The 60,948-nt window shown below is 38.3% G+C and overlaps 1 protein-coding gene across 7 annotated transcripts; it reads left to right on the top strand.

Annotated features, from left to right (window-relative positions):
• Nucleotides 1–13,962: 13,962 nt before the first annotated feature.
• Nucleotides 13,963–49,257, top strand: HNRNPR (heterogeneous nuclear ribonucleoprotein R). Of its 7 annotated transcripts, XM_065895171.1 has the most exons (11): nt 13,975–14,044; nt 17,254–17,422; nt 19,655–19,773; nt 20,326–20,433; nt 23,019–23,132; nt 35,852–36,028; nt 37,574–37,709; nt 39,153–39,358; nt 44,784–44,933; nt 47,719–47,840; nt 47,977–49,257. In XM_065895171.1, the coding sequence occupies exons 2-11, from the start codon at nt 17,266–17,268 to the stop codon at nt 48,587–48,589; spliced, it is 1,902 nt and encodes a 633-aa protein (XP_065751243.1). In that variant the 5' UTR covers nt 13,975–14,044; nt 17,254–17,265; the 3' UTR covers nt 48,590–49,257. The 7 variants fall into 7 exon arrangements, with proteins under 7 accessions (XP_065751267.1, XP_065751243.1, XP_065751275.1 ...); XM_065895195.1 differs by lacking the exon at nt 17,254–17,422 and having other exon boundaries at nt 13,963–14,044; nt 37,574–37,707; nt 39,142–39,358; nt 47,977–48,589; XM_065895203.1 differs by lacking the exon at nt 17,254–17,422 and having other exon boundaries at nt 13,980–14,044.
• Nucleotides 49,258–60,948: the final 11,691 nt, after the last annotated feature.

The raw sequence follows: 60,948 nt of genomic DNA, 5'->3' as shown, positions 1-60,948 counted from the left end.
TGAATTTCACACCAGCCCCTGAGGCTGCCCTGTAGAGGTCTCCACTTGGAAATTACCCAGGCAGACCCCAAACTGAATTTACCACTTTGTTCTATCACCATCCCCCCTCACCTGCTTCTCACGTTATTTCCTAACTCAGTCATGGCATAGTCACCCAAGCTAGAAACTTGCATATCATGCTTGAAAACTTCTCCTTTAGCCACCTTCCCAAAATCAATAATGAAAATTAGTTGAATAATTAGTCTTCAATAATTAGTCTTATGACATACCACCTCCTAAGTAGTTCTCAAATCTGTCTACCTGCTCTGTGTACTGCCACCTGTGACCTTGGGCGAGTTACTTAGCTTCTCTGTTCCTTGGATTGCCCATCTGTAAAATGGGAGTAATTATATCCATCTCACAGAGTTGCAAAGGTTAAATTAAATAATGGGGCTCAAAATATTAGCTACAGTTATTCAGACCATCACCAAGCCACATCCTGCTTACTGAAACAACCTCTTAATGAGTCTCATCTATTTTCAACCCCCTTCCATCTATTCTCCCTTGCTGCAGCTAGAATGATCTTTCTGAAGGGCAAATCCCTTCATGCCACTCTTCTGTGCAAAACTTTCTCATGCTTTCCATTGCCAGCAGCATACAGTGTGTTGTAGGTCATCAAGATCTGGCCTCTGCTGCCCTCGTCAGCTTCAGTTCTCTGCACTTTCCCTGTACTTGCAACGCTCTTCAAGCTGCATCTCTTTCTCTCCATTCTTCTGGTCAACTCCTCTTCATCCTTCAGGTCTCATACTTAACTTTTTCTAGGGAACCTTTCCTGATCTCATGAGACTGGATCAGGTGTTTCTGTTCAGTGTTCCCTGGGATTATCCCACTGAAAGTACTTTATTCATTTTGTAATTGCCTGTTCACTTTTTCATCTCCTCCATTAGACTTTGATATCCTTGAAGAAATCACTGTCTTGCTCATCATTGTATCTTCAGCCCCTAGCAAAATATTTGACTTAGAGTAGGCAGGCAACAAATATTTCTTGGATAAATGAGAGGAGAATATATATAAACTTCATTCCCTTCATCAGGACTGGTGACTTTATTTCTGATTTGTCACTGCACAAGCTATTTGTAAAAGAAATTCTGTAGAAACGGTAGATATTCTCTCATTGCAGATCTGGTGAGGCCTAATGCAAGAGAAAAAAGGCACCTAAAGGTAAAGGCAACGTGGCCCAACTAAGACACCCCCTCCCAAGGTAAAGCTGGGATAAAGTCACCGGCCCCTCACACTCCAGTACTTGAATCATTGTCATCTTTGGAGAGTTATCTAGGATTAGACATCATGGCAACTTTGGTGACATGTTACAAGGCAAGCTCTCAATACAGGAAGCTTGGGCAGGATTCTAAGTTCCCAGCTGCAGGTCTGGCTGTTGGTCAACCTCTGAAATTCTCCAAGCTGAGCACATAAGCCAATAGTTGTTAATATTTTCAGGAGGATTCAGATTCCTTTGAGAATCTAATGAAAGTTTTAGATCTTTTGTTTGAGAGTTCTTTCTTTATTTTGCTTACAAGTCCTTTATCAGATATGATTTGCAAATATTTTTCCTAGTCTTTGGCTTTCCATTCCCTTAACAGTGCCTTTCAAAGAACCAATGTTTTGGGACTTCCCTCTTGGCACAGTGGTTCAGAATCCGCCTGATTCTGAACCGCCAGGGTTCGAGCCCTGATCCAGGAAGATCCCACATGCTGCGGAGCAACTAAGCCCATGCGCCACAACTACGGAGCCTGAGCTCTAGAGCCTGTGAGCCACAACTACTGAGCCCACGTGCCACAACTACTGAAGCCCGTGCACCTAGAGCCTATGCTCTGCAACAAGAGAAGCCACCGCAATGAGAAGCCTGCGCACCACAACGAAGAGTAGCCCCCACTCCCCACAACTAGAGGAAGCCCATGCGCAGCAACAAAGACCCAACGCAGCCAAAGATAAATAAATAAGTACATTTATATTAAAAAAGAAAAACCCAAAGAACCAAAGTTTTAAATTTTGATGAAGTCCTGTTTTCTAATAGGATTTTTACCCAAGATTTCCGTTTCTAAATCTCCATACTGATAGTTCTTGAGTTACAAGACTTCAATCTTTGGTTTTTAGACAAGAGAGGGAAGAAGAATGCTTTCTAGACTTCACCCTCATTTGGTTATGTCCACTCTACTGGAGTTTGGATTTTAGCCCAGGTAGTACTGCCATTATACCAGAGCAACAGGGCCATCTCCCTGAGCCCTGCACTTTAACGTTGCACCTTTCCCCACTAGGCCAAGGGGATGTGCCCATCTAGAGCTCATTCTCCCCCCTCCCCTTCTAGGTCACAAACCTCAACTATCTAGGACCTTGGAATTCTTTGCCCGGACAGCCCACTTCAAGCCTCTTCCCCAAGTTTGTTCTCTTGAGGGCAAACCGATCTCCATGTGTGTACCCATAGCCCTTGGTTTGGGAGGATGGACAGAGATTGGACCTGCAGCCACACGTGGACCTGAGGGCCCTCCTGGAATAGGACAAAGCCAGAACAGGAAAAGAAGGGGGCAAGCCTTCATCTGCTTTTGTTTTTTGCCATGCTGCATGTGGGATGTTAGTTTCCAGACCAGGGATCAAACCTACACCCCTGCATTGGAAGCGTGGAGTCTTCAACACTGTACCACCAGGGAAGTCCCTTATTTGTACTCTTGTTCAACTCCTCGTCCTAGCCTCCAGGCATACTATCAACTGTTTTTACCAGTGACTTATAAGGAGTCAGAACCTATGATATCCAGATTCCTGAGGTGAGTAATTTGTTGGATGGACGAGTATGCTATGGATGGAACCAGAACACACAAAGAGGAGGAATCTGGGGTGGGTATAAAGAATAGAAATTAATTAAGTCATTTAACAAAAATTTGTTGAGCACCAACAATGTACCTGGCATAGGAATGAATGAGGCAAAGACTCTGCCCTTGTTGAACTTGTATCCTGTGGGGGAGATGGACAATCAACAAAGGTATATATAACATCAGGTGGTAACAAGTACAATAAAGAAAAATAGAGTAAGGGAAGGGGAGTGAAGGGGGAATGCTATTTTAGACAGGATGGTCAAGACTCTCTAAAGGGGTGACATTAGAGCAGAGTTCTGAAGGAGCTGTCAGGATATCTGGAGGAAAGTGTTCTAAGTACTTAGTTTACCAAAGAGCAAATGTAAGGTGCTAGGCAGCGGTTGGCATACTGGAGGAACCAGACTGGGGTGGGTGGAGGTCAGGGAGGAAGGGGGCAAATGGTGGGAGATAAAAACCATCCTTAGAGACTTGTTGAGGAGTTTGAAGCACCTGTTACATCCAAACACATGTCCATATGCCCAGCAGGTAGTTGAAAATATGAGTCCAGAGCTCAGGAGCCCAAATGGGCTTGTAGATAAAGAAATGGGAATAGTGAGTATGGAAATGAGCAGTGAAAACCATGCAAGTGGATGGGGTGGCCCTGACTGAGTGTGAGAACAGCATCAAGGATGGAATCCTGGGAGCACCAATAGGTAATGATGGGCAGAGGAGAGGAGTATTACAGAACCCAGAGAAAAATCCGGAGAGGAGGGTCAGAGGGCAAAGGACGTGACACATTTCAAGATGTCCAAATGTAGCAGATGTCTAGTGAGATACTGTATTTGAAACTCTTTGTAAACGGAAAAACTCCATGCAAGCATAGGTATTATATTACTGTTAGTATTAATGATAATTAGAGAGCACTTTCCCCCTTCCTCTAATGGTTATTTTAACTTAAAGGTAATGAAAGTTTAGTTATACACACGTAGTCTATTTATAATCAATCCTTACTATTTTATTGCACTTTCAAAACAAAACAAACATAAGTAAGTTATACTGAGGGAGCAGGACTCCCTGTTAAATCTGATTTGTGTAACAGTATAATGTATAATGTATAATGTATAATGTAACAGTATAATGTATATTGGTATATGGGTAATAATCGTAGAATTCTACTGGATTTTGGTTAAAAGCTTACAGTAACACTTCCTAAGGTTTGTCACACATAACTCTTCTGTCTGCCTATAGGGAAGCCTTAAAATAATTAAAACTCAGTGGACCAAATATTATGTTCAACAGTCTCCTAGAATTTGATTTCTGGACTTTAGGTGGCAGCTGCTGCCACCGCCTGTGCCAGTCTCTTTAACGGCTGCAGAGTTCAGTGTTAGCGGGTAGATGCACCAAGGTGCTGATGGTGAGTCTCCAGGGAATCCTGCTGTTGCTAAGCGGGAAAATGTGGTGTTAAATTCTTCCAAAGACCAAGTGTTCATCACTCTTAAATTGGACTTAACAAACCTAATTGAACTTGAAAGTTGATTCTTTTTTTTTTTTTTTTGCCACACCACGTGGTATGCGGGATCTTAGTTCCCCAACCAGGGATCAAACCCGTGCCCCCTGCAGTGGAAGCGCGGAGTCCTAATCACTGGACCACCAGGGAATTCCTGATTTTTGTTTTCTTCTTCTTTTTTTTTTAAATACATTTATTTATTTTTGGCTGCATTGGGTCTCCGTTGCTGCGCGTGGGCTTTCTCTAGTTGCAGTGAGCGGGCTTCTCATTTCGGTGGCTTTTCATTGTGAAGCATAGGCTCTAGGCTTGCAGGCTTCAGTTGTTGTGGCACATGGGCTCTAGAGTGCAGGCTCAGTAGTTGTGGCTCACGGGCTTAGTTGCTCCTCAGCATGTGGGATCTTCCCGTACCAGGGCTCGAACCCCTATCCCTGTATTGGCAGGCGGATTCTTAACCACTGCACCACGAGGGAAGTCCAATTCTTGTTTTCCTGAGTTTGATTGATGAAATGGAAGATTGGAAAGGAGAGCTCATTTTGCTAACTTTCGTTTTCACTTTTTTCCCCCACTTTTTCTATATTCCCTCAACAGAACCCAAGGAGAGCAGAGAATTCATTTAAAAAAGAAGGACAAAAATAATTTCAAAATCAGAGACTACCAACTTCAGGTTTGGAAATATGAAGGCTTAAAAAAACAAAGGTTTAACTTTATTTGGTTTAATTCATCTCTTCTGGCTGTGTACGATAATGATTATGAGACTGGAATTTGGAGTTAGATCAGAGTCTGAGTCTCAACTCTGACCTGGGAATTAATTTCTTCATCTGCAAAAGGGAGATGATACCTTTTGGTACTTGCCTCATATATTGTGAGAATTAAATGAGATAGCATGGCAAATGCTTTAAAACGCTAACTAGTATTATGAAGTCTATGTAGGTATAATCTCCATGGGATGTTTTCTTTTCTAGCAAAGCTACCCAAACGGTTGTTGCTCCTCAATATTGAGACCTTGTGAGTCCACAGTTTTGTTCTTAGATACTGTCATTTCTCAGAACATGTTCAAACTGCATTGCAGAGCCAATTTGCAAAGTACATAAGGAAAATGTTCTCGTTATCTTATATCACAGTTTGCTTTGGGCTCTAAATAGTATTTTCTAACTTATTCATCAGATTGACAATGATGGGTTTTTGACTGATAAAAATGTCTACCTCTACAAACGAAGAATCTGCCAACAATAAGACTTTAATTGAAAAGGAGCTTGATGAAGTAGCTCAAAACTCGGTTTGAGGGCTTCCCTGGTGGCGCAGTGGTTGAGAGTCAGCCTGCCGATGCAGGGGACAGGGGTTAGTGTCCCAGTCCAGGAAGATCCCACATGCCACGGAGCGGCTGGGCCCGTGAGCCATGGCCGCTGAGCCTGCGCGTCCGGAGCCTGTTTTCCGCAACGGGAGAGGCCACAACAGGGAGAGGCCCTAGTACTGCAAAAAAACCCAACAACTCGATTTGAGTCTTTGTTCAGCTGTGTGGCTTTGAGCAAATGTTTTAACCTCCCTGAGCCTTGTTTCTTCAATAAAATGGGGTAATATTACTAGCCTTTAAGATTTCATGAGAGGATCAGCAACAGCATTTGTAAAACACTGGAACACAGTAAGAGCTCCATAAATGGTAGTGATTATTGTTTAAAACGTTGTGTCACTAAGATGAAGAAACACTCTTTCCACTTTAAAACAGCTTGATGAATTTGAGAATTAGAAGGGAACCCATTGGGCCAGCTAGGATAATCTTCAAAAGAACAAATGCAAAACTGATGATAAAGCAGGCACACAAAAATGATGATAAAGCAGGCCTTGGGGTAGGTTGACTACAAGCTATTGCAAGCCACCCATATGGCAATTTATTTTTTAAAAGAAGCATAATCCTAGGAGGTAAAAGTGAGAGACAGTGTTCAGCTCTGGCCAGTCTTGATTGGAGCACTATCATTTTGGAAAATGGTAAATACAGACATTTATTATTTATTTATTTATTTATTTTATTTTTGGCTGCGTTGGGTCTTAGGTGCAGCACATGGGATCTTCGCTGAGGCATGCAGGATCTTTCCTTGCAGCATGGGCTTCTACTTGTGGCGTGCAGGTTTCCTCTTCTCTAGTTGTGGCACATGGGTTCCAGAGCACGTGGGCTCTGTAGTTTACCTCACGTGGGCTCTAGTTGAGGCGTGTGAGCTCAGTAGTTGTCACATGTGGGCTTAATTGGCCCACAGCATGTGGAATCTTAGTCCCCTGACCAGGGATCGAACCCACGTCCCCTGCATTGTAAGGCGGATCCCTTACCACTGTACCACCAGGTAAGTCCCTCTATATTATTTCTTTTTTCCTTTCCCCTGTGTGTGACTTCAAACTGTGTCTGGGATGGCTTAACCTTGTTAGTAGCAAGTGAAGGCATTTTGAAGAGGCTGAATTGATGTAATCTTGTTTGGAGTCTGAGGAATAGACTGTTTCTTTTAGAATCATGAAAGGGACAAGCAAGATGAAGATTAATCTAAGGATCCAATAAAAAGGTGTGGTAATTTTAAACATTCTTTGTTATTTCAGGTTGTAAGTGGTAAAAGTCAAAGCTTCAGTTTGAATATTCTGGTGCCCTGTAATTGTTTTAAGAAGCAAAAGCATGTTGTTCATTGACATACCAGTCAGACCACAGATTTGGTCTGTCACGGGGCAGGGCTGTGGACTCGTCTAGCCGTGCTGTGTTACTTCATCTTAAAAGGTTAGAGATAGCTACCCACCAACAGTCCCTCCCATCAGGAAACCTGCACAAGTCTCTTAGATAGCCTCATCCACCAGAGGGCAGACAGCAGAAGCAAGAAGAACTACAATCCTGCTGGCTGTGGAACAAAAACCACATTCAAAGAAAGATAGACAAGATGAAAAGGCAGAGAGCTATGTACCAGATGAAGGAACAAGATAAAACCCCAGAAAAACAACTAAATGAAGTGGAGATGGGCAACCTTCCAGAAAAAGAATTCAGAATAATGATAGTGAAGATGATCCAGGACCTCAGTAAAAGAATGGAGGCAAAGATCGAGAAGATGCAAGAAATGTTTAACAAAGACCTAGAAGAATTAAAGAACAAACAGAGATAAACAATACAATAACTGAAATGAAAACAACACTAGAAGGAATCAATAGCAGAATAACTGAGGCAGAACGGATAAGTGACCTGGAAGACAGAATGGTGGAATTCACTGCTGCAGAACAGAATAAAGAAAAAAAAAATGAAAAGAAATGAAGACAGCCTAAGAGATCTCTGGGATAGCATTAAACGCAACAACAGTCGTATTATAGGGGTCCCAGAAGGAGAAGAGAAAGAGAAAGGACCCGAGAAAATATTTGAAGAGATAATAGTCGAAAACTTCCCTAACATGGGAAAGGAAATAGCCACCCAAGTCCAGGAAGCGCAGCAAGTCCCATACAGGATAAACCCAAGGAGAAACACACCGAGACACATAGTAATCAAGTTGGCAAAAATTAAAGACAAAGAAAAATTATTGAAAGCAGCAAGGGAAAAATGACAAATAACATACAAGGGAACTCTCATAAGGTTAACAGCTGATTTCTCAGCAGAAACTCTACAAACCAGAAGGGGGTGGCATGACATATTTAAAGTGATGAAAGGGAAGAACCTACAACCAAGATTACTCTACCCGGCAAGGATCTCATTCAGATTCGATGGAGAAATCAGAAGCTTTACAGACAAGCAAAAGCTAAGAGAATTCAGCACCACCAAACCAGCTCTACAACAAATGCTAAAGGAACTTCTCTAAGTGGAAACACAAGAGAAGAAAAGGACCTACAACAACAAACCCAAAACAATTAAGAAAATGGTCATAGGAACATACACATCGATAATTACCATAAATGTGAATGGATTAAATGCTTGAACAAAAAGACACAGGCTTGCTGAATGGATACAAAAACAAAACCCACATATATACTGTCTACAAGAGACCCACTTCAGACCTAGGGACACATATAGACTGAAAGTGAGGGGATGGAAAAAGATATTCCATGCAAATGGAAATCAAAAGAAAGCTGGAGTAGCAATACTCATATCAGATAAAATAGACTTTAAAATAAAGAATGTTACAAGAGACAAGGAATGACAGTACATAATGATCAAGGGATCAACCCAAGAAGAAGATATAACAATTATAAATATACATGCACCCAACATAGGAGCACCTCAATACATAAGGCAACTGCTAACAGCTGTAAAAGTGGAAATCGACAGTAACACAGTAATAGTGGGGGACTTTAACACCTCACTTACACCAATGGACAGATCATCCAAAATGAAAATAAATAAGGAAACAGAAGCTTTAAATGACACAATAGACCAGATAGATTTAATTGATATTTATAGGACATTCCATCCAAAACCAGCAGATTACACTTTCTTCTCAAGTGCACATGGAACATTCTCCAGGATAGATCACATCTTGGGTCACAAATCAAGCCTCAGTAAATTTAAGAAAAGTGAAATCATATCAAGCATCTTTTCTGACCACAACACTATGAAATTAGAAATGAATTACAGGGAAAAAAACGTAAAAAACACAAACACATGGAGGCTAAACACTACGTTGCTAAGTAACCAAGAGATCACTGAAGAAATCAAAGAGGAAATCAAAAAATACCTAGAGACAAATGACAATGACAACTATAAGACACTGATGAAAGAAATTAAAGATGATACCAACAGATGGAGAGATATACCATGTTCTTGGATTGGAAGAATCAATATTGTGAAAATGACTATACTACCCAAAGCAATCTACAGATTCAATGCAATCCCTATCAAATTACCAATGGCACTTTTTACAGAACTAGAACAAAAAATCTTAAAATTTGTATGCAGACACAAAAGACCCCAAATAGCCAAAGCAGTCTTGAGGGAAAAAAAATGGAGCTGGAGGAATCAGACTCCCTGACTTCAGACTATACTACAAAGCTACAGTAATCAAGACAATATGGTACTGGCACAAAAACAGAAACATAGATCAATGGAACAAGATAGAAAGCCCAGAAGTAAACCTACATACCTATTGTCAACTAATCTATGACAAAGGAGGCAAGGATATACAATGGAGAAAAGACAGTCTCTTCAATAAGTGGTGCTGGGAAAACTGGACAGCTACATGTAAAAGAATGAAATTAGAACACTCCCTAACACCATACACAAAAATGAACTCAAAATGGATTAGAGACCTAAATGTAAGACTGGACACTATAAAACTCTTAGAGGAAAACATAGGAAGAACGCTCTTTGACATAAATCACAGCAAGATCTTTTTTGATCCACCTCCTAGAGTAGTGGAAATAAAAACAAAAATAAACAAATGGGACCTAATGAAACTTAAAACCTTTTGCACAGCAAAGGAAACCATAAACAAGACGAAAAGACAACCCTCAGAATGGGAGAAAATATTTGCAAACAAATCAACGGACAAAGGATTAATCTCCAAAATATAAAAACAGCTCTTGCAGCTCAATATTGAAAAAGCAAACAACCCAATCCAAAAATGGGCAGAAGACTTAAATAGACATTTCTCCAAAGAAGACATACAGATGGCCAAGAAGCACATGAAAGGCTACTCAACATCACTAATTATTAGAGAACTGCAAATCAAAACTACAATGAGGTATCACCTCACACCAGTTAGAATGGGCTTCATCAGAAAATCTACAAACAACAAATGCTGGAGAGGGTGTGGAGAAAAGGGAACCCTCTTGCACTGTTGGTGGGAATGTAAACTGATACAGCCACCATGGAGAACAGTATGGAGGTTCCTTAAAAAACTAAGAATAGAATTACCAGATGACCCATCAATCCCACTACTGGGCATATACCCAGAGAAAACCACAATTCAAAAAGACACATGCACCCCAATGATCACTGCAGCACTATTTACAATAGCCAGGTCATGGAAGCAACCTAAATGCCCATCGACAGACAAATGGATAAAGATGTGGTACATATATACAATGGAATATTACTCAGCCACAAAAGGAATGAAATTGGGTCATTTGTTGAGACATGGATGGATCTAGAGACTGTCATACAGAGTGAAGTAAGTCAGAAGGAGAAAAACAAATATCGTATATTAATGCATATATGTGGAACCTAGAAAAATGGTACAGATGAACCGGTTTGCAGGGCAGAAATTGAGACACAGATGTAGAGAACAAACGTATGGACACCAAGGGGGGAAAGCTGCGGGGGGGTGGGGGTGGGGGTGTGATGAATTGGGCAATTGGGATTGACATGTATACACTGATGTGTATAAAATTGATGACTAATAAGAACCTGCTGTATAAAAAAAAAGAAGAAATAAGGAAAGAAAGAATGGCCAAAAAAATCCCCAAATTAATAGAAAACACTAATCTACACATCTGAGAAGCTCAAAAACAAATTGGATACAAGATTTGTTTAAAATCCAAAATCATTTACTGTACTAATAAAGGACAAAAACCACATGATCAATAGACAAAAAGCATTTGGGAAAATCCAACATCCATTCTAAAAAACTCTCAACAAATTAGGAATAAAACGGAACTTCTTCAAAGTAATAAAGAACATCTACTGGGACTTCCCTGGTGGTCCAGTGGCTAGGACTGCGCTCCCAATGCAGGGGGCCTGGGTTCAATCCCTGGTCAGGGAACTAGATCCCACATGTCGCAACTAAGACCCAGCACAGACAAATAAAATAAAATAAAAGAACATCTACTGAAAAAATACAGCTAGTTTAAAAAAAAAAAGGTTAAGAGATATAGCTGGAGCTCTCCCTAGCAACTCATTTTTATTATATCTATTTGTATACTTGTCCTGACTTGTCAGCTAGAATGTAAGCTCTCAGAGGACAGAGATTGTTTTATTCATTTTATATTTCCTACTTTCAACACAGTGATTTATATGTAGAGGGCGTACAACAAATATCTGTATAGTACTGCGTTCAAACACACACACACACACACACACACAGTTTTTGAAATGCAGAGCTCAGATGACCATATTTTCCAATTCAAAAAAATCAAGATATATGGTCTGAAAAGGTGTAGTATACTTGTAAGGCCAACTGGCCCGAGGCAGGGGAACGCAATTAGACTCACAGGTTGCATCAGACCGAAACTTTCCGGACCACCCAGTTCCAGAAACTGACCTGGAGACTTTCCGGACCACCCAGTTCCAGGAACTGACCTGGGGACTTTCCACCCGGCCCAGCCTTCCCGCCTTTCGAGGGGCGGGACTAACGGTCCCAAGACTGATGCGACCGGCACCAGATATTGCCACGATACCCGAAAAGACCACCAAATAAGGAATACCCTGCGCCCTCCCGGATTCACCACACCCCTTTCCCTTTTTCCCCTATAAATTCTGCCCAAACCCTCGCCCGGGCGCGACTTCTCTGGCCCTTTCACTCGGACCAGTGAACCTCGCCCGGGAGCGTTCCCAAATAAAGCTTGTTTAAGCTCTCCTCCATTTCTTGGTGCCGTTCCTTACAATACTTAGGAGGACCATATGGGTGAATATTTGAAATATTATCTCAGAAAATATTGGATGATAGAATCACTTTAATTACAGTATCCAGTCCAGGGGTTCTTATCCTGTGTTAAACGGACTTAAAAGAATCTCTGAATGGAATTCACTGGCCCTTCAACTTGGAAGGGAATGAAATAACAACTTTATTCTCACTAATATACTGCCAAAATTAAGCATTTTTCCCCATTGTGAATGTAGGCAACAAACCAGAGAATTAGCAGTACTTTTCACTCTGTCACCAATAGGAATTACAGATATTTTCATACACATTATAGTTGTGGGATTTCTTGAAATATCTCATTGCTTACATTTCAGTAGTTGTTTGACCTGCTTCACGATCTTGATATTTAATATTTAAAGAAAAAGATTACTATGTCACAAGAGTTTTTAAAATGTATTACCGGGCTTTCCTGGTGGCGCAGTGGTTGAGAGTCCGCCTGCCGAGGCAGGGGACACGGGTTCGTGCCCCAGTCCAGGAAGATCCCTACATGCCGCGGAGCGGCTGGGCCTGTGAGCCATGGCCACTGAGCCTGCGCATCCGGAGCCTGTGCTCCGCAACGGGAGAGGCCACAACAGTGAGAAGCCCGCGTACCACAAAAAAAAAAAAAAAAAAAAAGTATTTCCTGATTGTATTTCAACATTTGTAATGCTATGTATTTTACTTTGTTTTATGCATTTAAAAACCTAAAAGATCCGTAGCTTTTACCAGACTGTCGAATGGCACAAAATAGGTTAAGAACCCTCGAGCTAGAAGCAGATTTATGTGATGCTAATAAGGGTTAAGCTTCAAAGTCCCTTTACCATGCCCTTCCAAGACTCTTCCTAAATTTGTACTCATCATTTTATATTATTTTTCTAAAGGATCCCAGCATTTGTATAAGTTTCACACCCCATAATACAAAAGTTGAATTCACCGTGATGTTTAGCCCAGTACCGGGCACATAGGTTTTCCATAATTAATTTTTGGTTGATAGCTTCTGGGAAATTTAAACGATCCTCGAAGTTATCTGGAAATCTTGCAGACCCCCGCTTGGCTTCCTCCACTTCCCGAGAGGGATGGGGCAGTGGAGATGGGGTCGGGAAGGAAGGGCCGTGGGATGAGATAGGTTTGGACTGAGGCAAGACAGGGAACAAACCAGTAGGGGGTGGAAGGTGAGAAATGTTTAGGAATAACGGGATTAGTCTCCTTTGGGAATGAGCCCTTTTCCTTGCACGGCTCCTTTGGTTTCGTAGATGCATACATCTGCCCTATCTACCTTGTGAATATTCATTAGCTCCAAACCCCGTGAAGAAAGGTCTCTGCTCTGTCATTTGTAGGTAACATTGCTCTTGAGAAACGCCCACTTTAGCGATTTCCCTCACATTCTGAGCTGCTCCCAACGGTGTGTGGAAGAGAGCCCGGGAGTCAGCTTTCCGAGCGTTCCATGGGATGATTTTCTACACGAAGAAATTCTCCAACAAAACAGACGAGCCAAATCCTTACACCGTGTTCTAACTAGCGCCCAAAAGACGACCAAGAGGGAGGCCGGACCGCGTGGCGGTGGGCGTGTCTGGGGCGAACGCCGGCGGCGGCGGCTCCCGGCGGGATTACCGGCGCTGTGGCGCCAGCCAAGGGGCGGGAGGGCCGCGGCCGAACAAGCCGGTGCGGACGGTAGGGGGCGGGGCTCCGGAGGCGGCCTACTTTTTCGGCCTCTCGCCGGCTGCAGACGAAGAGGGAGGAGCCTCGGCACCCTGGGCCTGGAGCGCCACGGCTTCGCCTCCACCCGGGGCTTCGCCACAGACCCCTTTGTGTTCCTGCCCCCGCCCCGGAGGCTCCCCAGCCGGCGGCGCTGAGTTCCCTCATTGGCTCAGCCGACGGCTTCATCGATTGGCTCCCAAGTCGTCCGGCGTGGTGCGCCTCTTCTCGCTACTATTGGTCATCTGAGCTGCTCCTCAGGCTGCCGCGCGCAGTGATTGCCCGGCCGCTCGGAGTCCCTGGAAGCAGTTCCGGGAAACCCCGCGTGCTGCCGGGATCGCGTCTCTGTCCATGAGGGGGGGAGGGGGTGGCGCGCGCGCCATTTCTAGTCGTTTTCAAAGCGCCTCGCGCTGATTCTCACGGGCCCGGCCGTCGGCCCCAGCTCTGCCCCGGTGAGTCTCGCGCCGGCCCGCGGGGGGAGGGGCCGGGAGCCCCGATCTGACCCTACTGGGCCCGGCCGGGGCACGGCGCCTTGTCCCCAGTTTCGTTTTCGCTCCGAGGCCCCGGGGTGGGGGTGGGGATGGGCTGGTGGCGGTTTCAGCCTCGTCCGGCCGCTCAGTTGAGGGCCTGACCCAGCCGAGGCGCCTCCTCGCCCTCGCTCATCCTCCCCTCGCCCCTCCAACCCCCGGCTCGCGGTCCGGCCGGCCCGGCGCCATCCGCGCAGACTGCCGGGCCGAGCGCGCTTTTCCCGCCTCCGCCCGCTGCTCCACGCGGCCGGGCCGGGCCGGCGGCCTGGGGCGCCCGCGGCCCCATTGCTTCTCCCCGCCGGAGCCGTCTCGCTCCCGTCTCTTCCGGCCTAGCCACGAGTGGGATGTGTTGGTGACCCGGACCGGTATGGGGAGCGGGTGGGCAGAGGGCGGGATGCAAACCCCGGGTGACCTAAGCCGGGAGAAAACTTTTGTGTGAAGCAGAGGCCAAAAGGCTGGTTTGTGTAGGAAGCCTCCCTCCCCTCCTCCATTCTGCATGCTTCGAGTCGAGATTTGAAGGAAAAAATGACTACTAGAGGCCATGAAACTTAGCCTTCGAGCGGCGCCTGAGATACCTAATTCTAAGACTGTCGTAGGCGCACTAAATTGGAAAGGCGATTCATTTTCTTCTGCGGTAGAAACCGTAATTGCCAAAATTTAAAACTTGAAGCCACGGGGCTCTTGAAGGGTTCAGTCCTTTCACACTACCTGTTTCAGATTTTTGCTGTCCTCCGGAGGCTGAATTTATGTCTCATGAGTCAGTCGTAGGTTAAGGGCTTGACACTTCCTAAGCCATGAGATAACCGTTAGTCTTCATTTCGTTGGTTCTTTTAAAGCCGGTCTCTTAAATGTGAAGAATTTTCACGAGATGTTCAGAAAAAAATCAGGGAGGGGCTAGTGCCAGACTTCCCAAATCTCCCAGGAGTCCTTATTTAAATTTCTACTTTTCGCAAAAAAGTTTAGATCAAATGACTTAAGTCACATTAGTGTATTTGCTGCATCCAGAAATATGGTTTGGCTGTGTGGCATCGTATTGAATACACACAAGAGTTTTAAATGGTCTCATATGACATGAAAGCCTTTTTTAAAATGAGCACATTGTATTTGGCTTGAAGAGAGCTTTTTCCTTGATCCGAAAGGTTTTATTTTCTGGACTCTAACAGTTGTACGTTTTTGTTGTTAAAGTTTACAGACTTTTTTTGTAAATTTCAAACAATTTCAGAATCAACTTGTAGAGAGCCTTTGCAATGGATGGTAGTCATAAATATTTCTGTCTTGTGCTTAGTATGCAACTTGTCTTTTTGCTTTACACATACTTAAAAAATACCACCTTAACAGATGTTCGTTGAACTTTTCTGTTAAAATTTGCTTTCTTTCCGTAACTAATAGTATTCCAAGGTGCAATACTGCAAGGGTCTTGTGATACGGAGAACTTCTGAGTTCTGATGATCTTATGGTCGTATTTGGGGGTGGGGGAGCATGGAAAACTCTACGTTCACAAAGATGTTTTGGACTTTAGGATGCATCTTTATAGAAGTGGGTTGTATTAATCAGTAAACTATTCATCTTAAACTATAAGTAGTTTCTTGATCAGAAGTACCAGTTTTGAATGTTTTTGTTTTTGCCAGTTCATCAGAATTTGAGGCTTGCCTTGAGAAACATTTATCCACCTAGCGATTAACCATGGAGTCTGCGTCTGTGTAGACATTAGAGGGTTACTAAGTCTTAATAATGTTTTGTAATCATAAGAAGTCATGATATTGTTTATCCCATTTTCAAAGTAACCCTTTCTGCATTTTCCTCTCTTCCTACCCTGTATTACCTCCTTCTCAGTCTTCCTCCCGTTTTCATTAACTTCAACTAAATATCGGCGGACTTTGAAATGAAGTTGTTTTAAGTCGGAAAACTGCACCTGGTGCATTTGCAGTGTTTTGATAAGCAGTCTGGAGGTGTGGTTATCTTACGTATGGGTTTTAGTGCTTTTTAGGAAACTTGTATTTTCTTTATAGCTGACTAGGTATCTTGAGTTTCATCAAGAAAAGTAGGCTTTTCCTTGAAATCCATCTTCATGTCCTTTATTTCAGTATTCGTTGCAGTGTCTTTATTCTGGTGCTTATTACCTTCATCACATTATAATTTCACCACAGACAAATGCACTTTAACTTTAATTCCGTCTTTTGAGGAGGTAGTATAGAGACTGGCCTTGTATGGTTTTATTATTTAATCTCTTTCTTCAGAGAGTTGATCCATTTCAGCATTACGTACAGGTTGAACACCCAAAATGATTTGGGTAGGTTAATCTGAGACATCTGACCTAAGTTTATCCTAATTAGGTAATGTTTGTTGAAACTATTTGGAAGAAATTAGTTATCCGTTCTAAAATATGTTTTTTAGGTTTATTTTACTGATATGAAAAATTCAGTATAGACTCATGATTTTTTTTTTTAAGAAGCAACCTTAACTATAGCTCACTTTTTATTTTATGTGGACTTAAAACAATCATTTAGCTTTTAAACCTGGTCATTTTTTCTTTTAAATCTGTGAATGGGAATAGCAAATTAATTTTAGAACAAAAATTAATGTCAAGTTGTGTTTTTTGTTTTGTTTTAAGTGAGGCGGAGAAAACCCAAATCACCAGAATGTTGAACTAGAGACAACAGGGCATTTATTTCACACCTATCTTGGATTTGAAGCAGAGCTAGGAAAATTTGAAAGTCCTTGAACCTTAAGTTGTCTGTGGGTGTTCATTCTGTTTTTAAACCAAACTTTTTAAAACTGTGTAAGAATTGAGAGCTTGAGGGGCTTTTTAGGATTTTGTGGTGATTTGTTGATAAGCTTGTCAGGACACAACAGCTGCTTTTGTTAATCAGTGATTCTACCTTAAGTAAATTCAAGCCTTTGTTTAACCTAGTGTACATGAAGTTCCTTAAATAACTCTTCCATGTACATTTTCCATGGTTTTACAGAATTATTATGCAAATTTAGGTCAGATACATCAGAAAAGGCATCATAAAATAATATTTTGATAGAAGTTATTAGCAGCATGTATACAAATTAGTTTAGATAAATCATGCATTGTCCTACAAACTAGTTATTTCTGGCTTAATGTAATATAGCTCCTGAATTTTTTCCAGCAGCATAATAAAATGGCTAATCAGGTGAATGGTAATGCGGTACAGTTAAAAGAAGAGGAAGAACCAATGGATACTTCCAGTGTAACTCACACAGAACACTACAAGACACTGATAGAGGCAGGCCTCCCACAGAAGGTGGCAGAAAGACTTGATGAAATATTTCAGACAGGTATAATATACATTTCTTGTTTCTGACTGGTTATGAAAGTGAGGGCAAACCACTTTGAATTTTATAGACTTTTTTTAAGGTTAAATATTATTGTTTCTGATCTATATAGAGCTGAATGTTACTTTCCCTTCATTGAGGGCATATTGGGTTTGACTTTGATATTCTTATTTCATTATTTCAAAGCCTTCTTAGTGTTGAATATGCAGTCTTAGTTGTTTCAGAACAGTACATCAATTTGTCTTAGATTTACCATCAATTAATATATATGTTTCAGCATATCAAATTTTACATTTTTTCTTAATCTAAATCAGTCATCATTTTGCTTTTACTTTTCTACTTTAGCTTCTTAAAGTGATTGTTAAAACAGCTTAGGTCTGATTAGGTGGCATAATAAGAGGACTAGTTAGACTGTATTGTCTGAAATGATAATAAATGTCAGACTCCTTGAGAGTTTGTGGCCTGTCTAGTTTCTAACAGACAGAAATCCACAACTCTCAGTAATTTGGAAGTGTTTGGTTTGTAACAGCTGCTTTTTTTTTTTTCATTTCTTTTTTTTTAAATCTAGGAGTCCCATGGTTAAGTGCTTAAGGAAATTTGAACATTTTAATATGGTGGTTGTAAGTGGTTTGAAGTTCTATAGAGGGAGAGAAATATATCCCCTTAGGAAGTGTTGTTCATAAATAAATGTGTCCTCCCCCTTTGGGGCCATAGATGGAAACTTTCTTCCTCTGTGTTTTGTGTGCCTATCCAGATTCTGGGAGAGAGAATTGAACTGTCTCACAAACGTGTCTTAAGTACCGTAGTAACAAATATCTGGGGTTTTTTTGTCCTTAAAACATTTTTTTTTTTTTAATCTGAGAAGCTCAAGATAATTTTAGACATTAAAATGACTTCTCAAAATGACTCCTGGGTGATGGTCCCATTTGAAAATCAGTCCTCAGGAACTTTCTGTGACATTCTGCCATAGAGAATTGGCAGTGATCTGCTTCGAGATACTCTCTTGTAGAGTGTTCTGTTACTGATAAGAGGCTGATGGCTTGGGTGTAGGGTTGGATTGACAGAACGGACTGATGGGTATCCTGAGTTGTGTCTTTAGGTGGTGATATGGAATATTCAAGTAGGGAAACTCCAGTTATTTAGGCATGCTCATTTTGAGCTCTTAAATCATGGCAACAGTTTTTTAAAAGTAACCTCGCAAGTGACAGTATTTATTTATGGAGTAAAGTTCTTTTTGGCTTTACCAAAATGGAGTCACTTTTGATGTTAGTTCATATGGATTTGGGGGTTTTAATCTGCCAAATATTTCCATTTTACTTTGGATCAATTCTGAAATATATTGAGAAATATAAAATTTAACAGACTTAAGAAATTAAACTTAGTAAATGTTCTGTGTGCAGTTAAATATACTGTATATATATAGAATGCAGTGCATATATTTTCTGTATAGTTTGCTCGTTAAGTCCACAGTAAAGTCCTTTTAATGCCATTTGCAAAAATTGTCATTGACAGTGTTGTGAATGCCACAGCATCTTTTAAAATCTCATTGTGACACTTATGAAGAACAAAAAAATGCCTTAAAATATGACTTTCAGAATTGATTAATCAAGCTGCACTGGCATTTATAGAAAAGTTTAAAATTATGCCTTTCCACATTCTGACTGCAGCAAAGTAGATGTTCAGATAAATAGATGAATTTCATTTTATCTTAGGTGTTAAGGAGGGAAAGCCTGTGACACTTTTTGGAGAGTGGAAAGAATTATTTAGTAAAAGGTTCTCTTATTTTTTTCCCCACTTCTTGTGTGGTTAGCAATAACTCCAACAGTGCATGTAATTTGAAGGTTGCTCCTTGGGAAATACAGTGTGTTCTTATCACCCTAACATAACTTGTTATATTAATGCTTAATCTGTAGTACAATGTGTACATCAGATTTAACTTCCGGAACTTAAACGTTTTGGGGAGTGGGAAATGGGGTTAGGATTTTTTTGGTTTTTGGGGGGATATGGGGATTGAAATTTATGTTTATAGGTGTTGACATTTTATCTTTTGTTTTCATATTTGTACTCTTGACCTTTCTGTATAGTATTTGTATAGCTGCCTGTATGCATATAGTTAAATGAAAATGTAGTTAGTGATAGTATTGAATATAACAATTCTTGATTAAACACTGATAGCACAGTTTAGATTATCCCCTTTGTTGCAGTAATGTTACCTCTTTTCAATTTAATTTTTAGGCTTGGTAGCTTATGTCGATCTTGATGAAAGAGCCATTGATGCTCTCAGGGAATTTAATGAAGAAGGAGCTCTGTCTGTACTACAGCAGTTCAAGGAAAGTGACTTATCACATGTTCAGGTAAGGTCATTATTCAGAAATGTCTTTGAACAACTAATGATCTGAAATTATTTTACTGTTACTTTTTTTCCTGTGGAGGAGTGGTATTTTTGTTTCTGACTACCTCTGCTTCTTTTAAAAAATTAGCTTAACGAAAAAATGATCTATATGGCAGAGAGTTTTCAGAAACACAAGCATAAAGTAAAAGTCTCCCACTCCTTTGTAATATTTTTGGGTTATGTGGTCCTGTTTTATTATCTTGGAGGGAAATAATGTTGGTGGGAGGAATAGATTCAGGACACCTGGCAAAATAGCCCAGATACATTTAAATATCAACCAATGGAAGACTGTTTTGCCAGTGTAGCAAGTAAGCTCCCCGGAGGTCTTGTGTGTCTTAACTGCTGTCTATTCCAGTCTGGCATGTAACAACCACTCTGCAAATATTGGTTGAGTGAATAAATGAGTAAATATTTTGTTAAAATTCTGGTCTTCTGAAATTTAAATTTAATTATGTATTTGACCCTTCATCAATTCTTGGTGATTCTTTTTCATTGAATTACTTGGCTGTTCTAGAACAAAAGTGCATTTTTATGTGGAGTTATGAAGACCTACAGGCAAAGGGAGAAACAGGGGAGCAAGGTGCAAGAGTCTACAAAGGGACCCGATGAAGCAAAGATCAAGGTAAAACTTGACTTGGATAGTTGCAATGAAATTAAATTTAATTATGAGATCAAATGCTTCTTTTCATGTTTCCTAGAAGCAGTTTTTTTTTTTTCTGCGGTACGCGAGCCTCTCACTGTTGTGGCCTCTCCCCTCGCGGAGCACAGGCTCTGGATGCGCAGGCTCAGTGGCCATGGCTCACGGGCCTAGCCGCTCCACGGCATGTGGGATCTTCCCGGACCGGGGCATGAACCCGTGTCCCCTGCATCGGCAGGCGGACTCTCAACCACTGCGCCACCAGGGAAGCCCTAGAAACAGTTTTTATTGCACATAAAAAAAAAAAAGAAAAAGAAAAACTAGTGTTTGGAAATGAGATAATTTAGGGAAAATTACATAAGAAGAATTTTAGGGGCAGACATTTAATTGTATGTTTGGTGAAAATTCCTAAACATACTCTCCCTTATTCCTTGTTCTTTTGGCTATGAATGACATTTATTGATACTTCCAATAATAGTTTTTTAGATTGATTCAATCATGTCTCTTCAGTTTCTTTCCAAGTATTTTGTGTCTTTTCTCTTGCTGAAGAGGTGGTTTTTTCGTTTTTTTTTTTTTTTTTTTTTTTTTACCGGTACGCGGGCCTCTCCCTGCTGTGGCCTCTCCCATTGCACAGTACAGGCTTCGGATGCGCAGGCCCAGCAGCCATGGCTCACGGGCCCAGCCGCTCCGCGGCATGTGGGATCTTCCTGGACCAGGGCACCAACCCGTGTCCCCTGCATCAGCAGGCGGACTCTCAACCACTGCGCCATCAGGGAAGCCCTGAAGAGGTGTTTTAATAACTGCTTTCCTCCTTCTCAGTTTTTATTTACTTCAGTTTCTTTGTTTGTAAACTGGGAACAGTAATAGTACCTACCTCATGAAGTGTGAAGGTTAAAGGAATTAAGATACGCAAAGTGCTTAGAGTAGTAATGCCTGGAATGTAGCGAGAACAGTGTAACTATGAGCCATTATTATTATTACTATTGGTCTTTAGATAAACTGAAAGGTGAATATAGGGCTTTTAGTAAAAGAATTAAATGGATATTGATGTTTTGCTGCAGTGATAGACTTTTGAGTTTGAATAGTTAATTTATTTAATGTTGAAGTTTGTCCAATTTTACGTTTTAGACAAGAAATATAGTTTTTATCATGTAACTAGCTTATATAAAGCTCCTTTGTACCTTTTTTCCCTCATCTGTAAAATGGCACAGTCCCATTCTTATATCTTTTAACTAATAGATGAAAACTATTTGCTGTAATGGTTGTTTTTTAAAAACTTACTGCTGTTCACTGGATAGATCTGTATGATTTCCCTAAAGCTGACTATTTGCTCTTGAGAAGGTGCATATTATATATGTAATATGTGTATATTACATATTATACAAGTAATGTATAATATGTTTTGTGTGTATTCTATATTACATGTATTTCTGTGGTTAAAATAGTGAAAGGTAGAAGAATGGAGAGTCTAAGGTAACTGGAATCCCGGGGTTCCTCCAGAGATATTTTTGAAAACTATTGAACTTGGTGATGTCTGAAGTCTCTTGCTGTTCTGACATGCTGTGATTTTAAAAACCTGAAGTGTAAAATTCTCCTTTCTAGGTAGATTCCATTTCTTTTTTTCCATGTGTCTTTGTTCTGTAGGCCTTTCATATGAACACAAACCCTTAAGGGCAAGGACATTATCTTCTTTTCTTTGATTCCTCTTAATACCTAATATAATGTTGTGAGGAAGGTTGGAAATCAGGAAACATAGTTTGTTTTTTGAAACCTGAGAGTATATTCATTTGGTAATTGCCAGATGTTTTGAGTCTGTGCTGTATGAGAAATGGTCTGGTTTTTATGGAGCTTATGGTATAGCAGGAGTACAAAACAACAGGATTAAACAAAATAAAGGTTAAATTATTTGAGTACAGTAGAAAGAGTAGGATGATGTGAGAAATAGTAAATTAGAGAAGTTGCATAAAAGAGCTAGGACTTCTGCTTTTTTTAAGGATAGAGAACTTTGTTAGTTGTATTATGAATTTATTATTGTCAGTATGATACGGACTCTCAAATCACTTTGATATCCTTTAATGCCAGCATCCTCACTGGAATTAATACAACCTTTCCACAATGTTCTTGAAAGGGGATAGAGAACATTTCATTTGAAAAGAGTCACTGGATGTAAGTATGCTACGTAAAGGGAGCAAATAAGGAAAAAAATCTAATTGACATAGAGGGTGCAAAATGAGGAATACTGTGGTACATAAGTATGAATAGGTAGCCTGGGGTCAGCTTATGTCGAAGTTTTAGTAATCCTTTCCCCTTTTTTCTGTTCTCATAACAAAAAAGTGATGTGTGCTTGGAGACTTAACTTGCCTGCAACTCTTTCCATTAAATGTATGGAAAGGAGAAGTAAAAGTCAACACGTGTGAGAGGAACCAGTGTGAACTTCGTGATTTTTTTCCCCTAACTAAAATACATAACCTAAGATGCTAGGGTACCTTTTGGAAAAGATTTATATTTTGATTTGTGTGTGTATGATATTTAATATTCAACTATAAATAATTAAGTATAATTATCTTTAGGCCTTGCTTGAGAGGACTGGTTATACCCTGGATGTAACCACAGGACAGAGGAAGTATGGTGGTCCTCCACCAGACAGTGTGTACTCTGGCATGCAACCTGGAATTGGAACAGAAGTAAGTGTTCTTCAGCTGTTTGCTGAAATCTTTCCAGTTTGTAAATAATTCTACCTATTGTATGATGGGGGAAAAATTGATTTTTTTCAAAGAGCTATTATTATTTTTTTGGATATCCATCTGTATTTTGCTGCCATCATAAGTAGGGATAATCATGTGACTGGTAGATACCCAAACACTTTGTAAAGGAATGTAGAGTTTTTGGAACTGGCTATTAAAACTATGCAACTAACAACACACCATTTTAGGTCCTTGGGGTGAGGTTATTAAGGAGAAACAGTTGTTTTATTCTGTTTTATGTCAGGAATTTTGAATGGTGCTTGTCCTCCCTCCTTGACCCTCCCCTTCATCACATAGAAGATACTCAGTGTTCACAGAGATTTATTGAAGGGAGTGGGTTGCACAAGGGAAGGGATGTAGAATCAGATAAAAGGTTGAGCACATTGGTCTATACTTGAACAAAGAAGGAATCCGTCCTCCATCTGTGTTTTCATGGAGGTCTCTTCATATACCTTGGTGCTATAGCCTATTCTAATCCTTTAAATGGAAAAAACTGTGTGCCAGAAGGTAAGCCCTGTTACTGCACAGACCTTTTCTGTTTGGTGCCTAGCGTAGTGCCAGGAGTATAGTAGGCACACAGTATTTGACAAATAATTGGTTATGGTTTTTTTCTTTGAGTACTGTAATCCTGACTTCGTAACTTAAAATTTAAGCTAGGTTAAATGATAATCTTACAGGATTTTCTTTAAAACAAAGTGATGGCAGTAGCTTCCTTAGGTGACAATGTCAGTTAAAATATTTAGGAGGTATTGTTATGTATCTCCTACTTATATTAGAATTCTAAGAAATCTTAAAACTTTACTCAAACGTTGTCAATGGCACCCTTCTAAAAGCTGAAACTTAACTTTTCAGGTAGCCAGAAGCAAAGATTATTATTTCTGGTTTGTGAATTGATAAATAAAGACATCACCATTTAACATAACACTTTAGATGTATATCAGAGCTAATTCTAATTATGTTCTCTGTATGTAGAATGTTCTCTGTATGTAAATGTTTACAGTTATTGGTCTTTGTTCCCTGAACTTCTTTTATACGTTATTACAATTAATGTTCTGTTTCTTAATATTTAACATTATTAAAAGGGCTCTAAGCATTTTTGTTTTTTGTGATACCTGTATCAGCTACATATGTTTGTTTTGAGTCTCAAAAAATTACTTAATGCTATATAATTATTGATAGAGTTGGGATTGGGACTCTAAACCATCTACATTCCTTACAGAAGAAAGTGTCATTGAAACAATATACAAGTGAATGATATCTTTAGCCTTTCACTCACTTTTGTCCTCTCATTAATTCCCCTCTACCATCCTTTATCTTTAATGTTCTATTTATGTTGTGACCCTTCAAAATCTACATTTATATTTTATTTTTAAACAGTATGGAAATATAGTTCAGCTTTCTTACAGGGACTCCTACACCATGTGTATTTTTTTCTAATGGTTTTAAATTTTGTTCCTGGCATGAGGATTTTTTTTTCCCTTACCTTAAGCCCTCATATAAAATGAATAAAAATGGAATTGATGCTTTGCCCTTTTTCTTGTTCTTGAGGCAGCTTGAAACACTTCCAAGAGGAGAATACATTTTGAAAAAGTTATCTGTAGTATACCATGTGATATCCTTATCAATTATTGCTACGTTTTCTTAGTTTTGTTTCTTTGACTAATTATAAAATCCTTAGGAGTAAAAATTGTATCATATGGTTCTGTTCTTCACAATGTCGAATATAGCCTGGTGTAAAATTAGTTGGTTGTATCTATCTCATAATTATAAAAATAAACTTTTTTTATTAGATTGGTTTCATTAATGAGCTCTTTAATGGAAACTTGTTTTATCTTTGCTTTATGTAGATAAAGAAAGAGTTTGCTAGTACTTTAAGATTTCACTGGAAGTATTTGAACAATTTAATAGAGTAAACTTTTGAGTATCCAATTAGAAACAAATAGTATGCTAATTGTAAAATATGTATACATTCTCTTATATTGCACTCCCTCTTTAGCAGAAAGATGCGTTTTTCTGTATGTTAGATATCATTACATACAGCAGATATGGTTGCAGCAAAAATCCCTATATGAGATCACCAGCCTAAGCCACTCTTGTCAAGCAGTTTGTTGCAATAAGAGTGCAGTGTAAAAGTTTGGATTTCTCCCTTAAGTTTAGATTTCATGAGATTTGGCCTATATGTTTTGAAAATTAAAGTTTTTAACATACTGGGTTGATGATAGGTTTGGTACATAATTGGGTTTAATTGGTGTCATATTGATGCTCTAAGGTTTGGGTTTTTGTTCTTTTATGGTTCATTACAGTTACTAAAAATTATAGCTCTTTCTTTTAATGTTTTATTTTATTTATTTTTATTTTTGGCTGCGTCGGGTCTTCGTTGTGGCACTCAGCCTCTTCGTTGCAGTGTGCGGGCTTCTCTCTAGTTGTGGCATGTGGGTTTTCTGTCTCTAGTTGTGGTGAGCGGGCTCCAGAGTGTGTGGACTCTGTAGTTTGCGGCACTTGGGCTCTCTAGTTGAGGCGTGCGGGCTTAGTTGCTCCACAGCATGTGAGATCTTAGTTTCCAGACCAGGTATCTAACCCACGTCCCCTGCATTGGAAGGCGGATTCTTAACTACCGGACCACCAGGGAAGTCCCCCAAAATTATTATTAGCTCTTGACTGAGGAAGTTGAAATTAGGGTCAGTACATGAGACTGACATTATTAAAATTAAGCTATGAGAAGACTACGAGGTTTTATCTTTGGATAAAATCTACTGTAAAGGGCTTCCCTGGTGGTGCATTGGTTAAGAATCTGCCTGCTAGTGCAGGGGACACAGGTTCAAGCCCTGGTCCGGGAAGATTCCACATGCCGTGGAGCAACTCTAGAGCCCAAGAGCCACAACTACTGAAGCCCGCGTGCCTAGAGCCCGTGTTCCGCACCAAGAGAAGCCACCACAATAAGCCCGCACACCGCAACGAAGAGTAGTCCCTGCTCACCACAACTAAAGAAAGCCCAAGCACAGCAACAAAGACCCACTGCAGCCATAAATAAATAAAAATCTACTGTAAATTAACCCTATAAGTGAGTACTCATTAATGGACATAGTTGCTAAGCATTGACCTTGAGATGAGAAATACACAAGAATGATAAGTATCAATTTTGAAATGCGTTTTTTTTTTTTTAGTGTGCCTTGGCTCTCAGACTTAGTCTGGTTATAGTATCTTTGTATCCTTTTTTTTTTCCTTTTTCTTCTAGTTTTATTGAGAAATACTTGACATACAGCACTATATAAACTTAAGGTGTACAACAGCATAATGGTTTCACTTACATATATCATGAAATGATGACCACGCTAAGTTTAGTGGGTGTCCATCATTTCATAAAATTAAAGAAATAGAAAAAAATAATGATTTTTCCTTGTGATGAGAAGTCTTAGGATTTACTCTCTTAGCAACTTTCTTATATAACATACAGCCGTGCTAATTATATTATGTTGTACATTGTACCCCTAGTACTTTTGTACCTTTTGCCTACCTTCATCTAGTTCATCCTCTCCTCAACCCCGCCTCTGGTAACCACAGATTAATCTCTTTTTCTATGAATTTGTTTGTTTTTGAAGTACAGTTGACTTTCAACACTATGTTAGTTCCAGGTGCACAACACAGTAATTTGATATTTCTGTAGTTTCAAAATGATTACCATGATAAGTCTAGTTACCATGTGTCACAGTATCTTTGTATTCTTCAGCTGGTATTGTAAAACTTTTAATTTGTTTCCATTGACAAATGTAATCTCTATGGAGATCATGTCTATGTAATAAACTCTTGTTTAAAGAGCATAGCACTGATGATCTGTGGAAGAATTCAAAGGAAATGGTAGATTGGGGTCTAACTCTTTGGTGTATTAGCTAGTTGAAGTGTTAAAGAACCAGTGTATTTAACAGACCTGTAAGTATATGACTTTGTAGCATCTGACTGGAATTACATATAAAGAAAAGCTGCTGTGTTTGCAAAATAGTGAATAGGAGCTGGATAATGGAACAACCCTAGTAGATAATCAAAAGACATTGTTGAGGGACTTCTCTGGTGGTCCAGTTATAAAGAATCCGCCTTCCAATGCAGGGGATGCGGGTTCGATCCCTTTTTGGGGAACTAAGATCCCACATGCAGTGGGGCAGCTAAGCCCGCATGCCTCAGCTACAGAGCCCGAGTGCCGCAAACTACAGAGTCCACGTACCCTGGAGCCTGTGTGCCACAACAAAGAGCCCACGCCGCAACGAAAGATCCCATACCCTTCAACGAAGACTCCCCGCGTGCTACAACTAGGACCCTACGCAGCTCCCACCCCCCCCCAAAAAAAAAAGACACTGTTGAGCTGTCTGGTTACTTCTGTTGATTCCTTCCAGAGTCTCAGAGGGCTTCCTCTATTACTGTTGAAGTAATGAGTGGATAGATAATAGACAGCCAAAACTTTCAAAGCCTTAATGCCTAGTGAGTAAAGGAAGAACTGTTGTTAGGGTATTCACTAGATTCTCTTGGTCCTGGAGGGGGAGGATTAACCTGCACATGATTGAGTGGTTACTCTGAACAGCTCATATGGAGCCAGAATGGCTCAACAAGTTAATAAAAGGAAAACATTTATGTTACATTTTAGTTAATTAAAAATTGAGCTTAAAAACTTTAAAAAGAGTGATCTTAGTTTTTGAATACTATTTATTTTCAGCCTTTTTAAGTTCTTTTAATGTCCTAAGTTAAATTGATCTTGAAATGAGACCATCTCCTATTTCTCAAACAAATCAGTATTTTTGGCATGTTTCTTCATGGATCTCAGTGATTATAATATTGGGCACTTTGTTAACCATAGGTTTGTGGATGTTTCTTTTATTTATTTATAATTTTAATTTTTTGTTTTGTTTTGGCCGTGCCACGGGGCATGTGGGATCTTAGTTCCCCAACCAGGGATCAAACCCATGCCCCCTGCTGTAAAAGCATGGAGTCCTAACCACTGGACCACCAGGGGATTCCCTGATGTTTCTTTTAAAATAGAACAGTATTCTTATGGAAAAGCTATAAGTTGGACTTCTAACATTCAAATGATAATTTAGAGTATGAGGAGCTTGCTGTTACGAATTCTTTCTGTAAGGTAATCATTAAATTGCTTTTCCTGAAAATACAGATTTTTTTCATTTTAGATATGCTTAATGAAGCAAACCTGAATGGTTCTAAAAATATAGACATGTGTTATGAAAGAAGTATAATAATCTGACACTTAGCTTCCTCACTTAGGTGTGTTCAACTATTTTTTTTTTTTAATTTATTTTTGGCTGCGTTGGGTCTTTGTTGCTGCCCACGGGCTTTCCCTAGTTGGGGTGAGCGGGGGCTAATCTTTGTTGCGGTGCGTGGGCTTCTCATTGCGGTGGCTTCTCTTGTTGCGGAGCGTGGGCTCTAGGCACGCGGGCTTCAGTAGTTGTGGCTCACGGGATCTAGAGTGCAGGCTCAGTAGTTGTGGCGCACTGGCTTAGTTGCTCCGCGGCACGTGGGATCTTCCTGGACCAGGGCTCGAACCCATGTCTCCTGCATTGGGAGGCAGATTCTTAACCACTGCGCCACCAGGGAAGCCCCTCAACTGTATTTTCATAGTGCCACTGCGTGTGCTTTCTTTGCTTTTGCCTGTATTTGTAATGGGTAGGGAGAAAATATGGATGGTGAATGATGTAATTATGAGGCACAACTGCATTATGTTAATAGAAACAATATAAAGCAGAATTTTCTTCCCAGAACAGTTTTAAAATACTCAAATACAGATATTCTCAAATTTAAAAATATTCAAACCAGGCTAGGCCTAGTGTGGCCAGAGAACCTAGCCACACCAAAAAATACATTTCAAAATTAATACCAATTACTCTTGTGTATTTTTTGTTTCAGGATACCTTTTTTTTTTTTTTTTTTTTTTTTTTTTTTTTTTTTTTTTTTTTTTTGCGGTACACGGGCCTACCACTGTTGTGGCCTCTCCCGTTGCGGAGCACAGGCCCCAGACGCGCAGGCTCAGCGGCCATGGCTCACGGGCCCAGCCGCTCCACGGCATGTGGGATCTTCCCGGACCAGGGCACGAACCCATGTCCCCTGCATTGGCAGGCAGACTCTCAACCACTGCGCCACCAGGGAAGCCCCTCAGGATACCTTTTATCAGTAGCTTTTTTTTTTTTAAAGTGCTGTGCCCTGTTAATGCTGATTTATAGAGTTGATAATGTTGTAGGGTGATATGGCTGAAGCTAGTGAGAAGTGGTCAGATTCTGGGTAATTTGAAAGCGTATCTAACAGGATTTATTGATGAGTTGGATATGGAGATATGAGAGAAAGGAACCAAAGATGACTTTAAGACTCATGACCTGAGTGGCTGGAAGGATGGAATTGCCATTTGTTGAAATGAGGAAGGCTATAGAGAAGAGCAAATTAGTGGGATTGAAAGATAGTAGTTCAATTCTGGACATGTTATGAGTTAGACGTCTCTTAGACATCCAGATGGAGCTGTTGAGTGAGCAGTTGCTTATATCATGGAGTTCATAGGAGAATTCTGGCTGGAGATTATAAATGTGGGAGGCATAAGCATCTAGATGAGTTTTTAAAAAAAAAAAATATATATATATGCATTTGTTTATTTTTGTCTGCCTTGGGTCTTAGTTGTGGTGTGCGGGCTTCTCTCTAGTTGTGGCGTGCAGGCGCCAGACTGTGTGGGCTCTGTAATTCTGGCACGCAGGCTCTCTAGTTGTGGCACACAGGCTCTAGAGCGTGTGGGCTCAGTAGTTGCAGCACGGGCTTAGTTGCCCTGTGGCATGTGGAATCTTAGTTCCCCGACCAGGGATCGAGCCTGCATCCCCTGCATTGGAAGGCGGATTCTTAACCACTGGACCACCAGGGAAGTCTCTAGATGGTATTTTAAAACCATGAGTTTGGGTGTGTCACCAAGGAAGTGTGTGTAGCTAGAGAAAAGGTCTAAGATCTGATTCCTGCAGCCCTTCAACATTAAGAGTTTGGGGAGACAAGGAGGAACTAGCAAAGGGGACTGAGAAGAAAGAGCCAATGAGGTAAGAAAAACCAGGAGTGGGGTGTCCCAGAAGTCAAGTGAAGAAAGTTTTCATAGAAGAAAGAATGGTTAATTATATCAAACTTCCCAAGTAAGATGAGGACTAAGAATTGACATTTGATTGTGACAGCATTGATGGCATTAATGACTTTGACTGGAATGGTGGTAAAAGCCAGATTTGGAGAAGATTCAAGAGAGTAAGGAGATGAGAAATTTGAGGCAGCAAGTATATATGGCTCTTTTGAGCAGTTTTGCTACAAAGGGTAGCAGAGAAACGGGGCAATAGCTAGAAGGTGTTATAATCAAGGTATATTCTTTATTTTTTCTTTATTTACTTATTTTGCGGTACGCGGGCCTCTCACTGTCGTGGCCTCTTCTGTTGCGGAGCACAGGCTCCAGACGCATAGGCTCAGCGGCCGTGGCTCACGGGCCCAGCCACTCCGTGACATGTGGGATCTTCCCGGACGGGGGCACGAACCCGTGTCCCCTGCATCGGCAGGCGGACTCTCAACCACTGCGCCACCAGGGAAGCCCCTATTTTTTATTTTAATTTAAATTTTAAGGGAGAAATTATAGCATACGATGTGCTGATAGGAATGATCCATGTATAAAGGGGGAAATTGATGACAAAATTGTTGCCGGACCAAGTGTCCTTGAGTAAGAAAGAAAGGATGGGATCTAGTGAGTAAGTTACAGTATGAGGTAGATGTTCATTTGTATATTCATTCAAAGATGAGCAGCTGTTGTGTCCCTGGCACTGTTCAGTGCTGGGAATAAAATGAGGACCAAGATGTGGGCTCTCTGCTCACATGGAAATTGAACCCTCTTCCTGATGTTATTCCCAGATAAGGATCTTGAGACTCGCTGATTGAGAAACTTGCTCAAGGTAAATAAAATGTAGATTTGAATCCCACATAACTAAAAACTCAGTGTTTCTCAAATTCTCCCTACCTTTAAGCTATCACCCTACTACACCGAGCCACCATCATCCCTTGCTGTATTAAGCTGACTGGTCAGCCTGTTTTTCCATACAGTCCACTTTCTATCCAGCTGCCAGAATATTCCTTTTTTTCTTTTTTTTTTTTTAAAATTAATTTTATTTTTGGCTGCGTTGGGTCTTGGTTGCTGTGCGTGGGCTTTTCTCTGGTTGTGGTGAACGGGGGCTACTCTTCGTTGCAGTGTGTGGGCTTCTCATTGCGGTGGCTTCTCTTGCTGTGGAGCACGGGCTCTAGGTGTGCGGGCTTCAGTAGTTGTGGCTCGTGGGCTCTAGAGCGCAGGCTCAGTAGTTGTGGTGCACAGGCTTTGTTGCTCCTCAGCATGTGGGATCTTCCCTGACCAGGGCTCGAACCCATGTCCCCTGCATTAGCAGGCGAGTTCTTAACCACTGCGCCACCAGGGAGGCCCCAGAATATTCCTTTTAGAACATAAGTAATACCCAGTTATTTGTCTGCTCAAATCCTCTGTCTTCCTAAGAAATAAAACTCAAACGTCCAAAAAAAAAAAAAAAACTCAAACGTCTAACCATGGTTTAACTTAATCTGGCTCCTGTTCTCTCTTTCCCATCACTGTCTCCTGTGTGGACATTTTAATTTTTTAAAATAAATATTTATTTATTTGGTTGCACCAGGTCTTAGTTGCAGCTGGTGGGCTCCTTAGGTGTGGCATGCAAACTCTTAGTTGCGGCATGCATGTGGAATCTAGTTCCCTGACCAGGGATCAAACCTGAACCCCCTGCATTGGGAGCGCAGTCTTACCCAGTGCGCCATTAGGGAAGTCCCAGATCTTTTATTTTAATCACTGGCCTATTTGCTGTTCTTCAGATAATGTCAGTTGTACTCCCCATCTTTTTGTACTTGTTCCATCACCTTGGAATGCTCTTTCCTCAGATTTTTACTTAATTTTCTCTTAGGTCTCAGTTCAAATTCACCTTTTCAGGGAGGCCCTTCTATTAAAATACAGCCTCTTCTTCCTTTATCCCTTTTCTTTGCTTTTTAAAAAAAATATTTATTTGTTTATTTGGCTGCGCCAGGTCTTAGTTAGGGCTCGCAGGACTTTTTTTTTTTTTTCAGTTGCGGCATGTGGGATCTTTTAGTTGTGGCATGCAAACTCTTAGTTGCTACATGCATGTGAGATCTAGTTCCCTGACCAGGGATTGAACCCGGGCCCCCTACATTGGGAATATGGAGTCTTAGCCACTGGACCATCAGGGAAGTCCCCCTTTTCTTTGCTTTTATTTTTTTTTTTATTTTTTTTTTTTTGCTGTACGCGGGCCTCTCACTGTTGTGGCCCCTCCCGTTGCGGAGCACAGGCTCCGGACGCGCAGGCTCAGCGGCCATGGCTCACGGGCCCAGCCGCTCCGCGGCATGTGGGATCTTCCCGGACCGGGGCACGAACCCGTGTCCCCTGCATCGGCAGGCGGACTCTTAACCACTGTGCCACCGTGGAAGCCCTTTGCTTTTATTTTTTAAATTTTTTTTAAATAAATTTATTTTATTTGTTTTTGGCTGTGTTGGGTCTTCATTGCTGTGTGTGGGCTTTCTCTAGTTTTGGCGGGTGGGGGCTACTCTTTATTGCGGTGTGCAGGCTTATTGCGGTGGCTTCTCTTGTAGTGGAGCGTGGGCTCAAGGCGCGCGGGCTTCAGTAGTTGTGGCATGCGGACTCAGTAGTTGTGGTGCACAGGCTTAGTTGCTCTGTGGCATGTGGGATCTTCCCGGACCAGGGCTTGAGCCCATGTCCCCTGCATTGGCAGGCAGATTCTTAACCACTGCACCACCAGGGAAGTCCCTTTGCTTTTATTTTACTTAGCCTTTAACACCTCCTGAAATCATATTGTTTATCTTTAAAAATTTTTTTTGTCTGTCAGTAGAATATAAGCTTCATTAATGCCTAGACCTGTCTGTGGTGTTCACTCTTATCTCTAGAATGTAGAGAAATGCATGGCTTATGAGTTCACGTCTTGTCAAAGGTCTGGACAAGTTCTCTGAATAGGAAGGGGGCCAGTTATCTGTATAGGGTAGCATTATACATTGGAGCAACTTCAGCTTATATTTAAAAAATAAATTGGATATGGATGGGAATGGGAGGGATTAAAAATATCTGAGGTTTTTATTTATGAGAGTATTATTTCCTCAGTCATCTTGGGGTGGAGGGGGAGAGCAGAAATTCCATTCTCCCAAGAGAAATGTGGGGAAAATCAGAGGAGCCAACTGACAAGGGTGGGTTTTAGTCATTTTGATTTTTGGATAAAGGAAACGTTTGTTACAAATATATTATACCTTTATTGTAAAATATTTAGAAAATATAATGAGAATAAAATTAGAGTAGTTTTTTTATGCATTGATAACAACTTTTAATATTCTGATACATAGTCATTCTTACCTATACATACATTTATAATCAAAAACCAGAAATTGGCGTTGCTGAACTTACTGATGATTTGGGGTAAAATCAGGACTATCAGAGGAAATGTTTAATAGGTAGTTGGAGATATAGAATTAGGTCTCGGGATGTATGGGATGTATTGGGAGATGACTGTAGAGTTGTAGCCTTTGGGAATGGATATGATCCTTACGAGTGAAGAAAATACAGTGAATTATGGGAAATAGGGCCATAACTATGGGAAACATGCAGATTATTATTAGATGGATAGACAAATCACCATGGAAAGGATAGAGGAGTAGTTAAAGATTAAGACCAGGTTAGTGGAGGATTCTGAAAGCTTAAGGGAAGAGAATTTTCAGAAGATAACATCACCAGTGTTAATGCTTGTTGAGAAGGCAAGGATGATGAGACTGAGGAAGGAAAGACTTCTGAATTTGGTCCTTAGAAGTCCATTAGTGACGTTAGGGCATACAGTTTAGTGATAGAAGAAGCAGCCAATTTTTAGAGAGTTAAAGAGAGCGTAGATGCAAGTACTTTTCAGAGTGAGCTTTTATTAGAAAGATGGTTCTGTAGGGATGTCACTCAGATGATGCCTGATGTCTTATTTGTACTTCTCGTAGCTGCACAGTACTAAGCATACAGTAGATGTGTTGAAAAGAATAACTGCATGAGTGAAATAAAACAGATATGGGCCATGTGTTCAAAGCATTTAAAAGTGAAAGGAAAGATACAGGCTAAAAAAGGGTTTTTTTGTTTGTATTTTGTTTTGTTATGGGAGATTTGGCATGTTTGAAGACAGGAACCACTGGGAAGGAGAGAATGCACTGAGCAAAATAGGACAGTTGAAGAGATGAAGATTTGTGATTATTTCCAGAAGAAGGTAGTAAGAAGAAATGGGTAGTAAGAAGAAGAAATTTATTAGGGTTAAGGAGCTAACCTTTTTTTGGAAAGGAGGTAAATTTCTGAGGTATAAAGGAAAGAAGTGAAAATAGATGTTGAGAAAGGTTTTTAAGACTGAGAGGAAAGAATGTTAGGAAACCAATGGCTTTTCAGGTGATCTCCTTAGAATGAGGTTTAATGAACGAGGATTGGAGACTTTAAGGAGGTAGACAAATGAGAATAGCTGTCGTGTGAGAATTGTGCTAGAGATTTAGAAGAAGACCTCAAGTTTTACCAGGTAGCAGTGAAGGTGAATCTGATTTGAAAAGAATTGTCTTAAGATAGCACAACTGTAGTAGAGCTTAACACCAGAAACTTAATCTCCAGTAATAATATTGGCATCTTTTGGATTGCTGTTATTATTACTTCATTAATCAGGTCATTTCAGAATATGAAATGCTGATGTAGATGAGTTTCACTAGAAAATTCGTCTCATGCAAACACTAATATACTCTTTAAGACTGTGTGTGGATTGCAAATGTTTTAACATAAAAGATTATTTTCAATGTTGCTGACATGGTGGAAATTTGAAGAAAATTGTAGTCTGATATTAAATACTGAGAGGGTTTCTGATTGTTTAATTCTAATTTATCATTCTTACATAACTTAATCCTACTTATTATATAATTCTAACTAAACACACAAAATCTTCAAATGTTGAAAAATTTTTTTCATACTTACTTAAAATGTAATATCCTGATAGAGAAAGGGATAGATTGAAGCACTGGAGTTTTTTTTTTTAAGCCACACAGCATGTGGGATCTTAGTTCCCTGACCAGGGATTGAACCCGCGCCCCCTGCATTGGAAGGGCTGAGTCTTAACCACTGGACCACCAGGGAAGTCCCAGCACTGGAGTTCTAAGTAGTAAAGAATTTGGAGTTGAGAAAATATGAGGAAGACCTCATCAATCTTTTTGTTCAATTATTGTTTTTATAAAAATGCAGAGGTATTTCCATGAAGATTTATACATGCCTTTTATTCTGTTTTTTTGTGAGAAAAAAACAAATTATAAAAATTCAGAATTTAGAGTTGTTACTACAAATTTTGCACACTTTTATTAATCATTTTCCATTTTTCAATATAGAATATTGTTCTATGTTGATGCCCTGAAAGTCATTATAATAAAAGCTAAGGTTAGCTTTGCAAGATTCAAATTGTCCCCATTTTTCCTTAACCATCTTTCTGTCCCCACCCCTTAAAAAAAAGGCAACTGGGCTTTGTGGCTCTAAAATCAAATGCTTACATTGGGATTCTAACACAGAGGTTTTATTTCAGGTCTTTGTAGGTAAAATACCAAGAGATTTATATGAGGATGAGTTGGTGCCCCTTTTTGAAAAGGCTGGTCCCATTTGGGATCTACGTCTTATGATGGATCCACTGTCTGGTCAGAACAGAGGGTATGCATTTATCACCTTCTGTGGAAAGGAAGCTGCACAGGAAGCTGTTAAACTGGTATGTGATAAGCAAATGCCCACTGTCTAGCAAGTCATTTGAGAGAAATACCTCAATTAAAAACATTTGCAGTTAACATTGTTTCACTTTCTTTAGTTTTTGCTTTGAAAGTTTTTATATTGACTGAGTTGGTATGTGACTGTTGGCTGTTTTTTTCTGATTATAAAAGTAAAAAAGAAATGAAAGTACCCAAGAAATAAGGTGTTAGAGAAAGTCTCCCATAATTCTAAGAAGTTATTTATTAGAGTGATTAGTATCTAAAGTTTCATTGATATTTGGCTTCTGCAGGTCTCTCTTTTGATCTTAGACAAAAATGTCAGTTCTTGCTGTTAAACTTTAGGGTAGGATTCTTAAAGTGTGATGAAGTATGGGATGGGTTCTCGGGAACATAACTGGGCAACACTGACTTTTAGGACACAATTCAGGAAATGGCTATGAATCTCTTTGTTTTTGTCATAGCCTAATCATACAGTTTATTTTCTAAGTATATTCTTGTTCTTTCCTATCTTTTAATCTTTCTCTCTTTTTCTACTGTTTTATAACCAATCTAGTAATTTCCTTTGTGTAGGGCCTTTTACCCTTTGTACTTATTCCAGAGTAGTAGTAGTAGTAGTATTAACAGTTATGCCAATTAAGTATATCTTTACTCCTGTTAAGATACAACCCTCTCAGTAACCCAAAATAGCAATATCGTTGTTCCTTGGCATACTCTTTTGCCAGACAGCTAAAGGCCTCACTTAGTCTAGTTCTAGTTCTTCTAGAATAGTAACCTCTTTCACCAAGGCTTTTGGTTTTATCAGTTGCCTCAAAATTAGTTTTACTTGTAGCTTGACCCAGATTTTAGTTTTTATTACGGACTTTTCCTTCCAGTTTGTTTATTCGGTACCGAGAAGTTTTCAAAGCTTTATTTCCTTGTTTCTGACAACATATGGATGATTTTTTTAAAAAAATTACATATCTTTTAGTAAACTAATAGGTAAGTAATGTTAAGCCATTAAAAAGCTAAAGTTTATCAAGGAAATCATAGCCATTTAAATGAAACATTTTTTATTCTTATCATTTCATATAATTTTATAAGTACTGTGTTCGACATGTAGTTTCAGATGTTGGAATTCTGTGTTTTATGTAAAATGTGAAATTCTTCTAAATTTCTTTACATTGATTAAACATAGCTGGTATTCTTTATATATTGTTATTTTGCCTGTGGCTTATCTATATCTAATTTCATCTCCAAGGGCAGATGAACGAGCAGTCTCAGGTATTTTTTCTGAAATTCTCTGGGAGAAAATCTTCAGATAGATAATACTGAAATATGAGATCAGATCTTTTTAAAGATAAAGTGAATAGCAGTGAAGGTTAAAACTAAAACGAGAGGCTGTAACAGGTTTAAAAATACACATTTTATGTTACGGCAAGCATAAGGGAACTCCGTGAGTTCATGAGGCAGGGAGTATTTGACCTTAAATTGTTCAGTTTTTTAGCTTGAGATCAGTTGTTCTGAGTTTGGGGTGGTTGTGGGGTGTCTGGTTCTTTTCTTCCTTTCAGTGTGACAGCTATGAAATTCGCCCTGGTAAACACCTTGGAGTGTGCATTTCTGTGGCAAACAACAGGCTTTTTGTTGGATCAATTCCGAAGAATAAGACTAAAGAAAACATTCTGGAAGAATTCAGTAAAGTCACAGGTAAAACAAAAATGTATTTAGAAATTAGTTTTGGGAAATCTGTGGTGCTATTTATAGGTGCAAAAAAACGAGGTGTATCTTAATCTAAGAATTCACATGTCTATTCAGTGTCTAAATTGCCTCCTTTCTTCTTTTTAGTGGTTTGGACTAAGCAGCTTCCCTCGTAGCCTCAATTTCTTGGAATGTCCTCTTTACTTTGCCTTAATTGAACCCTAGCTTTTGACACAGTCTTTGCCCTATAGCCCTCAAGTGAAGGAAGGCTTTTCTCCCTTGACATTCAATGTGCTTTAGGGCTAAGGGGATGAGAGTTCTTAATTCTCCTTCTTCCTCTTACCTTTTCTAGATCAGATTTTTCCAAATTTCCAATTTTAAATCCATGGAAGTGATTGAAAACATTTTATATCACAGATTTATATACATTTATATATAACTGAAACAAAATTTAACAAAATTATATTTTCGCTTATTGCATATGATTTAGTCTGACATTTCCTATTCCATTTCATTGTTTTAAATGCTAATGGAGATCCACTAATGCTAGCTGCATTTAAAAAAACACTTTTAGACGATTACTTCTCCATCCCATATAAAAACCATTATTTCTTTACATTTTTGTCATCCAGACATATACTACAGATAAACAATCCTTTCTCCCTCCTTCAAACTGTCACCTGTTGCTCTTCTGGTTTCAGTCTTGCATTAATTGAAGATTTTTTCTGGTTCACAGTCTTTCTCTTCTGCCCGAAATTGACTTATTGTTAGTACTTTTAACATCTATGTGGATGAACCATCCAATGCTGTAACCTCCTAGTTTTATGACTGCCTCATCTCTGGTCCTTCACTTCAGCTCTCCCACATCCAAATCACATTCTGGATCTTGCTGCTGGGAGTAAAATCTAAGCACTCTTAAGGATATGGATGGTATTTAAAAGTAGGGACCACCTAGAAAGAACATATATGGAAAGATGAGGGTACAGGACTAAGACCAGAGGTACACTGGTTTTAAGCATTACTTTTATTCTTGGTAAAAATAGTAACTTTTAAAAAGTTAGCTTCAAGGATGATTTTTGGTTGTGATTAGTTGTTGAATGTTCTCTTGGATTTATATTATAATTTGGTTTTTAAGTTCCTTGGTAGTATTTTCATAAATTTTAAGCTCACGTTATGTCAAACACTCTAAAACATTCTTGTATGTCAGAATACAGTAGTTGGACTTGTTTATGGCTGTACCTTCAGGATCCCTAAAATTAAAAGGGAACATAAAATACTATCCCTAGCTCCGTATCTAATAACGCTGATTTAATTGTCTACTAGGTAATTAGCAAATCATTTTGAGGCTTCTTCAGTTATTTTTTGCTCTTCGGCAAGTGGATTTAGGTCTGCCTAATCGCTAAATGTGTGGTGGATGCTTTTGGCTTATATATCTGGCTGTTGGTTTAACAGAGGGTTTGGTGGACGTTATTCTCTATCATCAACCCGATGACAAAAAGAAGAATCGGGGGTTCTGCTTCCTTGAGTATGAGGATCACAAGTCAGCAGCACAAGCCAGACGCCGGCTGATGAGTGGAAAAGTAAAAGTATGGGGAAATGTAGTTACGGTTGAATGGGCTGACCCTGTGGAAGAACCAGATCCAGAAGTCATGGCTAAGGTAAATGCAATTGCTTGGGTTGGGGGTGCGGTTGTCATTTAAATTTTGTACTCAGAATAATGCTCGAATATTTCAAATTTTACAGTAAATACAAATTGTAGCCCTTGATCTTAACTATTTAGACACCAAATTTAACAGTCTGTCTTGGTATCCAGCAATTTCCATTAACCATTCCTTTTTCTGCAGATTAAATGTGTAAAAGGAACTGAAATGAAATCCCTTCAATTAAGTGTTTGTTTAGTGCTAGGCACTATGAGAGATACAAAGGTAAAAAAGTTAAGAAAAGAAAAAAGACAAGGTCTTACTGAATAAAGAGAGAAGTAATGTTCTGGTGATTATAAGTTATAGTCTTCATTGACCATACTGTGACTTTTATTACATGGCCATGAATTATATTTTATTGAGATTTATAGTTTACTTTCCTTTTTCCTTTTTTTTTTAAAACTGCCTTCATTTTTAATTTTATTTATTTATTTATTTATTTATTTATGGCTGTGTTGGGTCTTCGTTTCTGTGCCAGGGCTTTCTCCAGTTGTGGCAAGCGGGGGCCACTCTTCATCGCGGTGCGCGGGCCTCTCACTATCGCGGCCTCTCTTGTTGTGGAGCACAGACTCCAGATGCGCAGGCTCAGTAGTTGTGGCTCACAGGCCTAGTTGCTCTGCGGCACGCGGGATCCTCCCGGACCAGGGCTCGAACCCGTGTCCCTCGCATTAGCAGGCAAATTCTCAACCACTGCACTACCAGGGAAGCCTCGTGTTTCTTTTTTTAAAGCTTTCTTTTCTTCTCTTTTTTTTTTTTTTTTTGTGGTACACGGGCCTCTCATTGTTGTGGCCTCTCCTGTTGCGGAGCACAGGCTCCGGACGCGCAGGCTCAGCGGCCATGGCTCACGGGCCCAGCCGCTCTGCGGCATGTGGGATCTTCCCGGACCAGGGCACGAACCCGTGTCCCCTGCATCGGCAGGCGGACTCTCAAACACTGCGCCACCAGGGAAGCCCCGTTTTTCTTTTTTTAAAGCTTTTCTTTTTTAATGATCAAGCTCCCTTAGAATATTGTCTACATGAAGACAGGCAAAGGGTTATCACGTTTGCTGTTATACCGTAGTGGCAAAATATGCATGACAAGTCCTGTAGCAGGCCCTCACTTTCCTCCTAAGTCCTGTACTTGCATTGCCAGGATCTCTGCCTGGTAAAGGATGGTTCCAAGGGTTCTGGTTCTTAGGCTTTCCTCTGGGAGACTCCTGGGGTTGAAGGGACAAATCTGAAGTTGCATCTCTGCTGCTTTTAGTGAGTTTTCGAGTATTTTGGTGTATGTCTCTTTCCTTTTCGGAGGCAGCAACTCTATGGATGGTGATAAATGAGTGGTTGGATTATTCTGGACTGAGAAGTCTTTTCCTCAAGCTTTTTATTCCAGATTCTGAGGAGACAGTCCTCACTCTTGATTAGTTTGGAGGAGAGCCCTGGTTTATACTAGCATGGTAAAAGTTTTTGTAAGCAAAAGCATTTTTGGATTAAGCAAAGAAGATTCATTGAGAATGAACTGGAGAGACTCAGATGTGTCACTCACTCTTTTTCTCATATTCTTTGAGTAGATAGGTGTCAAGGAAAGGGACTGGGAACCTAAAGAGCCCTGATTTTTTATTTTTATTTATTACTAGCTTGATTTTAATTCCACTTGTTTCTTCTCCTAATACAATTGTGACTTTGAACAAACTTACTGAATTTGGATGTTATATATTTTATTGGAGTTGGATAAATCTCTTTACAAGATCTCTTACAACTTTGAATCTACCTTGTAGAAACTGACTGTAGCCTGTATTGCATTTCCTATAAAAACATTTTAAAAATAACTTATAGATTGAGAGGGGAATAACATTCCCCAGAATATCTAAAGTATAGCTAGTAATTGGCTTATTCGACCACTTTTCACATACCTCTGGTAACCTTTCAGATTGAAATTCATCTTAAATCTTTTTGTGAGATTAGAAAAACCTCATGATTTTATTCTAGTAACTATTCTTCCTGGATCAAAAACAAGTTTCAGAATGAAAAGGAAGCCTCTATAAACTTGAACAATACTGATTTGAATAAACTTGATTGAATAATGCTCCTTTATTGTTTTCTATTCCAGGGTTGGGCAAGGGGGAGTATACCCAATAGTGTAAAGCTTCTGCTGTTGATTCACTGTATCAGTGTTATCATTCATTGAAGATTTTTTTGCCAAGTTGGGTCATTTTTATAATCAACCAGAACCAAAGAGCCTAAATGTATTTTTTTTTAATTTTAATATTGGATTATAGTTTGATTAACAGTGTTATGTTAGTTTCAGGTGTACATAAATATATCTTTCTTAAAGGGACCTTTTTCCTACTGAATGTTTTAAACACAGTTTCAACTAGTAATTTTTGTATAGGATGCTTTGGTTTCATCTCAGAAAAGAATAAAAGATCCATGTTGAGTTTAAAAAAAGGTAAATAAACCAATTGGAGGCCTGTCTAATGTAGAAATTAGACTTCGGTATGACAACATTGAGAAAGACAAAGGGTGTAATGATAGAGGTGGAAAACTTTCCTCCCTTGAATTAATGTCTTCTCCCAAAATCCTTTTTACTCAGATAGCCGTTTATCTGAGGCGACAGTTTGTTCGGTAGGTGTGTTAATTTTTTTTTTTTTTGAATGAGTAATGTATTTCCTTAGTTCACAAATCAAAATTATACATAGAAATTCATCCTAAATCCTAAGTAGGAAGTCCTACTTCCACCTCTAGCCCCATCTACCATGTCCTCCTTGTCCCTTGTAGACATCCAGTGTTAATGGTCTCTGGTTTGTCCTTTTAGTGCTTCCTTGGACAAACACAGGCAAATATTAGTATATATTCTTTCCTTCCCTACTTCTTACACAAATGGTTACTGGTAGCTGTATTAATGATCTGTGTTTGCTTTATTCACTGTCATATTTCATCTCATCTCATATATTTCAGCTCTAAGGAAATATACCGTTATTTTATGTATCACTAAGAAATTATAAAATGCTGCCAATTAAACTATGACAAGTGCTTATCTGTCACATTGACTGTAAATTGGATCCCTATTTGGAGGTATAAAAATGGGGGAAAAAATCTTAGCAACAGTGTATCCTCGCATTTTTTTCAAAGTAGCTCTTAGAGCTCTTCTTAATTTTTTGACTACATAATTTTCTGTTTTGTAGATGTACCATAGTATATTCAACCAGCTGGGCATTGGATGTTTCTAATCTTTTGTTATTATAGTACTCCAGTGAGTAAGCTTATATCGTTTCAGTTAATTCAAGTGCAAATATGTCTGTAGGATAGATTCTTGAGGATAGAATTGTGGGCCAAAGGGTAAATGCATCTGTAATTATTAAGATACTGACCATATTCTCTGTAGGAGGTGTACTTGTATTCTGCTCCCCACCAGCAGAATACAACAGGCTGATGTTCCTCATCCTTGTCAAAAGAGGATAGGACCAAACTTCTGGGTTTTGCCAAATCTCATAATAAATGGTACCTCAAAGCTGTTATGATTTGCTTCTCTTTACTATGCATGCGTGAGTTTATGTTTTTTATACATTTAAGGACCATTTGTGTTTCTTTGTATGAACCATGTATTCATGAATTTTGCCCATCTTTCCATTCATTTTGTTTTTCTGTTGATCTTTGTCTTATTTTCTGGAGCTCTGATATGAAAGAGATTAACTCTGTGATATAAGTTGTTTTTTGACTTTGCTTATGGTATTTTTCTACTGTGTAGAAGTCATTTCTTTTCAGTAGTTGAATTTTTCAGTCCTTTGTAGTTTATAGATTTTAAGTCACAAAGCCTTCTCCAAGGTCAGTGTTACAGAAAGGAATTGCCTTTATTTTCTTCTAATGCTTTCAACATCCCCCCCCTTTAAAATTTTTTATCTATTTGGACTTTATCCTGGTGTATAGTGTGAGGTATGGATCCAATTTTCATCTTTATTCAGATTAACACTACACTGATTAAATGATTTAAGCATTGAATTGATAGAGTTTGTTATGTCTAGTAGGGCTAGTCTCTAAATTTTGTTCTTATTTTTTTCCTGGCTCTTCCTGCTTGTTTATTTTTTCATATGAACTTTAGAATCAACACATCCAGTTCTGGGGGGTAAAAACAAAAACTTGTTGTTTTAGGGGGTCTTAGGGACCATATTAAATTTGTAAATTAACGTAGTAATAAATATATTTTGGTTCCTTGAAGGTCCTGTTCACAGTATTAGTTACTTTTAACATGGCAGGAGAAGGAACTGATAATTTATATAAATTGGTAACTAACAGAATCATTTTCTTGGTACTTTTCATACTTTCTATCATAGCACTTTTTTTTTTAATTGAAGTATAGTTGATTTACAATGTTTTGCCAGGCTGCTGTACAGCAGAGTGACTCGGTTATACACATATATACAATTCTTTAAATATTCTTTTGTATTATGGTTTATCACAGGATATTGAATATAGTTCCCTGTGCTATACAGTAGGACCTTGTTTATCCATTCTAAATATAATAGTTTGCATCCACCGACCCCAAACTCCCAGTCCATCCCTCCCCCCCCGCCCCCCATCCCCAGCCCTTGGCAGCCACAAGTCTGTTCTTCACGTCTATATCACAGCACTTTTTTTTTAACACTTCCATAAATTGCCATTTATTTTCTTTATAATCTTAACATTTTAATAGATTTACAGTACCGTATTTTTGAACAGTTTTGTATACTTTTTTTAGCATTAATCTGTATACCATTTACCTTACTAAAAATAGTGTACAGAAATACAGTAGCACAGTATCATTAGCCTCCAAGTTACAATATACTTCTTTTTTTTTTACACACACACACACACACACACACACACTGTATTTTATTTTTACAAGAGATAAATAAACTGACACCAAGCATTGTAAATGGATGACCACAACAAAAGCAACAATGATTGCAATTACCAAACACGAAACACACTCAAACACACTCATACTATAATGTCATAATATTGACATTCAGTCCAGTAATCCTCCACTGTAACAGCTCCTTTACTTTGCAGTGAAAATTGATTTGTATATTTTCTGCCTCTGAGTCCTTGTGGGATTTTTTTTTTTATTCAAACAGAAAGTCACAAAAATTATAATCATTGCTCATCAGTTTGCTCAGTCCCATGTAATTAATTTTTTTATCTTGATCTTTTGTTAGCACTTTTATGAATTCATCAGTTTTCCATTAGAGTTCTGAAAATGCTTATTTATTCAGTTCAGCAGTATAGTCAGTTACCAGATCATAGCACTTTTAACACTTAATGTTTTAGAGAAGAAAAGCCTATGCCATGAAGATAAGAAGAAATACTTTAATATAGGACTTCAGCTAAAATTAAGTAGCCAATGCCAATTTGTATATTTGTTATATTAGGTGAAAGTTTTATTTGTGAGAAACTTGGCTACTACAGTGACAGAAGAAATACTGGAAAAGTCGTTTTCTGAATTCGGAAAACTTGAAAGAGTGAAGAAGTTGAAAGATTATGCATTTGTTCATTTCGAAGACAGAGGAGCAGCTGTTAAGGTAGAGAAATTTTAAATTTTGTTTTTTGATACTTGAATTTTGTTGAAACTTGCTAAACACATAAAGTGACTTAAAAAGCAAATAAAATTGTTTTCAGCTTTTACCGAACTCTGGAACTTTCTTTTAATAATCTCTGTGAAGTGGTAGTAGTATAACAGGTAAGACTCCATATTTCAAAGCCTGATTATTACTAACTGGGTTTGTGATCTCAGGCAAGTTATTTTTAATCTCTCTATTATTTTTGTAAGCCTAAGGTTTGATAGCATGATACCTTGAAAATGTTACAAGGAATAGTAATTAGCCGGTATAAATACTAAAATGGTAATGAGTGTATCGTAACTACTTTGTTTACCTTGGTTTGTGGACCTGTGAATGGAACTGAGCAGTGTACATGGCTTTATACTTAGTACAACACATTTAATTCAGTAGCTGTGCTCTGAGGGAATGGTTAGTTCTTCATAGTTTTGCCTTTCTTTAGTCATTTTAGAATCCTCATAGTATTGACTGTGTTTTGCCAGTTTCAGTAGTTGTTAGAAATATTTCTTGCATGGAATAGTTAATTTATTTGTTGATGATAGTATTGGAAAGTGTGAAAAAAGTCTTTTCATAAGGTGTCTAGAACATATAACCCGAATACTCTGCTGCTTTCTGATGATAATGGATCAGTACCATCCTTAGTGGGTGAAATTTCAGGTTTCTTCTTCCTCTTGTTCCTCTCTCCTTTTTGGCGGAAGGCGGGGGAGGGGTGGAGGGGAGCGGGGGTGACAAAGACAAAATAAAAGCTTTTTTATGTAATTGGGGAGATAGATCCGAAATCCTTGATGACTCAGGCCTGGTTCTTTTTCTACATGTTCTGTCGGTTAAAGTGATGCCACCTCTAATATGAGCAGTTTTTGTTTCCTGCTCAGGGTACTGCTTTAAAATGTGCCTTGTAGAATCTTTGACTAGTTAGAATTTATTGGTTTGCTTTTTGATGGAAGCTAATTAGTGAGACAATATTGCTTATAAAATTCACAGCTTAATACAGAATTTAATGTGTGGCTTCTGAATTGCCAGTGGTACGAAGGACAGATAACTAATACATGTATACCTTCTAAATACTCCTTTTGAATCAGTTGGTATTGAATAACTGGTTGTTCGTAATTTAAAATAATTTTCAAGGGTGGTTTGCCAAAGAAGTCTCTGAAATTACAAGATTTCTAGCTCAGTAACTGGAAATCAGGATGGCCAGAGGGGAGAGTAGACAGATGCTCCATTCTTTTGTTTATACCAGGAAGCTTTTATAGACTCATTTAGTTGCTTTAGTTGAAGCAGCCAAAAGCTAAGGTGGTAAAGGGGAAAAACTAGTTAGAGGAAGATACTGATTTAATCTTTGTCTAGATACTTGTAAAGCACTAAATATTCTTTATGGATAGAGCATTTTATTATGTATATTCAGAGAGGAAAAGGTTGTATAGGGAACAGAAAAGCTGAGGTGAGGAGGTTATACTTCGTTACTGAGTTACCTGAACCCTATGGCAGAGGCTATTAGGTGGAACTACATAAATAAAAAACTAGAGCCTAGAATACTTTTGATTACTGCTTTCCAGGTGAGTACTTGAATCTTCATTAGTTCAGGCCTTTGCTAGGCTTTGTGCTTTTAACTATTCAGGCAAAGTATGTTCCAGGTTAAGCACTGTGGGGGGGACCTAGGCTTTTTTTGGTCAGTATCTTATTGAATTTTACTGATAACCTCATTTATGTTTCAAATCCTTAAAATTTTTATAGATCAACAGTTTAAGACTTACATGTTGAATGCCACATGTTTAAAAATTTGAATTCTGAAAAGTTTGTTACTACTGGCACTTTTTCCAGTTGTGAATTTGCTGCTTTGGTTTGGCTAAGCTTGGAAGTTATTTGGAATTAAGTTTTTGGATTTAAGTAGCAGCAACAGGCAGCTCTCTGGCAATCTTTTATCTTTTTTTAATTTTTATTTATTTTTATTATTTATTCATTTATTTAATTTTTGGCTGCATTGGGTCTTCACTGCATGCGGGTTTTCTCTGGTTGCTGAGAGTGGGGGCTACTCTTCGTTGTGGTGCACAGGCTTTTCATTGTGGTGGCTTCTCTTGTGGAGCACAGGCTCTAGGCGCGTGGGCTTCAGTAGTTGTGGCACACAGGCTTCAGTAGTTGTGGCTCGCGGGCTCTAGAGTGCAGGCTCAGTAGTTGTGGCGCCCGGGCTTAGTTGCTCCGCGGCATGTGGGATCTTCCCTGACCAGGGCTCGAACCTTTGTCCCCTGCATTGGCAGGCGGATTATTAACCACTGTGCCACCAGGGAATCCCCAGTCTTTTATCGTTTTTTTTTTGCGGTACGTGGGCCTCTTACTGTTGTGGCCTCTCCTGTTGTGGAGCGCAGGCTCCGGACGCACAGGCTCAGCGGCCATGGCTTACGGGCCCAGCCGTTCCACGGCATGTGGGATCTTCCCGGACCGGAGCACGAACCCGTGTCCCCTGCATCAGCAGGTGGACTCTCAACCACTGTGCCACCAGGGAAGCCCTATCTTTTTAAATATAATGGTAGGACATCAGTTTTGTTCTCAACATAATTTACACATAAGAAAGTAAGATTATGGGGAACAAGTACTTTCTTTGTGTACTTTTTTTAACTTGGTGGGTATATTCATCTTGCAAATTAAAATAGTTGTGAAGTAAATTGCTTATCAAGTGTATTAATGGCACAGATGTGTTTGTTATGTTTAAAGTACTGTTATGTGTAAAGTAAATTTATTTCCTAATTTTGTATAGGCCATGGATGAAATGAATGGCAAAGAAATAGAAGGGGAAGAAATTGAAATAGTCTTAGCCAAGCCACCAGACAAGAAAAGGAAAGAGCGCCAAGCTGCTAGACAGGCCTCCAGAAGCACTGCGTGAGTCTACATTTTAGTAAATACATCTTTGAACAGAGAATAACTTGATAACAGAGATCAGGTAATTTAAAAAGTCAGGAAGAGTCTTGAAGCAAACTAATTTGTTTTTTCTTTTCTCCCTTCCCTCCATTGCTAGGTATGAAGATTATTACTATCACCCTCCTCCTCGTATGCCACCTCCAATTAGAGGTCGGGGTCGTGGTGGGGGGAGAGGTGGATATGGCTACCCTCCAGATTACTATGGCTATGAAGATTACTATGATGATTACTATGGTTATGATTATCATGACTATCGTGGAGGCTATGAAGATCCCTACTACGGCTATGATGATGGCTATGCAGTAAGAGGAAGAGGAGGAGGAAGGGGAGGGCGAGGTGCTCCACCACCACCAAGGGGGCGGGGAGCACCACCTCCAAGAGGTAGAGCTGGCTATTCACAAAGGGGGGCACCTTTGGGACCACCAAGAGGCTCTAGGGGTGGCAGAGGGGGTCCTGCACAACAGCAGAGAGGCCGTGGTTCCCGTGGATCTCGGGGCAACCGTGGGGGCAATGTAGGAGGCAAGAGAAAGGCAGATGGGTACAACCAACCTGATTCCAAGCGCCGTCAGACCAACAACCAACAGAACTGGGGTTCCCAGCCCATCGCTCAACAGCCGCTTCAGCAAGGTGGTGACTATTCTGGTAACTATGGTTACAATAATGACAACCAGGAATTTTATCAGGATACTTATGGGCAACAGTGGAAATAGACAAGTGAGGGCTTGAAAATGATACTGGCAAGATACGATTGGCTCTAGATCTACATCCTTCAAAAAAAAATTGGCTTATCTGTTTCATCTTTAAGTAGCAATTTGCTGCCATTTGTATTGGGCTGAAGAAATCACTATTGTGTATATACTCAAGTCTTTTTATTTTTTCCTCTTTTCATAAATGCTCTTGGACATTATTGGGCTTGCAGAGTTCCCTTATTCTGGGAGTTACAATGCTTTTATCCTTTCAGGCTTCATTTTAGCTTCAAAACAAGCTGAGCACACTGTTAAATCATGATTTTGCAGAACCTTTGGTTTTGGACAGCTTCATTTTTTGGATTTGGGATAGATTACCTAGCAGTATGGAGTATGCTGTAAATAAAAATACAAGCTAGTGCTTTGTCTTAGTAGTTTTAAGAAATTAAAGCAAACAAATTTAAGTTTTCTTGTATTGAAAATAACCTATGATTGTATGTTTTGCATTCCTAGAAGTAGGTCAACTGTGTTTTTAAATTGTTATAACTTCACACCTTTTTGAAATCTGCCCTACAAAATTTGTTTGGCTTAAACGTCAAAGCCGTGACAATTTGTTCTTTGATGTGATTGTATTTCCAATTTCTTGTTCATGTAAGATTTCAATAAAACTCAAAAATCTATTCAAAACATTACCTATTTCAAATTCAATTGTGTCCTAAAACATTATTTTATTCGTAATCCTTGCAAGGAATATTGTTTTCCAACTATAACTGCCTATGTGAGTGATCAAATTCATGCAAAATTTGTCTATTCCAGTATGTATCGTGGATATCAGACTGAGAATTAGACTAAATTCTAGTATTTATTCCAAATAGCACTGCACTGATTGATGTTCTCTCATAGTCTTTCCTAATTTGGCAATTTTATCCTTTATTTTTATTAAAAACAGGTTCAAAGGCTTTTGAACATTCTTGCAGGCATTGGATAATTTGCGTTAAATAAAATGGGGTTGGGGAAGCAGACTGCAATTTATTTTGACCCACATTCTTTCTATAAAGGATAATTTGTTGTCTGAAGACCTTATTTGCTGGAGTGAATGTACATAACAGGAAAAAATGTTAGTACTGTGGCGTCAATTGCTCTGCGGACAAAACTTCATGTAAACTTTTAGTATACATGATTGTGACTACCACTTCAGTTACTGGTTTAGGAATATAATTTCCTATTGCTATGTAAATTTACTCTGAGAAACACTCATGCCTTATTAAGAGAGGCTTAAAAATATCCAGTAGTCCTACTTCTGACTTTCTGTTAATACCTCTTATTTTAATTTTTTTTACTACTCGAATGGCTAAAGTTTTGTTGGCCAAGTCATAGCATCTATTTCCATTTCCTTGAGAAATTCTGATTTATTGTAACTACTTTTTTTTGCTTGAGAATAAAAGGAACGAAAGAATCTGACCCTAACAGTGCAGAAAACTCTATCACTTTCAAATTACCAATAAAATTTTCCCTTCTATTCTATTCTTAGGTGAATCTAAAATGTTTTTAAATTATAAAAATAAGCCATTGGAGAATAATTAAAATGGGCACACCTTTATTTTGTGTTTTGTTCTTGTTTGGTGTCTTTTATGACAGGAGTGGAGTATTAGATTTCAAAATTATAAGCCACTTAATTCCTTGTGAGCTCAGGTAGATCATATTTTGGGTTTCATGGCTTCTTTTTTGACTTTGAGGAGGAAAATGAATATTTGCTGATAAAAGTCAATATATCTGCTTTCTCTTTAAAAGTACACTTATTACATAGTACAGTAAGTTAACAGACCTTGTTAATATTCCTTTTATGTTTTGGAAGCTAATAAAGGAATTATATAGAATTGCTGTGTATAATAGTGTCAAGTTAACATGGGTATCTATTTGATGAAGCTTAGATCTGGTGGTTTTTCTCATGCCCATGTATGCAAGTAAAGACACCAAACATTCTTTAATTTCTGCCTTTAAACTTGGAAAATACAATTTGAAGCTATAACTATAAATCTAAATTAGACTTAAGTACAACCTTGATTTTTCTTGGAAAGAAGAGAGGCTCTAGAAATACAATTTGAATTGTTTGTATTTCTTACAACTTAGATGTTACCAGCAACAAAGTTCTTAGGAACAAAATTAGGAATGGGAATAGAAGTGATTCTGAAAAAGTAATTTATGTGCTTCCCCCGCCCATCCTAAAATATAAACCCTAGTAAGAACATAAGAATCAAACCTAGGTTCCATGTCAAAATCCTTTAATTACAAATTATATTTCGCTCTCACCAATTAAAAATATATCTATAGAGGTGTCCCTCTAATATTGCCTTATAGGTTTTTTAACAGACGGACAAAACTTTATAAGCATTAAATCTCACTCTAGAGCTTTTTCCTTGTTGATGTCTTCTTATAAGCTATTCCGAGAAAATCGCTTCAGAGCTTAAATTTTCACAGAAGTAAATTTAACAATCTAAATAATATACAAACCTGAAAAATGTCAGTTGAGGAGATTTTTATTCTAGATTTGCATGAGGTTTTTTCTTAAATAGGCACAAATTATGAGTTCTGGGAAATCTGATTTCCGACTCTCCTGCCATCTTTTTTGTTCCCCAACCTAATTCATTTGGTTTTATTTCTGAGCCTGCTACAGTAACGTTTGTGTTGGGAAAGATTTTTACTTTATATTGAGGATGACCTCTTCTTTGTAGGTACCCTCCTGAGATTGACATATATATGCCCCCTCCCCATAATGAAATACTAATTTTTATTTGATCACTCATTTATAGCAGTTGCTTAAATGTATGTATTTATATGATGGTGTTTTAATTTTTTAAAAGCAAAAAAGTTCTAATAAGTAGCCAGATTTTTAATAATTCCAAGCTTATTTGATCAATTGATGTGGAAATTGAGTTACTATGGTTCTGTAGGTAGTTTTTTTAAACAAAAGAGTTCAGCATAATTGTTTTTCAGTTATTCTAGTTACTGGGGTTATTCTGCATAAGAAAGCCCAATGCTTTCTGTTAGTAGATAATTTTTCTCTCGTTTGACTTTGAAATGTGATTTAGGAGTTGAACCCTCTTTTTAAAAAGGTCAGCATGCATCGAAATAAATTATATATATTAAATTCCAGAAGAGAAGGGACGTAAAATTCCATTCCTAGCATAAAGCCATATAATATTCTTGAAACTCATTGCATCATTTGCCTCCTGCCCATTTGGATAATCATACCTACGTTTTATTAATTGTGTATTATTTGTAAAACCAAACCCTTCCAGTAAATACTTGCTATAAGGCTATCACTTGTCAATTAAAAAGACTTCTGAAGATGTTAAAATTTACCATTTTGATTTTTCCAAAGAGAAGTTTATTATATTGAACTATCCAGTATTCTTAAAACCAACCAAAGTATATAGAAGAATTGTTATTGTTGTTCTTTATTATGTGAAGCCACTTAAGTGAGCAGCTAAGAAAAAGCCTTATAGAAAGGGTGCACTGGATTTATAAGTGTGTTTATGTTTCTCTGAGAATGGGAGCTTCTGTTAACTTAGTTGTTCTAAGACAGTGGATTGGGTGACTGACTAGAGAATCCAGAATGACAAATCCATTGACAAGGCATGTTTACTTTTGCATTAGAAGTTTGTTGATTAGTTTTTATTTTTGAAATGCAAACACTAAACTTTAAAAATATTGCATATTTAATGTATTGGTCAGTAATTTAATATAAATATTTAATTGGAAGTGATCATTATTAATCTTTCTAGGAAAGTTTTTTTTCCTTTTAAATATATATACATATACTTTTTATTTAGAGGTTACCAGAAGCTCTGGGTTTTTTGTTTTGTTTCTGTTTTTTAATCATTTTCAGATGTTATCCAGAAATCTGCAAGTGTACTTTTCCTGTTTTAACTCCTTCCTTTTATCACCTGACTATCAGGGAAGCGAGGTTGAGGCTGCCCTGACCTGACATGTCATGATGTCGACTTGCTAGGTGGGGTTCGCTGGGGACGATAACCAGTGGAATTATTGGTAAGAACTTTTTTTTTTCCTATTTTTTTTTTTTTTGTCAGTAGTGGGTCATTAAGTTTGGGAGAATGCCCATATTCTGTAAGTGGGCATTTATGTCAGCCTTGTAGAAAAATAAGACTTTAATATTAGGTAATACGGTTCTTAATAGGAACATATAATAAGTACTTCATACTCTTTATTCTCAAATTCGTATATTAGCGGAAAGGCCTGCAAGTATGAAGTAATGAAATATTCAGGGTATATTTTAAGTGGTCAAGATAGACTCTAAATCTCTTGGAGAAACAGTAACTTTATTTTATGTGATTTCAATCCCTCTAATATTTTCCTTATATTTACATTTTTATGGGGTAGATGAGCTTATAATGCATCTTTAAAAATATTTATTGCACATGAATGTTAGTAAAAAAAAATAGGAAGGTGGGCTTCCCTGGTGGCGCAGTGGTTGAGAGTCCGCCTGCCGATGCAGGGGACGCGGGTTCGTGCCCCGGTCTGGGACAATCCCATGTGCCGCGGAGCAGCTGGGCCCGTGAGCCATGGCCGCTGGGCCTGCACGTCTGGAGCCTGTGCTCCACAATGGGAGAGGCCATGGTAGTGAGAGGCCCGCATACCGCAAAAAAAAAAATAGGAAGGTGTTAATAGAATGGAAGGTTTAAACACTAGGATAAATTATTTTTTAAAGTCCTCCAAAAGAGATACTAACGTTATAAAATGAAACTTAAAAGTTTTAGCAATTTGACAAACAAGAGTGGGCTCAGTTTAAAAGTACATTTGATATGATGACTTTAGGTCAAGAGGAAATTACATAACTGAAATATTAGGACCTTGAATATAGCAGTAACACAAATCTATCAACTTGTGTTTCCTCTGAAACCCACGACAGCTGATGGGATTAGTAGATATTGATAGAATTAGAGTAGATTTTTAGGTCATTACTGAAGAGCAAAATCTCATACTCAGGGGATTCTATGATGATAAAGTATAAATTGAGGAAATTAAATGTAATAATTAGGCATTTCTGACTATTTACCACATAAAAAGTAATTGTAGTATAACATAAGCACTGGTTAAAAGTAATTATGAATTTTCATGCCTAGAACCTCCTCAATATTCTTATGCCTTCTTTGTTGGTTAGGCGTTATCAGTCTAGGGAGAATCTCCTAGGTATTAATGGGCTAGTCAGTGTCATGAATGTAAACCTTTATCTGTAAGCTTGCTATAGAGTAGCTGTATATTACTACAATGAAATTATACTATAAGAACTGCAGTGATTGTATCATTGTGTTAAAGTACTTGTTTCTCTTCTGACACATTTTATGCATGTATCAGTGATAGAAATGATTGGGGTGTCGAACTTTTAGATTGCACTTAATACCGTGTTATCCTAGGGAAGTTTTATAATTAGCAATAGGATCACTCAAGTAGTGCTGAGGGGTTCATATAACTTAAGGAAAATGCAGTGCAAACTTGCTGGCTTTTATACACTAACAATAAAATACATTTCATGGGACCAAAAAAGAAGGAAGCATTATGGGGGAAAACTTGAATTCCTCAAATATAAAAAAGGGCTTTGATTTTCTGTAGTAACTTTGTCAGGATCCCATGAACATTGCGTATCTTGATGTCTCATTTATGATGGTTGGACAAAGGGGACTTCTCTAGCCTGTTGAGTAACACAGATAGAATTGTACTTTAATGAGTCTTATTATGATGTCTAGTACTGTTACAAGGCTATTTCTATAATTGAGCTGAAAGCTCCTGCAAACATTACATTGCTGATACGCATACAGTAACATGAGAATATTGAAGTAGGAACATTTGCAAGACCATTTAATCAGCAGTTTAATAAAAATTAATGCTTTTGGTACAGTGTTCAGGTACCATAACTGTGTTGGAATATTTGTACAATGTTAAATATTTTTAATAAAATCTCACATGTTCAAAGTGTTGTGTTGGTGATTTTGGGTGGGGTGTGATGGGCTCAACTGTGCAAAAAAGATTCAATAGTACTATAATTGAGACTTTTGTAGTCAAATGGAGTTCTGTTCCTCAAATTTAGTACTAGATATTGGGCACCTGTTCAAGTGAAGGTAGTGAAGGAGTGGGATAGTGAAAATAAAAGTACCGAATGAACTCTAGTGGGTTTATTAGAGTATCAGGAAGTAGCTTTACTGGGGTTAGAACTGGGTCTACAGGTGTCAGATGGGATTGTTGTCTTTGGCATAATAGGCTACTTATAAAGTTTCTCTGGTGAGATTGTGGCATATCCACATTGGAAATGATCCTAGAAAACATAGAGTTGGGCAAAAGGAAACACTTGTACAGTGCTTTTAGTAGGCATTTTATTCTCCCAGTGTCCTTGACCCCTTGACATGACATTTCAGCAAGTGAAGGAGAAGTGAGGGAATATTTGAGAAAGGCTATGTTGGAGGATTTAGGTGCATCACTGGGAAATATCTCCAGTGTGTAAGAAATACCATATAGAAGGCTCTCTGTTTCATACTGATCCCATTGTCTTAAAGATACCCCTAATCTAGTAGTATTTCTTGTGACTTCTTTTCCTTGAAGGTGTACTTAGTTCCTTACCAGTCAAAAAGGTAGAAGCTCTGCAACTCAGAATGGAAATTTACTGGAAGTACTGTGCTCATTCCTCTGAATACTGTACCATTAATAACAATAAGGATTTAGGAGGAAAGTGACCTCATGATTTGTAAATAAATCGAGTAAGAAACCATTCAGAAGGAGTAGTAATACATTCTGCCTTGTCGCTTTTAAATGAAGACTGTTAAGAAAATGTGAGCTATGGGGAAGAAAAAGTGTACCCTATTGTTTAAGAAAGAGTAGATAAAATTCTTTGGTCAGTATTTTCCAGAAAGAGTTTACTGTTTTTATTTTCCTTTTCTCCCAAATCAAGAGACAGTAAGGAATGTTCTGGCAGCAAAAATATCTAAACTTGGACACCTTTAGGAGTTGGCAGAGCCGGGGATCGGGGCGGATTGGGGCAGGGGTGGTGCAGCTCACTGCTTTGTGGTGTATGTTTTCCAAAAATAGAAGGAGGTTGATTTTTGATGATCATTTTAGGCTTAGGCTCTATTGGTGTCTTTTGGCTCTACCTAAAGCCCTAAATTTATTTATTTTTAGAAATAAGATTTTATTAAGTATTTTCCCTACGGAGTATATTTTATTCACATAGGGGAATATCTTCCTGTTGCTATGAAAGAAATCACATTTCTGTTTATTTAGACTTGAAATCTGTGACTGAAATCACAATCATGTATAGACATTTCCTCAAAAAACTAATAAGAGCAGTGTTTTATTCACCTATTTACTTAAAATTCCCTAAGGGTGACTTTAGGCCAGCTGTCCATTTATTAAGAGGACAGGAGGTTAAATTAGTCATAAAATTGTACGACTTAGTCATGCCTTTTAAAATAATGTGAGGTTTGGTCACTTAAAAGTTTTTTCCCACAGGGTTAAAGGTGAGGACCAATATTGTTAAGTGTAGTAACATTGGTGAAAAAGGAGCTCAGCCTCAGTTTTCAAACATGTAAAGGGGAAGATATTTCCTTAAATACGAAAATATTGCATAATTAGAGATCTCATGTACTATATTGAGCACTTTTTAATAGAATCTGGAGACAGAGACATCTATACAGGTGGTTCTCGGGGTGTTAATTTCAAGCTTCTGCCAGGAATCCTTTAAATCTGCAAATTTCAGTTGCCTAGGTTTTTAAGTAGATTAAGCAGAGATTAACATATTCTAAAAGTCCATTACTGTTTATCAGCTAAATCACTATTTTGAAATTTTGTGGGAAAAAAACTGAAAAATATCATCAAGACAAATCTTGTTTTTATTTGAACCCATTGATTATAATGGTATGTGTTTATATATTTCATTATTGTTCAAGTACCTCAGTTGCTTTGGTCAGAACGACTTGGGCATACTTCTGGCAAGTTAGGTATAACTAAATATTTTGGTTAGATGGTACACGTTTAGCATTGGCTTATCATATTGAAACTTTGTTTCCACTCTTCCTGTTAAGAAGTATAACCTTATTAGATTAATAATACTTAAGTATCATCTATGTAGAGTTGGTGTGGAAAACAATTTGATCTATTTCAATATAACCAACAATAAATACTGTTATTGAAATGTCTTTTTAAATCCTGAAGAGTAATGTAAGTATGCTTGTTAGTTGTAATGTCATTTTTATTTGACTTTTCAAAGGTGGGAAAAAGATAAATGAGACCATTTGTTGCATTTATCAAAATAATTTTGCAAGAACTTCTGGTGATTATTTTAACTTTTTAGTTAAACTGTTTAGGTCACAGTTCACCATTCAACAGTGTTTCTCAAACTTTAATGTGGATGGGAATCCCTGGGGATTTTTTAAAAATGCAGATTCTGATTCAATAATTTGAGATGGAGCAAGAATCTTCACTTCTAACGTGCTCGTAGGTGATGTCAATGTCCCTAATTACACTTTGAATAAATAGCATGGTCACAGATTATATCACATTTGGGGGGTTTTTAGTGAGTAGACCTTAGTAGAAAAGATACCAACAACAGATGTTTACAGTGGTTTGTAGGATGGTTGGTCTAGGTGGATCTAGTTGGAGATTAAAAACTTTAGTAATGACCACCACAAATGTTTATTGTGTTTAGATCCCAAGGAAAGGTTAAGAGCATAATCTGCAAGAAAATGAAATGAGTTTTGAAAATTAGGCATTAATAGTTTTAGGGAACTGATGGAAAATAAGAAGGAAAAAGCAAAAAAGACTGGGTGGCTGAGGAAGTGTCATGGCATGTTTATTTAGGAATTACATCAGAAAACAGATACAGAAAGTCATAGAAGATAAAAATAACTTCTGACAGCTTGGAAAGGGAAGGCTAATAGGTAACAAAAAATAGCCACGTGGTATTATTTTTCTTGAAATCTCTGACTTAAAAAAAAAGTTAACATTCATTAATCAGGTCAAAGTAAGCCTTTGGTGGTGAAAAATTAAAGCAGATTAAGGAAGAAAATCATTAAAGATGACTTTAAAAATAATTTATATGGATTAAGGTCAACAGATGGGAAATGTAAAGAATAGAAATGGCAGGTATCCATACCAAAAACGATATCCATTTTTATATAAAGAGGGACTAGGATGTAGTCCCTGGGAACTGATAAAATACCTTACTTTCAACTCTAAAACTTTATTTTGAAAAATAAAAAAATATTATAGATGAAGTATGGAAAAGAAATATTCTGCTGTTTCCTTATGCCAAGCATTTTTTTTAAATGGTAGGTTAATAATACTATTGTGTGAGTATTGTGTTACCAGGCACTGTGCTAAAGGAATCACTTTATATTTTGTGTATCATGTAATCAACAACCCTTTAAGGTAGGTGGTATTGTCCCTACTTTAAATATGAGGAACTCAGAGATTGAGATTTAAGTAATATTTTTTGCATAGCTAGTGGTTCTATGAAGTGGCGAAGCCAGGATTCAAACCCTGTTCTGCCTGAGTATACACTCATAACTACTAGGTTAGGAATAGGCGTAATAAGTCAGGTTAGACTTAAATGTTTAATTTTATGTTTACTTTAACTTATGCCTAAAATAAAGTCATACTAATTTGAATTTAGAGTAGCTTTGATCCTTGAACAATACAGGGTTTACAGGGACCAGCCCTCCTTGTAGTGGAAAATTCACATATAGCTTACAGTTGGCCCTCCTTATGCACGGTTCCTCTATGTATGCCATTCCACGTTCTCGGATTCAACCAACCACAGATCATATAGTACTATATAGTATTTACTATTGAAAAAAATTCACGTGTAAGTGGACCAATACAGTTCAAACCTGTGTCGTTCAAGGGTCAACTGTAAAGTCCTAGATTAAAATGGATTGCTAAAGGGAATGTGTGTGTGTGGTGATGATAGTTCAGTTGCCATTTGTTTTGTTTTTCTTCCGTTATTCATTTATAAAAGTTTAGGCCAAATATTGGATTTTGGTCTCCAGAAAAGCCATTTTTAACTAAGCAAACTTACAGTTGATTTGGAAAGGGAATGCCACTTTCTGATTGACTTAAAAAAATTTTTTTTTAACTTAAAATTTTAAAATTTCACTTATTTTATTCACAAAATCCAAATTAATCTTCATCCCTGAGTTTGGTCTATACTAGTGTTTAAAGTACTGGGTTTTTTAAATTGAATTCTTTTAATTTTAAAAAAATTTTTGGCTGTGTTGGGTCTTCGTTGCTGTGCATGTGGGCTTTTTTTCTCTAGTTGCGGCGAGCGGGGGCTACTCTTCGTTGTGGTGCGTGGGCTTCTCATTGTGGTGGCTCTCTTGTTGCAGAGCACAGGCTCTAGGCGCAGGCTTCAGTAGTTGTGGCTCAGGGGCTCAGTAGTTGTGGCTCGTGGGCTCTGGAGCGCAGGCTCAGTAGTTGTGGCACACGGGCGTAGTTGCTCCGGCGGCATGTAGGATCTTCCCGGACCAGGGCTTGAACCCATGTCCCCTGCATTGGCAGGCAGATTCTTAACCACTGCTCCAGCAGGGAAGTCCTAAGTATTTTTTTAAATGTTGTATTAAGCCATCCCCATCATCTATCTAACATTTGGTTTCAGTTCTTCTACATTTTTCAAGGACATGATAGAAAAGTTTGTTAAAGGCCTTCACTTAAACGAAACCTCAGTGTGTGTGTGCGCGCGCGCCTGCACAAGATACAGAATTAACACATAAAAGGAGCCAGTATAGTCAGCCGTAAAATTGGTCATGTAGAGAACCTATTTTCCTTCCCTGATGCAGAAAGAAAGGTGGTCTATAAAAAAAATTTTTTTAATAAAAAAAATTATGGCTTTAGATTATTCAGGGTTTTCTCTGCTGTTCTATTTCGTGAAAATCTGAGCTATATAAAAATGGTATATAGGTAACCAGATATCAATATTTTTGTTAAAAGCCTATTAAGGATGTAATGTCTTGCTTCTAGAATTCTATGTAATTTGGTCCATTGCTTAAAATAATTGGGTATTTCAGAATAGATTCAGGGATTCCCAGTACTCAGCAGTCCTGAATTTAAGTCACCATGATGGTAACGTGATGCCATAAGGGATTAGCTGAAGACTTTTTATTTATGATACCTGAACTTAAGTCATTTCTTTGAGTTTATAACTAATCAGTTGATCTGGCTCTAAGAAAACTAGCTCTCTCCTTAATGGAATTTTCACATGATTAGTTTTGTTTGGTGTAGACTAAATGTTTCCCAGAAGGAGATTATTAATGATTTGAAATATTACATTAATAAAGGATCTGGCCAATATTTTCTGAAAAGTCACTATCATTGCTGTTTTAAAAGTAATATTTTTATATCAGCTTTAGTGTTGCTTTATATTTAAATCTGCAAAGTAGGTCAAAGCAATGATGAGTGCTTCTTAAAATTTACCCAAAGGTTCTGTCTGGGGCAGAATATTTAAGTCTATAGATGTATAGTATAGTAGTCTTGAAGAAAGAAGTTTGACTAACTGTATTCCAGCAGCTGAACACTGACATGAATTCTCAGCATATAATTTATGTGATCTTGCTTACCAATAAATATTTGGGAAAAATGTTTAAATAGTTGTAATAAATAGCAAAGTCAAATTGAGGCTTCATCATTACATGTGGTGTTGAAAATTATTAACTTTACTCTTATTTTTATTAATGTAACATGTTTTTCACCTTAACAAGATTGCAAAATATACAGCTGCTTTCTCCATAGTGTGGGCTTTCAGTATGACAGTAAGAACTACCAAAAGTTCCCCATACTGGATTTTGTCCTTGAGAAGTATTATAACAGTAATTAACTTTTCTTTTTCTTTTCAGAAAGTACAGTAACATCTTGATCAACCTGTTAATGTGTAGAAAGGGATATAATCAAATAGATTCATCTTGTACATTATCAACCAAATCTAGATAATCAACTAAAAGTCAGTTATTGATTGAAAAGGTTAATAAGTCTAGTCTGTACCTAACATTGATAGTTGATATGTTGTCCTTCATTTTACAATCATTGAGTGTTTTACATTTCAGGAGTTAGAAATACAAATAGTAAGTCATCATTATCCTCAAAGAATTTAGAAAAGATTCCAGGAGGCAGTAATAGATTTATAAATAGTAGGGATCATCAAACCAAATCTTCCAGAAAAAACACCATTGGAAATTTGAAAGGGGTTCTGTGCTCATAATAAAATATTCAGCTTATAATTGGAATACATGAATAATGTGTATGATTTGGATTACTCCTAGAGAGAAGAGCTTGTAAAATGTATATATCATGAATTTTTAAACTAAAATTGTTTAGTATCCACTGGA

The sequence above is a fragment of the Phocoena phocoena genome, chromosome 1 (genome assembly GCF_963924675.1).
Source record: "Phocoena phocoena chromosome 1, mPhoPho1.1, whole genome shotgun sequence".
NCBI classification, from domain to species: Eukaryota; Metazoa; Chordata; class Mammalia; order Artiodactyla; family Phocoenidae; genus Phocoena; species Phocoena phocoena.
This window is presented reverse-complemented; position numbering and strand designations above follow the sequence as displayed.

Excerpts from the sequence above, each read along its gene's own strand:
- HNRNPR (XM_065895163.1), top strand. The coding sequence starts at position 17,266 with ATGGCTAATCAGGTGAATGGTAATGCGGTACAGTTAAAAGAAGAGGAA. Across the intron at positions 17,423-19,654 it reads TGATGAAATATTTCAGACAG|GCTTGGTAGCTTATGTCGAT; the intron begins GTATAATATACA and ends TTTAATTTTTAG. Across the intron at positions 44,934-47,718 it reads ACAGAGGAGCAGCTGTTAAG|GCCATGGATGAAATGAATGG; the intron begins GTAGAGAAATTT and ends AATTTTGTATAG.